The sequence below is a fragment of the Microcaecilia unicolor genome, chromosome 7 (assembly GCF_901765095.1).
Source record: "Microcaecilia unicolor chromosome 7, aMicUni1.1, whole genome shotgun sequence".
Classification (NCBI taxonomy): domain Eukaryota; kingdom Metazoa; phylum Chordata; class Amphibia; order Gymnophiona; family Siphonopidae; genus Microcaecilia; species Microcaecilia unicolor.
The window spans coordinates 108,429,421-108,501,509 of NC_044037.1; the positions used below are offsets into that span (position 1 = coordinate 108,429,421).

The window sequence follows — 72,089 nt, forward strand, 5'->3', positions numbered from 1 at the left end:
TAAATCCTAGACTTGTAAAATCCTACATAGGAGATGAGGTTTCTAATCCCACTACTACTACAAAGTGTTGGGTTATATAGTTCTTTTGCAGTTATATAAAGGTTTTTGTGGGCTGTCGGGTGGGTTTTGCAAATAAAAAATGGCAAGGGTTACCTCTGGCTCTATTTACAAAAAAAAAAAAACAAAAAACAATATTGTGCACAATGATTACCTAATATGTCAAGCAATTTTGTACTGCTGTATCTGTTCCGTTGTACAATATTGTGGTTAAATTCATTAAAACAACTCTGAAGTGCACAGTGGCTTTATTGACAGAACATATCACCACATACATAAGCTGACGTATACATTTCATATTCACCCCTCTCAAAATCCTCAAAGTAGCAATGGTGACAGTCTGAAATATTGTCTGGTCTTCATCTGTTTGGTCATTTACATATTTGGGATAGAAAGTGGGTGGGTGGCATTTTTTGAGGATCAGTCTTAATGCTAGCAGTGATTTCCCTCAAACCCCCAGCTCAAGCTGCTCAGTTTCAGCTGCTCAAGACAGTGTCCCATTCCTATACCCCTCTACTGTCTCTTATGCTTAAGAAATGTTGGTTTCATACCTATTTTAAAACTCATTTTTGTAAAGTGAGTTTGACAGCTGAACTGTTGGTGGGGGGGAGGTATATGTGTGCATCCACAAAGGAATTAAGTGGGAAGAGAGGGATCAAAGGATGGAGATAAAGGAATAACTTCAGTATTTAGATGTGACAGTAGATTTGCAGGGCTTGTCCAATAGACGCACTAGACTGTTGACGCTCTCATGCTGGATAGTAGATCTTCAGGGGTTGGCTGTTTTTGCCCTTGTCATGCCAACATACATCAAAGAATGGGTATACTTTGCCAGCAAACTTCTCATGAAAGGTGTAGAGCAGGTTCATACAGTCTTCATCATCTGCATTATAGAAGGATACTACACCATCACTGAAGCTCAGATAGATACCCACCTTAGCTGGTTTGGATTCCACACGCAGGAGCCGTGGCTCTTTTTCCTCTGCATGTGCTTCATATACCTTCCCATCCTTGCACCCTAGCAGCCAGAAGCCATTGGAGGGGCAGGCATGAAGCTTCCCCTTGCGGTTGACAGACTCAGAAATCACACCTATGTTCCAGCGGGGCTTGTCTTCCACCTCTACCTCCCAGTAGTGCTCACCAGAGGAAAACACTTCTCTTGACACTAAACAGTTGCCCTTGTCAAAGCGTCCTGGGTCTTCTGATGACACCGACTGCTTGCGATCTACACATTCCACTGATTTTCTATCCTCTGAGATCAGCAGATTCTGATGGGCTGTGTCTGGGTCCAGTGTTAGGTTTTCCAGGGCTAAGGAACACACAGAAAAGTAGAATGAATGGAAGGTCTATTATGTTAATCAGCTAGCATGTCATTAGGGACAAGTAAGTCTAGGTCTGGTTTTATGTTTCTTTGCATTATGTGGCACTTAGAGAAACTGAAATTAGTTCCAAAGATGGACTGGAGAGTTGAATTTAATAGATATGTATGTATGGGGAGGGATCTGAAGCCTGTCTTAGGGACTCTAAAGTCTGTTCAGTTTTAAAGAAATCCACTATCTATATGCATATGGTAAACTTGTACACTCTGGAAACTCTATTTACAAATTTATTTCATACATATGCATTGTCAGTATTCTGAAAATCTGATTTTTGGCTTTGTGGGTACCCAAGACAGGTCTGAGAAGCGTTGGTTTATGTAGCTATAAGAGATGTAAATGACTTCAGCTCGTTAAAACAAGTTCAGCCTGTCCTGGTTTTTGCCCTTTAACATTGTAATCCTTATTTCAGAACAGCAGGAACTAAAAGTCCCATAGATAGCATAGGAAAGAGAGTTGGGACCTGATGGACTGTATTTTTTTCCAACTAATTTTATAACTAATAGGACCATGGGGAAAGGCTGGATCAGTGCTGCTTCCTACTTTTTTTGGAGTGAGCTAGTTTAATAATTAGATTAGGTGGTTGCCTAAGAGGACAGTAGCTGGGGACCAGCAAAGAGCAGCCAAAATCAAAACAAAATAGGCCCTGATTCTTTAATCTGCAGGGAGGGTGGGCAGTTTTTAAATTTGGACATTACTCAATTTATATGGGTAATTTTTCAAAAGTGTTTCTATACATAAAATATATTTTCTTTGTATAGAAATAGAGCTGTTTAAGAATGCCCAACAAAAATGTGCATAAGGCAGGTACATGCATAAGTGTATACATATATTGGGAATGTATTTCTGGAAGTGAAGTTGTTGGGATGCAGAGTGCTTTTACTAGGGCCGTACTGAACATTTGGATTCAATTTGACTCTGCCCCGAATACATTCACACTTGGCCGAATAGTGATTTAAATTCAAATAATCCAGGGCTGAAGCTCCGAATCTTAGTTACCTGGTGCTAGGATCCACCTTAGGAGTCAGCACGCAAAAAAAAAAAAAAAGATCTAGGTGTCATTCTAGACAAGATGCTGAATTCTTCTGCCCAGTGTGCGGCAGTGGCCAAAACAAGCAGGATGCTAGGAATTATTAGGAAAGGAATACATAGCATCAGGTAACTATGATTTGGATTATTCTTCCTAATATGCATCACTTTGCATTAGTCCACATCAAATGTAATCTGCCATTTGGATGCCCAGTGTTCCGGTTTCCAAAGCTCTTCCTCCAGTTTTTCACAGTCCACATGTGCTTGAACAACTTTGAATGGTTTTGTGTCATCTGCAAATTTAATCACCTCAATTATTCCAATTTCCAAATCATTTATAAATATGTTAAATAGCACCAGTCCTAGTACAGATCCCTACAGCATGCCACCATTCACCCTCCTCCATTGAGAAAAAATGGCTCTAACCCTACCCTCTGTTTTCTGTCCAATAACCAATTTTTAATCCACAACAGAACATTGCCTCCTATCCTATGACTCTCTCATGAGAGACTCCTGAAAAAATTAGAAACTTTTCAAACGTTTTATGAAAATCTAGATACATAGCAACCGGCTCACCTTTACCTTCATGTTTATTCACACTTTCAAATAAATACAGCAACCCATCTTTATAAGCTTTAATGACTGTTGTTTACTTACTTGTGATTTGGTTGCACCTTAACAATAAGTGATGCACAAACTGGAGCAACCCTGAGCTTAGGAGTCGCCCATTTGTGTGCCTAATGCAATCCTACTTATCAACAAAGAAAGCAAAGTTGCTAAGCTGTAACAGGTGTCCTTTATAGATAGCATGGATTTATTTATTCGTGATTTACTATAACTGCTTAATCTAACTTCAGCAAAGCGGTTTATAGACTAAAATATAAAGGAAAGTAACTCCAGTCTTAAATAGGAAAGAAACCTATTCACTCTGAACATAATATAAAAATTCAATAGATATCAATAAGACAACTAAATTAAAATCAATAAATAACTAGAATAAAAGACAATGCTTGGCATCTGACGGTTAAGCTGCAGCTCAGAATTGTGGAATAGACTTGTTGAAAGAGCCATCACATTCATTGTTGAATTAATCTTGAATTGATAATGAATGTGACTTGGGCAGACAGGATAAGACCATTCAGGTATCTGCCATCACTTACTATGTTACGATGTTTAACCGTGACTTAAAGTTTTCAGGATAATTCACGTCAAATAAAAGTAAACTATTACATAAGGGGCAACAAAAAAACAAAACACACTTTTCCTGGTGGATTCAAGTTGTGCAATTCGTGGACTGGGCAGTACTAAACAATGGTCATTTAAGGATCTGCGCAAACAAAGTGGAGCATATGGAATAGTTAAAGTACTGAGGAGCACCTAAACTAAATGCCTTGAAAATAAGAAGCAGGATCATAAATTTAATACATTGTTCAGTTGGACGCCAATGATGTTTCTTTTTTTTTTTAATAAGTTTTACATCTTTAAACCAAGAGCTTGCTCTTGTACAGAAAAGTGTTATTTAAATCAAAAGGAAAAATATACCCAATATTAAATAAAATGAAAACATTAATTACATAAACACTCAAGTCCACAATATTGGCAACCAAGATTGAAACAAATGTGGAAATATAAAGAAAACAAAAATATCTGCAATATTGTACCTAAGAGTAAGGCTGGTAAATATTTAAACAAACATATTTAACCTCCTAGTGATCTTTTAGTCGCGACAAAAGATGATAAATGAGAGGGTTCTATAAACACATATTTGACTGCATTATATCTAATTATACATTTACAAGGGAACCTTAAAAAGAAGGTGCCCCCTAATTGCAAAACTGCAGGCCTCGATATCAAGAACTGTTTGCGCCTTCGCTGGGTTTCCCTTGAAACATCAGGAAATTGAATTTTAAAACGAAGAAATAACTTCTTTCTATTCTTGAAGAACATGCGAAATAACCATTGTGTATCTGGTAATAAAGCCACTGTTGCTATCAAAGTAGCCGCCGTGGCTAAATCTGAATCAGAAGTGTCCAGCAGGGCAGATATGTCAAAGGAATTTTGCTGTTGTTGATATGATACTTTCTTCGGTAAATAAATACACGAGTAAAAGGCAAATTATCCTCTGGTATTCCCAATATTTCTTTTAAGTAACGTTTTAACATTTCTAAAGGTCTCACCAACGTGACCCTTGGAAAATTAATAAATCGAAGGTTATTGTTCCATTACTTCAGATTTATTCCTTAAGTTGGATAAGTCTTTAATCAAGGATGTTTGTACATTTTCTCTGTTTGATACATTTCTTTCAACTTGTCCCACAGGTTCAATCAAGGATTTAATTTGTTCCACTTTTATCCATTCTTTGCTCAGTCTGGAGAACTTTCTGTGTAACAGTGTTAACTTGTGTAATAAAAGTCTGTCCTAACTGGGAAATTAAGACCCACAGTGAGTCTAAAGTTACCTCTGCTGGTTTTATAAGAAATTCTACCGAGATCTTCAGCATTGGTTCAGCTGCCCTCTTACGTCTAGCATTTTGTTCACCCGCCTCCAGTCCTGTAGGCTCGTTTTCTCTGGAGGGTAGTAGTTGTCCTTCTCCTCCTGTCTCACTCTGATGTAGTGAAGCCCCACTCGATCCAGGGCCTAAGCTGCTTCCTGGCGGCGGCCACGTCGATTCCAGAAAGGGAGAACTACAGCCTTGCGGTTGCGGGGGAGGATTTCTGTTGTCGGGGCTCAGCGTCATCTCAAGCCCAGAGGACGCGGAACGTTCCACCATCGAGCCGGCATCCATAATGGGACCGCTCCCGACATCAGCCCCTTGGGTCCTCGCATATTGATCCATCGGACCAACAATTGGAGAGACTGGCAGTGGGGGGGGGGGGGGCTCGGACTGCTGCTCTGCCTCGTTTAGGCATGATTCAGAGGTAAGAAGGAGGATCACAGCTGCTCTCAGGTTCGTCCAATGATGTTTCTGAAGCAGAGGTGTCACATAGTCTGACAGACGGCCATGACAAAGTAACCTAATGGCTGTATTTTGTAAGGTTTGAATTCCCTTCAGGATAGACTTAGTAACACCAGAGTACATGACATTATAGTAATCAATCCTAAATGTAAAGAGTGAAAGTATCAAAGATTGAAAGGAATTCTGATCAAAATGGCTACAAATTGAATGAGGCTGTATTGACTATCTCAGTATGTTCGAAGCCGCCTACACCAGGCCAACGCCCAAGTTTTTGATTGATTTTTGACAGCAGGTGGGGGAAGAGAGGTTGGTGGTTGGGAGGCGAGGATAGTGGAGGGCAGACTTATACGGTCTGTGCCCTGAAAAAGGCAGGTACAAATCAAGGTAAGGTATACACATATGAGTTTGTCTTGTTGGGCAGACTGGATGGACCATGCAGGTCTTTTTCTGCCGTAATCTACTATGTACTATGAGACAGCCAGTATTTTTTTTTTTAATGGATTTACACAAAGAGGCTACCTGCAGTGAGAAAGAAAGCTAAAATCTTTTGCTCAGTGTGCGGCGGTGGCCAAAAAAAGCAAACAGGATGCTAGGAATTGTAGGAAGGAATGATGAATAAGACTGAAAATACTATAATGCCTGTTTATAGCTCCATGGTGCGACCACACCTTGAGTACTGCATTCAGCTCTGGTCACCCTATCTCAAAAAAGATATAGCGGAATTAGAAAAGGTTCAAAGAAGAGCACCAACTGATAGAGGGGAGGAACAATTGTAGGAGAAAAGGCAAAAGAGGTTAGGGCTCTTCAGCTTGTAAAAGAGGTCTACAAAATCCTGAGTGGTGTACAACGAGTAGAAGTAAATCAATTTTTTACACGTTCCAAAAGTACATAGACCTAGGGCACACTCAAGGAAGTTACATGGAAATACTTTTAAAACAAGTAGGAGGAAATATTTTTCACTCAACGAATAGTTAACCTCTGGAACTCTTTGCCAGAGGATGTGGTAACAGTGGTTACCATATCTGTGCTTAAAAAAAGGTTTGGACAAGTTCCTGGAGGAAAAGTCCATAGTCTGCTATTGAGACAGACATGGGAAGCAACTGCTTGCCCTGGGATTTGTAGCATGGAATGTTGCTGGCTAATTGGGTTTCTGCAGTACTTGTAACCTGGCTAGCCACTGTTGGAAACAGGATACTGGGCTAGATGGACCCTTGGTTTGACCCAGTATGGCTACTCTTATTTAAAAAAAAACAAAAAACCTATGTTAGACCAGTCCAGAAGCGGGGTATGGTCTGTCTCCATCTGTACACAGTGATATGTACCCCTGACTCTGGACTAGCAGGATGCAAGGAGATGAAATTAACAGGTATGAATACATATACCTATGAGTCACAAGACTAACCATGCTGAGTCAGACCAATGATCCATCTAGCCCAGTAGCCTTGTGCCAATAGTGGCTAATCCAGGTGATAAGTAGCTGGCAGAAGCCCAGATGGTAGCATGATTCCATGCTACCAATCCCAGTGTTAAGCAGTCTAGCTCAAGTAGCAGACTGTGGACTTTTCCTCCAGGAACTTGTCCAAACTTTTTTTTTTAATTCAGCTATGCTAACTACTGTTACCACGTCCTCCAGCAACAAATTCCAGAGCTTAACTATTCATTGAGTGAAAAGGTATTTCTTTTTTTTATTTTAAAAGTATTACCATGTAACTTTATTGAGTGTTCCCCAGTCTTTATACTCTTTTGAAAGAATAAAAAAATTGATTCACTCTTACCCATTCTACACTACTCAGGACTTTATAGACCTCTGTTATTTCCCCCCTCAGTCATCTCTTTTCCAAGATGAAGAGCCCTAACTTCTTAAGCCTTTCTTCATATTAGAGGAGTTCTATCCCCTTAATCATTGTGGTTGTCCTCCTTTGAACCTTTTCTAATTGCACTATATGTGTTTTGAGAGCGGGTGACCAGGATTGCACACAGTACTTGGTGAGGTCAAATTATGGAACAATACAGAGGCATTTATTTTATTTATTTATTTTATTTGTTACATTTGTATCCTACATTTTCCCACCTACCGTATTTTTCGGACTATAAGACGCACTTTTTTCCCCCCAAATTTGGGAGGAAAATGGGGGGTGCGTCTTATAGTCCGAAGGTAGCGATTCCGGATCGCCCTCCCCCCGAGTTCGGGAATCGCCCTCCCCTACTCACGTCAGCGATGTTCCCTGGTGGTCTAGTGACGTCGGGGCAGGAAAGAGCCCCCTCTTTCCTGCCAGCGTGCTGCTCTCCGTCCTCCTCCATCCTCCTGTATGCTGCCTGACGGTCTCTGCGAGATTCAAAATGGCCGCCGAGACTCTCGGCGCCATTTTGAATATCGCCGAGACCGTCAGGCAGCATACAGGAGGATGGAGAGCGCGCGCTGGGCAGGAAAGAGGGGGCTCTTTCCTGCCCCGACGTCACTAGACCACCCGGGAACATCGCTGACGTGAGTAGGGGAGGGCGATCCCGAACTCGGACAAGACGCACCGGAGCACCTAGGTTTTAGAGGAGGGAAAAAGGAAAAAAATTTTTTTTCCTATTTCCCTCCTCTAAAACCTAGGTGCGTCTTATGGTCCGGTGCGTCTTATAGTCCGAAAAATACGGTATTTTGCAGGCTCAATGTGGCTTACATAGTGCTGGAGGTGCGAATGCAGACTCCGGTGTAAACAAATACAGAGTGATGTAGAGATAAGATAAGGTTCATGTGGTATAGCCACATGAGATAGGATAAGGTTCATGTGGCGTAGCCATGTAGGGGCGTACACGGAAGAGTTGTGTTGGTGTCCATGATGTATTTTGATAATATTGTGTCATACTGTATTTTGGTTTGTTGAAACCATACTGTATTATGGTTTTGTTGTGTTGCAGCGGTCAAGCTATTATGTTGGGTTGGTAGGGTATGCCTTTTTGAACCAATAAGTTTTTAGTGTTCTCCGGAAGTGTAGGTGGTTTGTATATAGTTTTTAAGGCTTTGGAAGTGCGTTCCACAATTGTGTGCTTATGTAGGAAAAATTGGATGCGTAAGTGGATTTGAATTTGAGTCCTTTGCAACTTGGGTAGTGCAGGTTTAGGTACTTTCGTATTGATTTGAAGTATTTCTGGTTGGTAGGTCAATCAGGTCTGTCATGTATCCCGGAGCATCACCGTAGATGATTTGTGGACCATTGTGCAGATTTTGAAAGCAATACATTCTTTGATTGGAGCCAGTGTAGTTTTTCGCGGAGAGGTTTTGCGCTATCAATTGGGTTTTTCCGAAGATGTCTGGCTGCCATGTTCTGGGCGGGTCTGAAGTTTCTTTAATGTTTGTTCTTTGCAACCCGCATAGATTCCATTGCAGTAGTCCATGTGACTTAATACTATTGATTGTATCAGGTTGCAAAATATTTCCCTCAGGAAGAATTGTTTCATGCGTTTAAGTTTCCACATGAGTAAAACATTTTCTTAGTTGTGGATGTCACTTGTTTCTTTCTCTAGTGTTAGGTTGCGGTCTATTATAACGCCAAGGATTTTCAGGCTGTCTGAGATAGGGAGGGTGTGATCTGGAGTGTTGATACTTGTATGGTTGTCCGCACTGTGTTGGGATGAGACAACGAGACAGTGTGTTTTTTCTTTGTTTAGTTTTAGTTGAAATGCGTTTGCCCAGGAGTCCATGGTGTTCAAGCTGCTCTTGATTTCATTGGTTATTTCTGTCTTTTGCCTTATTTTCCATTCCTTTCCTAATAATTCCAGGCAACCTGTTTGTTTGTGTTTTTGACTGCTAACCCTAAATAATTTATTAATTACAAGATATGAAGGGGGGGGGGGGTTATATGCATAGGAGCCAACTTTTCAGAATTATTGGGGGTGCTAAGCCCAGTGGAAATAACTCTTCCCCGGACTCATACAAGGAATTTTCTCAATATTGGGGGGTGCTCAAGCACCCACAGAGTCGGCTCCTATGGTTATATCCATTTATTATGGTTTTAAATGGGTATTGCTTTAGTGACTGTTGTCCTAGGTCTGTCCATATGCATTGAGTTTCAGTTTAGGAATTGGAAATGAGAAAATGTAGCTGTTGCATGTCTGCCAAAGCTCCCGGTACCAGTGGGAGCAGTCCAAGGCACAAGGTCCAGTAGAGAGAGCCTAGTGCTCCCTCCTTTCCCTGGCCTGGCCACAGTAGTATTGCTGGTTGTCAGCCTAGTGCTCTAACCACTAGGCTAATCCCTGGGTGTGTCAGGGCTAAGGAGGGAGGAGGTCTACAGTACTGTGACATACTGCTATTGGGGCTAGTTTTAAGATTTGTTAAAAAAATGATATTGCTTTCTCATGCACATGGACCACACAAATATACATACCCCAACTATGCATTTAGACACTCCCCTATTCCCAGCCACCACCCATGCATACCACCAAATCCCAACTGCAAGCTTGTAGATAATCTCACCACTACTATCTGGAAACTATCCACACAGTCATACACATGAACTCACCCAAATTCACTTGGGGCCTCTTTTACTCAACTGCGCTAGCGATTCCTGCGCAAGTGCAACAGCCCTTTCAGTGGGCTACAGCGCATTTGCCATACCGGGAATCGCTAGTGAGGTTTAGAAAAAAAGAGGCCCTTAGTCACAAACATCTTTCACTTGCACACATGTATATATAAATACATGGAGTAATATAAGTGAGCTTTTATATAAATTTCTAAAAAGTTTCTATTTTATGAAGAAAACATAGATGCCTTTGTGCCTTTATAAAACAGATTCCTGCAGTGATCCCCAGTGGCACATTTTCTCCCACAAATTACACCTGCTTGAAAGAAGGTGTAAATCTATGCTTGTATTCCATGCATATTTTATTACATATGTGCGTACTCCATTCCATCCAAATTACTCCCTCCCAGAATGCAGATTGTGTCTACTTTTACACCATCTTGAAATTTACCTACTTTTTACATGGTTATGCATTCATACAGTTTTAGAAGAAAAATTTTTCATGTGTTTATGCTTTGCGTACAACAAATGCTTTTTATAAAGTAACTAGCCGTTGAGTTCGTGAAAACGGGCTACTTTTGGAATGGGAGGGGGGGGGGTTTCCGAGCCCCCCCCCCCCCCACTGGAGTTGCCGCCGCCCCTCCACCCGGCCCGAGCAGCACTGTAAACTTACATCAGCACACAGCAGCAGGCACATCAGCAAAGCTGCCGTCGGGGTGGGCTTCCTTCTCTGCCTGTGTCCCGCCCTCGTGTGACATAACGTCAGCGAGAGCGGGACAAAGGCAGAGAAGGAAGCCCGACGGCAGCTTTGCTGATGTGCCTGCTGCTGCGTGGTGATGTAAGTTCACAGTGCTCGGGCCAGATGGATGGGCGGTGGCGACTCCGGGGGAGGGGGAGCGGTTCCGACGTCTGCAGCATGCCAGTAGAGACTTCCCTCTCTGTCCCGCCCCCATCATCACGTATTGAAGCGGGGGCGAGGCAAAGAGGGAAGTCTCTACTGCGCATTTGCAAGTGAGTACGGTCACTCACCGTTTATATGGTTGATTCTCACCAAACCCAACTATACACTTGCCCTTTCAGCTTATTACACTAATACCCACTCCTTCATGTGCACACTTATAGACACCTCCATCCACTCAAACATACTGCATTCAATCATGTACTGTCCTTACAGTAATTCACATACTCCTCTGCATTCACACAAATTCAGACGTTTGTGCATAGAGACCCCAGCTATATGTTCACATCCCCTCACCCCCCATATGTCAGCCCTACTCAAGCTACTCTGCCCCTATGCATCCCAACCACACTTGCTTTCAAGATGTCTAATTTGTGTACTTGTAGCTTACCATAGAGAAGCATGCCTTTGTGTCAAACTTTCAGCATCCGCTTTGCAACTTGTTCATTTATTAATCTGTTTTTCTTCATTAAACTTATTTTTTTCTAATTAATCGTGTATTTAATTATTGATGGCTAATTATTCTGGTGTATATAAGCACCTGTGTCTTTCTGCATTAATTCTTTGAAATTAGGGCAAACCCTAGACTTGTTTAGCTTGTTTATGAGGACTTGGCTCCATAGGTGCCAGGTCTGTGAATGCAGTGGTTGCTGAGTACCCCCACTACTGAGCAAGCTCCTTCATTGTACACAGCAAGGGGTACAATGTTTAGCATCCCCAGCCATTTTGAATGGTCAGGGCCTATGCTTCGAACTTGATGGTGTAACTCATCTGCTTGTTTGCACCAAACAATCTGTGGTTGAGATTTTACAGGGTGACTCTAAATACCACAATGCACTGGGATGGAAGAGTACAAAAAAAAAAAAAACAGTAATCATGGAAATTTTGCCAGAAAGAGTTCCTTGGGCAGCTTAACTCATATAGCCCTTCATTAACAGGCACAGAAATTACTGCTGACTGCAAAGCATTCTGGAGCTTGTAGTTCTTTACAGCCATCTCATAGGACCACACACAGCCTTGGACAGCAGTGAAGAATAATAGAAAGTTCATTTTATCAAACCCCTTCCCATTCTTTTCTCCTCTCTGTCTCCTCCATTTGCCCGTCCTTCCTTTCCATTTGAGATTATATAAGATGTCTTTGAGCAACAGGGAAGGGTTCCATGATATCAAATGAACAGTTCCCAGTGCGGCCACTCTTTGATCTGGTTACCTAGTGGCTCCATGTCACCTATGAGAGGGCAAGTCCAGTCTGCTTTTAAGCCATTGTGTAAAATAGGGTGTGAAACGAAAATAGTACAATCTAATAAAATTGGGTGTAATTCTGTGTAATCAACTGGATTTCAAACACATAGCCCTTATGGGCTGATGCTCAGAACTCCTGCGGTAGAGTCAGCAGTGTAGAACCCATACTGCTGGAACAGTGCAGAAAACTAGATTACCAATGCGCAAAGGAAATTGTATTCAAATTATATGTGTGCTGCAAAAGCATGGGGGAACATGCTTGGCGTATGTGCAGAAGAGTTTCGCGGTAAGCTCAGCTCTTGTACACATGCACCAGGCAAACCCCAAAGTGAAGTGCATATTAGCATCTGTTTTCTGTGCCTTTTAAATATAAGCTTTTCAGTTGATTTTTTTTTTTTTTTTTTTACTTGGAAGGCTTATATTTAAGTGCAGGAACCATATGCCCATGTGTGCTTTCACTTTTGGGTTTTCTCTGACTTGCACACATTCATCACTTAGTACCAGCACTTGCATGGGCATCCTTCCGTTTCCAAATTAAATAAAAATTGACATTTTAAAGAGAGAATCATGAGACATCCTCTCTTCAACTACCCTAACACCTGCTCCGAGCTGGCATTAGGTTTTCAGCAGTAAGGGCAGCTTTGTTTTGTGCGGAGCTCTCAGAGCATTGGGAAGAAATAGGAAATGACCTCATTAACATCTGACTACATTTGCATGCTGCTTGCACTAATCATTGACACACATGCCATGGGGCTAATTTTCAAAGCACTTAGACTTACAAAGTTCCATAGGTTGCTATGTAACTTTATAAATCTAAAAATATGCCTAATGGTTTCCTGTGCTAGAGCTCTCTGAGCATTTTGCGCTCACAAACAATGGCGCTAATTACCTGTAGTGCTGGTGTTATGTTTTGAGCATCGGCCCATTAGTTTCTTGTTGCAGATTTTTTAAGATTCTGCAGTAGCCTTGTAAACTCTCTGGCATATTTTTATAAATTTGCATATTATGCTTTCTTTTTTTCTTTTGTAAAATTTCAGTCATTTTTTGGCATTGCGTTTGTGCCCAGTTAATGTATTTAGGGAACCAGGGGGGAGCTTAGTGATTGGTGCTAGGAAGGGGAAAAAAAGGATCACGAATAGAGGACAGGCTCTTCCAAGAAGAAAACAGAGGGATATAGAATGGAAGGAGAGATGGGGAGCAGTGGGAGGAGAAGGATCCTAAATTAGGAGGGAAAATGAGAGAGAGGGACGAATAATGTCCTTACACCCTGCAATTCCTTCATATCCCTTCACTCAGAACCCAGAGCCCCTTTGATCTCAATCTTTCCCTGCCTCCCCCCTTACCTCCAGGCTCTATTCACATCATCTCTGGTCATTTCTCTGCACCTTGAACCCCCTCACTTTTACACACCTGTTCATATCCCCTCCAATCCCTTTCTCCTCTCTCCCACACCCCTTGTGATCCCATCACTCTCTGCTTGCATCCCTCCTCTTAAGACCTTCACATCCTGCAGCCCCTCATTCACTTTCTTTACTCTCTATACAAACCATAGCCCTTCTGATTTCCCCTCTCTGCTATACCCTCACTTAGTATTTTCTCCCTCCTCTGATCCCATCAATCATAATTTTTTCCTCCCCCCCCCCCCCTCACTGTCTCTTGCCCTTCTTTGTCAGATTTAACTTTCCATCCATCTTGTGAAGGGGAGGATGCCAACCATAGTGCAGCACCTAGGGCTGTGTCCTCCCACTGTGTTGCACTTAGACCCCTGGCAGTGCTCTGCAATTCTAAATGCAGCACTTCAAGTTGACAGCAGAGGAAGAGGGCATAGCCTGCTCCATTATGTTGTCAGTGCACTCCTGACTTCGTACAAGAATGAGAAAGAAACAGGAACTTTACTACTGCTGGCTGTAATGCTGCCACACTCACATCACTACTGAAAAGAATTGCACCTGAGTGTAACACGTGCAGCGGCAGCGTGGTTCAGAGATTACCCTACTGAATCTTTTGAATTGGATGGGAAGTTTTCTGTTTTTGTGCAGCAGGGTAGGAGATAGCCTCAAAAAGCAGGAGTCTCCAGTATGAGACTTGGCAAGTATGGTTATTCAGTTTGGAATATAAAAATGAAACAAAAAAAAAGCTGTTACAGTATGGAGGATATGAAATTAATCAGTAATTTTTTAGCCTTCTGCGTTACAAGAGCAGGCTGGCTATATGTGCATCATGGAGATGTATTAGTGCCTGGGGAAATCAAAGTACCATCTCCAAGCAGCATGCCAGGGGGTAAAATCAGGACAAGATCAAGCTATTCAGGTGATATGGAAGCATTAGGTAGGGGATTGGGATTTGATGTACTGCCTTTGTAATTACAATCAAAGCAGTTTACATATTATATTGCAGGTACTGATTTTGTACCTGGGGCGATGGAGGGTTAAGTGACTTGCCCAGAGTCACAAGGTGCTGCATTGGGAATCAAGCCTGGTTCTCCGGCTACTGCACTAACCATTGGGCCAGTGGTTCCCAAACCTGGTCCTGGAGCCACCCCAGCCAGTCGGGTTTTCAGGATACTCACAATGAATATTCATGAGAGATTTGCATGCAATGGAGGTAGTGCATGCAAATCTGTCATGAATATCATTGTGGGTATCCTGAAAACCTGACTGGCTAGGGTACCTCTAGGACCAGGTTTGAGAACCTCTGCATTAGGCTACTCCTCCACTCACATAGTGGTTGCTGACTGGCCATCCAGCAGGCTTAGCTGGGAGGGGGGAGGAGTTAATGTAACCAAACTGGCTGCTGGCACATGTTCATAATAGGTACTCCAAGAAGGAGGAACAACAAGTAGCACACAAATTTATCGAAAAGAACCTGACTTGGGCAAGTTTCATCAATCTAAAATCTAAATTTTGTAACCGCCTTTTTAGCAATATGTAAGCCACATTGAACCTGCCATACCGTAGGAAAATGTGGGATACAAATGCAATAAATAAAAATATATTGCCTGTATCAAGGATCATCAGATTCTTCAAATCATTGACTAATCCCATCAACAGAACGAATACTGTGCCAAATTCGTAGCACTCTCCTATCTCAACCTGTTGGTTCTGTAGAGGTTACACTCCTGTTTTTCTGCACAAGTTCATAACAACAATATAAAAGCTGCTGTTACTGGCCACCAGCTATATTAAATAATGAACTGATAGCAGGCATTAAGACCATTGCAGCTTTGGTGAAGCGCAGGAATTAAAAACTGCTTCCTCTGCAACACCTGTCTACCCAGGAGCAACTGTTGTCACAGGGACAGAAGAAGAAGAGGCTGCAGACAGCCCCCATTCTATGTTCCTTGGACTCCTGCTGCAGAAAGAAGCAAAACAAAAAGAGAACCACCAGACAAGTGAAGGGCTGAACTTGTGGAATTGTGTGCAAGAGGAAGGGAGTGAATTAATTCATTTATTTGATATGCTACTCCTCACAATGAGCATTAGGCAGCTTACATTTACTATCCTATATAATAATTCTCACCACCAATGTCCTAATGTGGGACTGCCTGTGTCCATGGCTCCTGGAGTTGAGCTAGGCTCCGTAGCCAGGATGACGACACTAACAGCTGATTCCCAGACAGGGGGAGGAGTAGGTACTCCTCCCCCTGCCTGGGAATCAGCTGTCAGTGCGCCGCTCCCTGCCACTTCGGAGCAAATGGCAGGGAGCGGCGCATCAAAAAACTACAAGCGCGGCAAAACAGAAATCCCCCCCTTGGCGCCTCCCCCCCCCCCCCCCCACGAAGCACATCAACACCCCCCCCCGGCGCATCAAACCCCCTCGCCACCCGTAGATGCCAGTAATAAAGCTGTCCAGCCGCTGTTGCTTCTGTTGAGCAGCAGCGACCGCTACAAAAAGAAAAGAAGCAATAAATGTTTTTAAACCCAGCCCAAATCATTCACAAATGCCCGAGCCTTAAAACGCAGTCTCTGCAGCCGCTCCTCCTCTCGCCTCCACGTCACTGCCCCTGGAGTAAGACCCCAGAGGACCGCAGTGACATGACAGGTGAGAGGAGGAGCGGCTGCAGAGACTGCGTTTTAAGACTCGGGCATTTGCGAATGATTTGGGCTGGGTTTAAAAACATTTATCGCTTCTTTTCTTTTTGTAGCGGTCGCTGCTGCTCAACAGGAGAAGCAGCAGCGAACCGGACAGCTTTACTACTGGCATCTGTGGGTGGCGAGGAGGTTTGATGCGCCGGGGGGGGGGAGGGGAGGGTCGATGGACATGGGTAGCTGCAGGGGGGCAGGGGGAGAGGAGGGTCGCTGGACATGGATGGCTGGAGGCCGGGCAGGGAAGAGGGAGGTGGGGAGGGGGTCCTGAGACCAGAGGTGGGGGTGGGGAGGGGGGGCCCTGCGAGAGGGGGGTGGGGGCTCACACTCACTGTCTCTCACATACACTGTCTCTGACACAGTCCCTATCACACTCTATCTCTCTGTTACACACACACGGTCTCACACACGCACACACACACACACACACTCTGTCTCTCACACACACACACACACACACGCTGTCTCTCTCTCTCTCTCATTCTCTCTATGACACACGCACTCCATCTCTCACACACACTCTCTCTGAAACATACACACTCCAAGGAAAACCTTGCTAGCGCCTGTTTTCTTTTGTGTCAGAAACGGGCCTTTTTTACTAGTAGATCAATAAAATTCAACAGTTAATACAAGAAACACAGTATTATGTGCTAGGAATGGGAAAGGGTGTAAGGAGGCGAACAAGCTTGGGTGTATGCTGGTGGAGGAGGTCACAAGGAGTGAATGCTAGGAGGGGGAAAACATTGGGGGAGGGACTGTGAAGAGAGAATTTTTTAAATTTTATTTTATAAGGTATGATATACCACTTTAAGCCAAAATATGGCTTCAAAGCGGTATACAATAAAACAATGATATGTCGCTAGAGAAGGCAAAGTGAAGCTAAGAGTGAGCAGGATAGTCCAGAGAGAAGAGGTGAGTTTTCAGAAAGGACGAATTTGGTGTAGGAGGATTCTGAGCAAAGATGGATGGGTAGGGCATTCCATAGTCTAAGACCAACATAACAGAGCTGATGCAGGTGTGAAGGGTGACAAGTCAGAAGGAGAGAATGAATACTGGGAGGACAAGCAGGTGAAAGCTGGTCTGAAGGAATAAATTCTTACACTATTTCATCGCTAAACCTCAATCCCGTGTGTTCCCCAGCTCCAGAAGTACTAGTGCTCTGGTTCCCTTTTCCCACCTATTCTCTCCCCATGACCTGACAGTGAAATAGCTCCTGGGAATGCCCACTTCCCCACCCCCTCACACACACACACTTACGTGGCATCAGGGAACGGAACATCTTCCTCCACACCTGGAATTTAAACTCATCCGAAATGACTGGAAGGTGGATATCCAGACGCCCTATAGGAGGGGACTCGCAAAGAATCTTATTCAGCCTGGAAAGGTGAGAGAAAGGAGAAGGAGAAAAATGAATAGAGGTAGATACATAAAGAATCTTAGTTCCTGGTACTTTATGGTATTTACCCTCACTGTCCCACTATGAAGCATCATCTATTCTTTTGTACTAGCCAGCCTTGGGGGGGGGGGGGGGGGGGGTGCACAAGCACTCCATCCAGAAACCTACTGTTATGGACCTTTAATCTGGCATCTAGGTGCCATCTTTAATGAATGACCATAACTCTCCCTCTATTGTGGGCTGTGAACAATGCGCCATAGGAGCCCCAGCTGTCCAGGGAAGCAGATGGGCCCAGATCCTTCTCATAATTTGCCAGGGATGACTGTCACCCCCATTGTGCTTGCTTTGAGGAACTATATTCTTACATTTTCCACGAGCCTACCCTCTTTTTCTCAAATATTTCTTTCAATTGACAGCTTTTTTTGTACATTATGTATACTAGGATATTTGAATATCATATCTTCCTTCTAGGTCAGAAAGGAAGTGATGCATTTTGATGGCGATATAGAGAAAGAAACAACAGGTTTTAGTTGGAGTTAGCAGGAGAGGAGAAGGGTGAAGATAAGAGCGATTTACCCAGTGAATGGAGTTCCTGGAGAGGAGTGTAGGAAGAGATAAGAGTGGAGAGGAGCTGCAGAGTGAATGCACCTGTAAGTCAATAAGAAGAGTTTGAACTGTATGCGGAAACGGATAGAAAGCCAATGAAGTGACTTGAGGAGAGGGGTAATATGAGCATAGCGATACTAGCGGAATATAAGTCATGCAACAGAAGTTTGAACAGATTGAAAGAGAGAGAGATGACTTAGTGAGAGACCTGTGAGAAGCAAGTTGCAATAGTCTATGTGAGAGGTGATAAGAGTGTAGATAAGGGTTCTGGTAGTGTACTCAGAAAGGAAAGGATGAAGTTTTGTGATATTATACAGAAAGAAATGACAGGTTTTAGCAGTCTGTTGAATATGTGCATAGAAGGAGAGAGAGTAGTCGAAGATGACCCCAAGGTTACGAGCTGATGAAACAGGTAGGATGAGAGTGTTATCCACAGAGATAGAGAATGGGGGAAGAGATAGAGAATGGTGGAAGAGGAGAGATTGGTTTAGGGGGAAGATAAGAAGCCCAGATTTGGTCATGTTTAGTTTCAGATGGCAGTGAGACATCCATGCAGCAATGTCAGACAGACAGGCAGATACTTTGGCCTGGATTCCTGCTGAAATTTCTGGTGTGGAGAGGTAGATCTGGGAGTCATCAATGTAAAGGTGATACTGAAAACCTAGATAAGAAGAAAACCAGGAAAGAACAGAGCCCTGAAATCCAAGTGAGGACAGTGTATCAAGGAGTAGGCGGTGATCAACAGTATCAAAAGCAGTAGATAGATCAAGAAGGATGAGGATAGAATAGAGACCTTTGGATTTGGCCAGGAACAGGTCATTGGAAACTTTAGCAAGCGCTGTTTCAGTTGAATGAAGACGGTGAAAGCCAGATTGAAGTGGATCAAGAATAGCTTGAGATGAAAGAAAATCAAGACAATGGCGGTGAACAGCACATTCAAGTAGCTTGGATAAGAAAGGGAGAAGGGAGATTGGGCGATAGTTGGAAGAGCAGATAGGGTCCAATGAAGGTTTTTTGAGGAGTGGTGTGACTACGGCCATGTTCAAAGGCATCAGGAACAGTCGCAGTGGAAAGTGAAAGATTGAGGATATGACAGATAAACAAGGATGACAGTAGGAGAGGTAGTGCTAAGTAGATGGGTGGGAATAGGATCAGAGGAACAGGTAGTTAGTTTCAAGGAGGAAAGAACATTTGCAGTTTCCTCCTCTGTGATTTCAGAAGGATGATTGACAGAATGGACTGTGGGAAGGAGATGTGGAAGTGACTTGGTTGAGACTCAAGATTAATCTTGTGAACCTTTGTCATGAAAGTACTCAGCCATAGTCTGGGGAGAAAGTGAAGGGGGGGTTGGGGGTGAAGGCACTTTGAGGAGAGAGTTCAGTATGGCAAAGTGACGTTGAGGGTTTGAGACAAGAGAATTTGTCAACTGGATGTAGTAGTTCTGTTTGGCAAGTGAAAGAGCAGACTGGAAGGAGATCAGCAGGAATTTGAAATGTATGAAGTCAGCTTGGGCACGGGATGTCAGCCAAAGGTGTTCAGCAGATTGGGCTCAGGAACCTAAGTAGCGGATTCTAGAGGTCAGCCAAGGCTGGGGTCTGGTACGCCTTGCAGAACAGGGAATGGGAGGATTGAGAGTATCCAGAGCAGAGGAGAGAATAGTATTATAGGAAGAGTCAGCCTCATTGACAAACTTTGACAACATAGTGATTGAGAAGAGGGATGAAACACTGGTGGAGTGAGTGCAAGAGTTAATATCCTGAAATTCCTAAATGTAATGGTGGAGATTGGATGGGACTTGGGGGGAAGGTGTTTAAGTGTGAAAGTTATCAGATGATGGTCAGAGAGGGGAGGAAATGTGGTACAGAAACTGGAGAGTGAGCAGTTGGAGAATAAGACAAGATTAAGACAGTGGCCATTCTGGTAAGTAGGGGTAATGGAGCTGAAGACTGAAAAAGGATGTTAAAGTGAGAAATTGAGAGCATAAGAGTCAGAGGGATCATTAGCATGAATGTTAAAATCCCCAAGAATGAGGGAAGGACATGAAGGTTTGAGAAAGAAGGAAAGACAGGAGTCAGTAAGAAAGGAAGAAAGTGATTTATCAGGAGGTCGATAAATGACCGCTGCTCAGAGGTGGACGAGTGAATAGATGGATGGAGTGGAGTTCAAAGGAAGAAAAGTAGGGAGACTGAGGTGGAAGAAGAGAAATCTACAAGAGGGTGACAGTAGTAGCCTGCCATCTCTTCCTCAGCCTACCGGGCAAGGTGTTTGGGCAGCAGCTGAAGCAGAGTCTTCAGGGCAAAGCCAAGTCTCAGTTAATGCAAGCAGATGGAGGGTACAAGAGATAAAGAGGTTGTGGATGTAGGAAAGCTTGTTGAAGACAGAGCAGGCATTCCACAGGATACATGGGAAAGGCAGAGAAGAAGGGGAAAGGAGAGCAAAAGAAATTAGATTGGAGTTGGCAACAAAGACCTCCAAATTGCCCTCTGAGAGCAGCATACCTCAGCTCTCAGCACAGGGAAGTGCTCACAAAGGAACTCTCCTCACTTCTAAAGACCAATGCGATTGAACCTGTTCCCCCAGGAGAAAAAAGGAAGGGATTCTATTCCAAGTACTTCCTAGTGCCCAAGAAAACAGAGGATTTCATCCCATCCTAGACTTAAGTGCCCTGAACAAGTATCTGGTCAAGAAAAGTTCAGGATGATTTCCCTGGACACCCTTCTTCCCATGATTTAGAAAAATTATTGGCTATGCTCTCTGGACTTAAAGCATGCCTTCATCCATATCCAGATATATCCCAATTACAAGAAATATTTCAGATTTCAGGTAGGGAAGCACCACTTCCAATATTGCATCCTGCTGTTTGGCCTCGTGTCCGCCCCCAGAATTTTTACAGCGTGTCTCGCTGTAGTCACAGCCTCCCTACACAAACTAGGGGTGTATGTGTTTTCCTACTTGGACGATTGGCTAGTCAAGAGCACATCAAAGAAAAATGTCAGGAATCAATGCATAGGACATTTCGGCTGTTGGGGTAGTTTATGATGAACCCTAGCAACTCCAAGTTCCACCTACTCCCGGTACAGCAACTGGAGTACATAAGAGCCTTGCTAGATTCGGTGTAGGCACAAGTGTACCTGCCACTGGAATGAGCAGACATTCTCGTTGCCATTGCCACTCAGGTTCAGAGCAACCAGCAAGTCACAGCTCAGCAGATGTTGAGATTAATGGGCCACATGGTCTCCACTGTCCATGTCACTTCCTTGGCTCTACTCCATTTGAGGAATTGACCCTCGCTTACCTGTGGCATCTGGCCATGAGGAACCTGGCCAAGTCTCTTCTCTGGTGGATAATTTGGTCTGATTTGGTCCCGGGACTTCCATCCAAATTCCACCACCTTTAGTGGATACTGACAACAGATGTATCCACCCTGGGATGGGGAGCACATGTAGATGGGCATCACACCCAAGGGCTTTCTTCCACTCAAGAGGCTTTACTTCATATCGGCCTCCTGGAGCTGCGAGCGATTTGCAGTGCTCTAAAGGATTTCAGAGATTGGCTGTGAAACCAAAGTATTTTAATTCAGACAGACAAACAGGCTGCCATGTATTATGTCAACAAGCATGGGGGTATGGGATCCTACCCCTTCTGTCAGGAAGCAGGATGTGGCAGTGGACCACCAATCACAGCATGGTGCTCCGAGCCACATACCTGGTGGGGAAGCAGAAGAGCCTGGCAGATAAACTGAGCAGGGTGATGCAGCTGCACGAGTTGTCTCTCAATACGAGCATTGCCCAGAAGATGATCTTCCAAGAGTGGAGCACGTCATCGGTGGATCTTTTTGTCACGTGTCTCAACAGAAGGTCCCTCAGTTCTGCTCCAGGCTCAGGTGACACAGCAGATTAGCATCAGCTGCCTTCCTCCTGGATTGGGGGGGAGGGTCTCCTGTATATGTATCCTGCAATCCCTCTAATAGGGAAGACTGCTGAAAAACCCAAGCAGCACTGAAGGACTATGATCCTCATTGTGCCACACTGGCCAATACAGATCTGGTTCCCTCTTCTTCTGGAGTTGTTCTCCAAAGAGCTGAGGAGATTGGGCTGCTTTCTGATTCTGACTTTGACTTTAATCACACAGAACACGGGGATCTCTTCTGCATCCCAATCTCTAGTCCCTGGCCTGAATGTTGAATGTGTAAAATTTGCTTCTCTTCAGCTGCCTGAGCTGTCTCCAGAGTCCTGTTGGGTTCCAAGAGAGATTATAAGGTCTAGATTTACTCAACTCTGAGGACAGAGAAATACATATTGTACCTGAATATACAGTGGGGGAAATAAGTATTTGATCCCTTGCTGATTTTGTAAGTTTGCCCACTGACAAAGACATGAGCAGCCCATAATTGAAGGGTAGGTTATTGGTAACAGTGAGAGATAGCACATCACAAATTAAAGCCGGAAAATCACATTGTGGAAAGTATATGAATTTATTTGCATTCTGCAGAGGGAAATAAGTATTTGATCCCCCACCAACCAGTAAGAGATCTGGCCCCTACAGACCAGGTAGATGCTCCAAATCAACTCGTTACCTGCATGACAGACAGCTGTCGGCAATGGTCACCTGTATGAAAGACACCTGTCCACAGACTCAGTGAATCAGTCAGACTCTAACCTCTACAAAATGGCCAAGAGCAAGGAGCTGTCTAAGGATGTCAGGGACAAGATCATACACCTGCACAAGGCTGGAATGGGCTACAAAACCATCAGTAAGACGCTGGGCGAGAAGGAGACAACTGTTGGTGCCATAGTAAGAAAATGGAAGAAGTACAAAATGACTGTCAATCGACAAAGATCTGGGGCTCCACGCAAAATCTCACCTCGTGGGGTATCCTTGATCATGAGGAAGGTTAGAAATCAGCCTACAACTACAAGGGGGGAACTTGTCAATGATCTCAAGGCAGCTGGGACCACTGTCACCACGAAAACCATTGGTAACACATTACGACATAACGGATTGCAATCCTGCAGTGCCCGCAAGGTCCCCCTGCTCCGGAAGGCACATGTGACGGCCCGTCTGAAGTTTGCCAGTGAACACCTGGATGATGCCGAGAGTGATTGGGAGAAGGTGCTGTGGTCAGATGAGACAAAAATTGAGCTCTTTGGCATGAACTCAACTCGCCGTGTTTGGAGGAAGAGAAATGCTGCCTATGACCCAAAGAACACCGTCCCCACTGTCAAGCATGGAGGTGGAAATGTTATGTTTTGGGGGTGTTTCTCTGCTAAGGGCACAGGACTACTTCACCGCATCAATGGGAGAATGGATGGGGCCATGTACCGTACAATTCTGAGTGACAACCTCCTTCCCTCCGCCAGGGCCTTAAAAATGGGTCGTGGCTGGGTCTTCCAGCACGACAATGACCCAAAACATACAGCCAAGGCAACAAAGGAGTGGCTCAGGAAGAAGCACATTAGGGTCATGGAGTGGCCTAGCCAGTCACCAGACCTTAATCCCATTGAAAACTTATGGAGGGAGCTGAAGCTGCGAGTTGCCAAGCGACAGCCCAGAACTCTTAATGATTTAGAGATGATCTGCAAAGAGGAGTGGACCAAAATTCCTCCTGACATGTGTGCAAACCTCATCATCAACTTCAGAAGACGTCTGACCGCTGTGCTTGCCAACAAGGGTTTTGCCACCAAGTATTAGGTCTTGTTTGCCAGAGGGATTAAATACTTATTTCCCTCTGCAGAATGCAAATAAATTCATATACTTTCCACAATGTGATTTTCCGGATTTAATTTGTGATGTGCTATCTCTCACTGTTACCAATAACCTACCCTTCAATTATGGGCTGCTCATGTCTTTGTCAGTGGGCACACTTACAAAATCAGCAAGGGATCAAATACTTATTTCCCCCACTGTAACTCTACTTGAGCTACCAATGAAAAACTGTAAGCTAAATCCACCAGCACACTTTAAATATGTGTATTTTCCTCATTATCAATTCATGCTTTACTTCTGTATCATACCACTAAAGAAGAGAGAGTATGTGCAGTGGTGAGGACCTTACACTCACCATAAGGGAATGCAGAAGAATGGTACTTTATGAACACTGGGCCTAGGGAGATTTGAACTAGGACAATGGTTCCAAAACTTTTTTTCCCTTAAGACCCAATTGAATTATAGAAAGCTGACTCTCCTTTTCATCTGCAGAATCTCCATTACCTTTCCCACCAGCAAGGTGTGTCTGTAGTTTCACACCTCTTCTCTGCTATCGCCTTTGTGGCAGTGCCCCATTCTTCAAGGATCTATTAAACACATCCTTTAGAGGACCCTCCAAAGCCTCTCTTAAGTTCTCTCAGTTTCCTGGGATGTTTTTCATCCAGTCCAAGGGCTTTGTCCGTGTTCAGTTTTGCAAGGTGTGTGGTATCTGTGCCATCCCCATATGTATCTTTGTTAATCATCTGTGGCCTATTGCCAAGTTTTTCTTCCGTAAATGCCAAACAAGTAATTGTTTGGCAATTCTGCGTTTCCCTAATCACTATTTAAACACTGAACCTCAGTATCTTTGAGTCTTGTAATTCTACCCTTTGGCCTTACTCGTTTTGCCAGTATGCCTGGAAAATATCTTGTCAGCTTGCTTTAACATCGTTTGCCATTTTTTTCATCTGTCTGTGCATTTGCTATCCTTTTTTCATCTCTTTAAGCTTTATGTGGTATGCTTTGTGTTCATCTTTTTGACAACTTCTGTATTTTGTGAACACTACCTTTTTTTCCCCTCTACTGTTGCAGCCACTTTGGAGAACCATATAGGTTTCTTTTTCCTCTTGCTTTTACTTACTTTTTTTTACATAAAGACCTGGTTGCCATTTTTATAGCTCCTTTCCGTTAAACCCACTGTCCTTCCACTTCCTTTATCTCCAACCACACCCTGCCAGCTGCTCCTTCAAGTACTTTGCCATTTTGCTGAAGTCTGCATGTTAGACATTCAGGTCTCTGAGTTTAGTGTAACTGATCTCCACTTTGGCTCTTATATCAAAAAAATACCATGCACTGAATTAGATCAAGGATATCCTTGGCAAAATATACCATACTGTATCCTTTTTTTTCCCCAAGGAAATATAAAGTGTTTGCAAAGTTTTGAATGATCTTCCTACTTAGAAGTTCTACCAGTTTGAATTTGAGTAAACTGTTATGCCTATTGTCTTCTGAATCCCAGTGCAGATGCCACACTATGGAGCCCTTTTGCAAAGGCGCAGGAGGGCTAACATGCAGTTAGTACAGGCCCAATCAACACTACCGCCAGGGTAGCACGTGCACCCAGTGGTAATTCTGAGTTTGACGTGTGCCGAATCCCACAGTAGAAAATAATTTTCTAGTGCGGGGGGGCGTTCCCGGTGGTAACTGGCAGCACGCCCACATTGGTGCGTGCTGCATGGTTACTGCATGGGTAGCGCATGAGCCCTTACCGCTAGGTCAATGGGTGGTGGTAAGAGCTCAGACCATAAATGGGCATGCGTTAGTTTTAATATTAGAGCAGGCCCATTAAAAAATAGCCTTTTTCCCAGCCATGGTAAAAAATGACCAAGTGTGTGTCTAAAAGACACGCCCACACTACTGCAGGCCACTTTTTACCGTGACTTGGTAAAAGGACCCCTATGTAACATGAATACAACTGACAATCAAATCTTTATTAGTAGCCCATGCAGGCACTCGACTGGAACATGCACAGCATCAATACAACACAGACAGCTGAAGAACACCACTCAAGAAAGACGATAAGCATGGAGCATTTTTCATATGTAAAAAATTAAGAAAATCTATACTATAGCAAAAAGAAAGGAGACCTAGAACTATGAACCAAAAAGGAAACAGGAAACAAGTAAGGAAGCAAGCTAGCCAACATTTGGAGGCTGTGAATGATGGCATTACTACAACTCTTGAAATTTATGACTCTTTGGATGTTATTTTATAAATTAAAACCAAGCACAAATCATCTGAGTTCTTGGAGTTGAGGGGAAGAAATCAAGTAATATGTTTAGGGAGTAAACAATGGTATTTTTATTTCATAAACCATGGACTTACCTGGCTGCTACCAAACAGTATTTCTGTAGGAAAGAGAAAATAAGATAGATATGTCTTACAGGAGCACAGAGAGCAACAAAAAGGTTAATCAGAGAAAATGGATAAGGAGGAGGAAGACAAAAGAGAATGGAAAAAAAATAAATGATAATGGAGAGGCAGGAGAAAAAAATAAGGACATGGATTTGATATAATGTCTTTCTGTGGTTACAATCAAAGCAGTTTACATATTATATACAAGTATTACTTTATTATCTGGAGCAATGGAGAGTTAAGTGACTTGCACAGAGACATAAGGAGCAGCAGTGGGAATTGAAACCAGTTCCCCAGGTTCGTAGGCTGCTGCAGTAACCACTAGGCCACTCCAATAAAATTAAAAAAAAAAAATACAGAAGACGCAAGAAGGGGAAGAGAGAAGAAACAACAAAAGGAAAAGAAATAAAAATAGAGGTGAATCAGAGACTGGTAAGAGAAAGGAAGAAGTTTTTAGGGGCGACCCCCCAATGTATATTCCATAGCTTACCCGCAGGAACTCCGTCTGTGCTTCCTTCTCCACCTCACTTAGGACAGTCTCCATCTGCCGCAGCTGCTCCAGGTAGCGTGTCATTACCTTGCGCTCCTCCAGCAATGCACTGGAGGCATCCCTTTGGGCTCGTTCTGCTTCTTGGTTCAGTGAGGACTCCATGACATTCAAATAGGCCCGCATGGTATTCAGCTGTTCCCTCACATTGCTCTTGAACTTTGAGACTGTGTCCTAGGAATGTGGGAAGAGAGGCTTATAACCTTGGAATTGAAGTGTGATAGGGATGGGAACAGTGCAAAGCTGGTTCTGGCTCACCTCAACTTCTGCAATTTGTCGATCAAGTAGTGCAATAGTCCTCTCCTTGCGGACACGAGCTTCCTGCAGGAGCACCTGCTGCTGGGGCAGTTGTTTCTGAAGGGAAATTTCAAAAGGAGAATGGGAGCAAAAGAGACAAGCACCCTTCCTATTCCAATACCGAGAGCCTGCCTCTAACCTTTCTCCCACCACTTTCTGTATACACACACATAGGTCATAAAAGTAAGGAGAGCTAGCAGTCACCAAACATGTACAAGACATGATCTCTGATGGCATCAACCTAGTCAATCAGTCTGAGAAAGCACTTGGGAAAACTGGTGCACTTGGTTGCATAAACACAAGCATCACTAGTAGAGAGAGAAATACAGGTCTCTTATGAGATACCATCTTGAAAATAATGTTCACCTCTGGAGGATGTTGACAAGACAGAAACAATTCAAAGGAAGACCATCAAAATGGTGCATGGGCTTCAGTGTAAGCCATGAGACTAAGAGATCTAAAGATGTGTTCCCTTAAAGAAAAATGGAAAGATGAGATATAATCAAATATCTAACAGGCTTCAATAAAGCATCAGTAGATAGCATTTCCCATAGAAGTAGATATTTAGTTTATTTAGATTTGATATACCGCCTATTTAAATTACAAACACTTTGAGAGATGCTGTTCTCTACCAGACTTAGTACATACTTCTTGGATGCCTTGAAGATCTGTAGCAATATTCAGCTGTGCAGTTCTTTTATTGGGCTACCATCTTCAGTGTTGATACCCTTTGTAATTACAGTGGTATAAATTCTCTACCTAACCACTTATATAAGTCCTAGACTGTTTCTTTCATTCAGGCTTGTAGGTGAAAAGTAACGGTAGAAAATTAAGCTGGTACAACTCCTCTTTAAGTGACAAGATTACGTCCAAATATTTCAGACTGTCTACCTTCCCTCTAAAAGGAACAGTAGTATCAATGAATTTGTCAACATGTCTACAAAATCTAAATAATGTATGTTTAACTTGATCATATTAAATTTTATTTGGCACTCTGAGAAGTGACTGTATTCTTCCTACTTTTAAATCACACATGGATCAGATGTAGCAGGATCAAAGACATATACATATAAAAAGTGCATCATCTACATACAAGTTCTGTTCCTGTTTCCTACAATGCTACCCTTCACGTCCTGTACAAACCTAAAATGGGATGCTTAGGGTTCTAAGATTAAGAGAAATAACAAAGGAATAGAGGGCACTGCTGTATGAGGTTCCTTTTTTAACAGTAAGGAAGGGGACTAATGTCATAATTATATGGGTCACATTCATCCAGGGTGCTCAGCATTTTTAATTGAAAACATTTTTATTAAATTTTTTTAGAAAATCCAACTATGAATTACAACATTTGTTCATTCCCCCCACCCCCCTCATTTACAAACATCCCCGTTCCATTACAGCGAGAGATACATCACATTATATCTACCATCCAAAGCTAAGCTAAGCCTTTTGTCGTAATAATAATTAGCAACCGCTTAAGTGGAATATTTCAGACCCTTTCTTAAAACATATCTTATAATGCGCAGATTCGCAGTTGTCTTCTCCATCAAATACAATTGTATTGACAATTACATTTTTCTCCCTTCTCCTAATACCCCCCCCCCCCCCCACTCCCCTTTCCCCTCTTGCCTCCCCCCTTCCCCTCTTCCCCTCAAGGCCAGGTGTTCCTATGCGGAGAGTGATTGTTACTTGCTCATTGCTGATGGTACTCTGTTTCCCTTCATAAACCTCCTAATTGATTGAGAACAGTACTGCGTGCCCTTGGGGCCAAAACTTGTATGTAAGCTTTCCATATTAGATAGAACTTTTTTTGTTTCTTAAAGTTCCATTGAACTTCTCGCAGCTCCATGAATAACAACGCATGTATTCTATTACGCCATTGCCAATATGAAGGCGCCTCTTGACAGACCCAATTTGTTAAAATGCATTTTTTCCCTATTAAAAACGCTCTGTACAGTAAAAGATCAAGATGGGCATCACTGGTACCTCCTATTGTCTCCTTTCCTAGTAACACATTTTCTGGGCTCATTGTGATAAGTCTGTGCAATATTTGTGTCAGAAACCTATGTATCCCCACCCAGAATTGTTGTATATTGGGGCAGTCCCACATGGCGTGAAAGTATGTACATTGTGGTCCTCCACACTTACCACATTGTGGGGAGTCTATTCCTCCCATATGATACAGTCTATATGTGGAGGTATAGGCCCGGAACAATACTCTGCCTTGGCACTCTCTTAACTCTGCATTACTTATTCTCTGCGGAATATGCCTCATACTACTCAGTACTCTTTGTGCAGTGATTCCTTTTTTTAAGTCTTCTGTCCACTTCTCCTGTAAGTGTGTTTGCATTCTATGTGATATACTATGCATAAGTCGTCTCTGTATTAAGGAAATGGTTATAGGTTTCTCTGAGGGTACCTCAAACAATTTTTCTATCATGGTAAGTACATCAATAGCTAGAGGTTGGCGTGGTAGACTTTCAATATAATGTGAAATCTGTCGATATGCAAATTTGTCTATCCACTGAAGCTCCCCTAAACCTAACGATTCCAATTTTTTGACACACCCATCTGACTCCACAATGTCCTGGAGGAGGATAAGCCCTTTTTGTTGCCATCGTCTAAATCTTGGACCGTCTATACCCGGTAAAAATTCACCATTCCCTATTATAGGTAATAGTCTACTATGGTGTTCATCAAACTTCCAAAACCTGTCCAAATCTCGCCATACCAATCTAAGAGGTCTGATCACTACATTCCTCCGTAAATGTGCTGGCAACATCTTTAGCTTTGCTTGTAGCACATATTGTAATTTCAGGGGGTGTACCCACTGCTCTTCCATCATCCTTGGGGTATAATGTGAGGTTCCCAACAACCAGTCCCCTATATGCCTCAGCAAACTCGCTTTGTTGTAGCGTGTTAAATCTAACACCCCAAATCCTCCTCGACTCCATGGGTCCAATAGGTTTTGCCATTTGATCTGTGGGCATCTCCTATTCCAAAAGAATTTGGAGAGGAGGCCCATCAGCTTTTTCCAATCTCTTTGAGTTAGATACATTGGTAGGATCTGAAAACAATACAGCCACCTTGGAAACAGGATCATATTATACAACGAGATCCTCCCTGATAATGACAATGGTAGATTTATCCACCTCTCTAGCATCTGTTTCGTATGTTCTAACAATTGAGCTATGTTTAGTGAATACAATTTGGCCGGATCTCCTGGCAGCTGTATGCCAAGGTATTTAAACGAACAATTCGTTCTCTTAAAGGGGCACCCTAAGTTCGCCCATTCCTCCTCAGACATCCATAATGCCTGGGCCTCAGATTTATCTAAGTTTAAGCAAAATCCTGAGTAATCCCCATATTCCCTAAAAATTTCCAAAAGTGTTGCCAATGAGTCTTTTGGGGTCCTAAGAATGACTAACAGATCGTCCGCAAATGCTGAGATTTTAAATTGTTCGGTCCCTATATTTACTCCTTGTATCTCCTCTAAATTCATAATATCCCGAATTAAAGGGTCTAACGCCAGTACAAACAGGAGTGGCGAAAGAGGGCATCCTTGTCTAGTGCCTCTGCAAATTGGAAATTGACAAGAGGTCACTCCATTTACGGATATCTCTGCTATTGGGTTCTTGTATAAAGTCTGTATGGCTTCCCTAAAAAATCCTCCAATACCATATTCCTCTAAGACCCCAAACAGAAAGTCCCATCTCACTCTGTCAAATGCTTTATGTGCATCAAAGCTAATAAGGAGTGAGGAGGTTTTCATGTATTTGACCTGTTCCAACGCCAGTAGTATTTTTCTTAGATTTTTTGCCACTGATCTTTCCCTAACAAATCCCACCTGTGGGTCTAATATCAAGTGTGGGAGGAATCTGGCCAGTCTGTTGGCCAGTATCTTGGCCAACAGCTTAGCTTCAAATGATATCAGAGAAATGGGCCTGTAAGATTCTGCCCTGCTGGGGTCTTTCCCGGGCTTCAATAGCACAATTATTTGTGCCAATCTCAGCGAGGTCGGCAACTCTCCTCTAAGGACATGCGAGTTAAGTGCCCTAGTCACACAGGGAGTAATATCTTCCACCAAAATTTTATACCACTCTGCCGTGAACCCATCTACTCCTGGCGATTTATACAGAGCACTAGCTCTTATATTCCAACTAACTTCATCCTCCGTGATTTCCTCCTCCAGGACTTCTTGTTGACTCCTCAAAAGCTGTGGCAGTTTTTGTCCCTCTAAATATGTCTTTGCCTCTAGCCCCTCCTCCATAGGTGGTGCATACAATTGAGCATAAAAGGTTTCAAATACTTTTCCAATCTCAGTATTCTTGTGATGACTCACTCCCTGTGTATCCTGTATATGTGATATCCATCGTCTGCCTCCCACTTGATGCGCCAGTCTCGCCAATAACTTCCCCTGCTTGTTAGCGTGTTTGTACAACTGGTATTTGTAATATATCTGAGATTGCTGTGTGCGGGTGTGCACTAAATGATTTAATTCAATCTGTGCCATCAGATATGCTTTTTTATGAACAGTGGAATGAGTTTGCCCATAAGTTTGCCTCAGCTTGCGTACCCTTGCTTCCAGCCTAAGCATTTCAGCCTCTCTTGCTTTCTTTCTATGGGCAGAGTATGAGATGATATGACCCCTCAATACCGCCTTGGCAGCTTCCCAAAAAAGTATGGGGTCGGATTGAAAGCTGTCCCTATTTAGCTCTGCATAATCTTTCCATTTATCCTTCATAAAGGAATGGAATTGTACATCATAGTAAAACTTTCTCGGGAATCTCCACCTAAACGGTCTCTTTGGTGTGTCCCCCCACTCTATTGTAACCCAAATCAAAGCATGATCTGACACTTGTGTGGGACCTATCACTGCCTCTACCAAGTGTGTAGCACTATTCTGTGACGTAAGTATGTAATCGATACGGGACTGCGTCCCATGGGCCCTGGAGAGATGCGTAAAGTCTCGCTCTCCTGGATGTAGCAATCTCCAGGAGTCCACCAAGTCCAGGCTCGAGCAGATCCAGGGTACTCCTTTACTATAATTCACTGGTCTTACCCGTGTGGGGCCCGTGCTATCCATCAATGGATCAAACACCATATTAAAATCCCCCCCCATGATTATTGGGAGTTGACCAAAACTTTGCACTTGCCTAACAAGGTTCTGGTAAAATGCTTTGTCATACTGGTTTGGTGCATATACATTAACCAGCAAAAGAGGTTTTCCTTGTAGTGTGATATGTTGAATTATATATCGCCCTTGTAGGTCTACAATTTTACGGTTTAACACATATTGTAATCCTTTGCGGAGCAGTATGGCTACTCCTGCTTTTTTATTTAGAGCTGGATTATCTATCACTTCGTTGACCCACCATTTACACAACTTACTATGTTCCAATGAGTTTAGATGTGTTTCCTGTAAAAAGGCTATTTGCGCTTTATATCTATTCAATGTTTGCAGAATCTTAGATCGTTTAAGAGGGGAGTGTATCCCCCCCACATTCCATGAAATTACCTTTACCATTACGTTTCCTTTAGCCTCTCAGCTAATGATATGTCATGTTGATTATACTTTCCTGTAGAAGAGAGGTATCCCAGCTTACCCCTCCTCCCATTATTCTCTTGTAACAAACTGTTCCCTCTATTTATCCGTAAAATCCTCCTCATCCTAGCCTTGTGAAATCCCCTAACCCTCCGTCTCCCCCCCCCCTCCCTCCCTTGTCCCCCATATTCCCTTCCCTCCTCTGTCCCTTTGAGTTCAAATTGAACTCCTCACGTATAGGCACCCTTCCTCCTTCATTTGAATTACTTTCTGTCTGTTTAACTGGAAACGTATTCCTAATCCAACCCAGCTATACAGTGCACAACCAGCAAACAAATTAAAAAATAACATAAAATAAAATAAAACAGTCAACAGAGAACTGTGTCGCTAGGCGCAGCTCTGCAACCTTACTCAGCAGTGCTTATCCATTTTGCCCTTTGAATGAAGATTGTTCACGTTGTGAAATCTCTCTGCCATTCAGGATAGTTGTTTTATATCTTGGTTGCATTATGTTCAAACCACAACTCTTAATGTCTCATGTCTTGGTCAATAAGTCTCTGTAACTAGTTCCAAGCTCTTTACTGTAAATCGTCATTTTGATTCTGATTCCTATTGTTAGGCTGTTCGATATTCTTGCCGTGCTTCGGCTCGTCTCCCGCCAATTCCATGTCACTCTCAGCCTTCAATCTTCTCACTCCTTTGTCTTTGGCAATAAGCTATTGATAAATTCTTGCGCCTTTGCTAGTTCTTCAAATGCTTTCTCAGATCCCTCGTGGGTCACCCGTAATTTGGTGGGGTACACCAGTGCAAATCTGATCTTTCGGGCATGCAGTTCAGCACATATAGGCGCATAAGCCCTCCTTGCCGCCGCCACCCTGGCCGAATAATCTTGAAAGCAAAACACGTTGTTCCCCTCATATTGAAGTTTTTGACCCGATCGCATAGCTCTCAATATCGCTTGTTTATGTCCATAGTTTAAGATCTTTAGGATCACCGCTCTCGGTCTGCTATTTGTATTTCTTTTCGGCCCTACTCTGTGGGCCCTCTCCACTCTTAAAGGCCCCAGCGCAACGTTTAGCTGTAAGGCCTTCGGGAGCCACCGCTCCAGTAACTCCACCAGTTCAGAATCTCTCAGGTGCTCCGGTAAGCCGATGAGACGTAAGTTATTACGTCTGGACCGATTTTCCAAATCGTCCAGCTTTTGCTCAAGTTCGGCCATTTTTCTCTCCATCTCCTCCGTAGGCCCCGCCGTTTCTGTTACTTTGTCCTCCACATCGCTAAGTCTCTGCTGCAGGTGGTCTAGGTCTAAGTGAAAGCCGTCCAGCCGTTCGTGGGCTTCTTCCGCTCTATCATATAGAGCTTGCAGCTTTTTATCTAGCGCAGCTTCTACTGCAGCGGTTACCTCCGCTGTTATCTCTGCCGTCCATGCCGAGCACACCGAGGAGCAAGGTTCGTCCGCCATCTTGTTCTCCACGCTCTTGTGCTTGTCTTTGTCTTTCCTCGGTATTCTGGAGGCCATTATAGCGATTTTTGCCCAGTAAGTGCTGGTTGTCTCTTCTGTATCTTTTCTCACTGTTCCAGTTGTTTCCTCAGGTCGGATCAAGCCCCTATTGTTCGATTAGTGAGTTAGATTCTCTGGAGGATTGGGAGCTTCGCTTTTCAGCGACTGCTCTCTCCCATGGCACCACGTGATCGGTGCTCAGCATTTTTTTAAAAAACACCAGCCACCATTGTTGAATTAAATTAGCACAAATCAGTGCTAAAATAACCTGTCTTAATCATAGGAGCCAACTTTTCAAAATGATTGAGAGTGCTAAACCCAGTGGAAATTACTCCTCCTTGGACCCAGTCAAGGAATTTACTCAATATTGGCTGGCTCCTATGGTCTTAATATCAATATCAAAACAAGTCTTATAGACAGCTAATTCCCCTAGAAATGGGTTCAATGAAGTGTACAAAAAGATATTACAGAATCATCATCAGAAAACATCATAAGAAAAAGATACAAGACCCTCCTAAGCAGTGGCGTAGCTAGGGTAGTTGACACCCGGGGCCAGTCATTTTTTAACACCCCCCCCCCCCAAATCCAGTACTAGGCATACTGAATACAAAACACTCAGGGCCTATATGTAGAGCAATTATACCATACCATAAGCAGTAATTTGTACGAGTCACACAAGGAAAAGGAAAGCATCTTAAACACTACAGTGAACACTAGAACATCAATTCACCTATTGTAAAATGAAAACAGACAGATTAGTACAGATCGTCGATCCTGCACAGTCAATGCCAACCGAAAGCCATGTCTTTTTCACAAACACAGATACACCCTAATCCATTGTAGAAAAAGTAATAATAAACTTTCTATTTAGACAAAAATTAAACTGAACCCCCGATGCCAGACTCTGCATACAATGCAACACCACAGAAACAGAAAATGTCCCCTAGTACTGTGCAAAATATAAAGAAAGCAGATGTAAATTTGAAAAAACTAACACATACCAATCACCACTTTACAAATTAACAAATAGAAATAAAACAAATACAGAAAATAAAATACCATTTTATTGGACTAATACATTTAGCTTCCAGAGGCCAAAATCTCCTTCCTCAGGTCAGTACAGTATAGTGCTGTTACAGTATCCTATCCTGACCTGAGGAAGGGGGGTTTGTTCTCTGAAAGTTAAGTCAAAATGTATTAAAATTAGTCCAATAAAAAGATTACCTTATTTACATGTTAAAGCAAAAAAATAAAATATGTATTTTATTTACAGTTTGTTGTCTCTGGTTTCTGTTTTCCTCATCTTCTTTTCACAGTCTTCCTTCCATCCAGCATCTGTCTTCGCTCTCTCTTTCTCTCTCTCTCTGCCCTCCAGTGTCTGCCCTCTCTAATGTCCCTTCCATCCACTGTCTGCCCTCTCTCTCTGCCCCTTCCATCCACTGTCTGCCCTCTCTCTCCCTTCCATCCACTGTCTGCCCCTTCCATCCACCATCTGCCCCAGTCTGCCATCTCTCTCTCCCCCTTCCATCAACATTTGCCCTCTCTCTCTCCCTTCCATCCACATCTGCCCTCTCTCTCTCTCTGCCCCTTCCATCCACTGTCTGCCCTCTCTCTCCCTTCCATCCACATCTGCCCTCTATTTCTGCCCCTTCCATCCACCATCTGCCCCAGTCTGCCATCTCTCTCTGCCCCTTCCATCAACATCTGCCCTCTCTCTCCCTTCCATCCACATCTGCCCTCTATCTCTGCCCCTTCCATCCACCATTTGCCCCAGTCTGCCCTCTTTCTTTCTCCCCCTTCCATCCACCATCTGCCCTTTCTCTCTGCCCCTTCAATCCGTCTGCCCTCCCTCTCCCATCCATCCAGGGTCTCCCATCCATCCAGGGTCTGCCCTCCCTCACACTCCCCCCCTTCCATCCAGGGTCTGTCCCCTCTCTCTCTGCCCCCTCTTTTCAGCCCCCAGTTCCAGCCCCCTTATTCCACCTACCCCTAGTTCCAGCCCCATCCCACATCTCCCACCTGCCCCCCTTTTCAGCCCCACTATCCCACCAGTCGCCAGCCCTTTTCTTCCATTAGTCCCGAGCTTCAGCCCCCAGCCACTTCTCCCTATCCCCTTTTCAGCCCCCAGTATCCACCACATGCCTTGCATCCCCCCTTTTCAGCCCCAGACCCATTCTCCCACCTGCCCCAGGCATGGACCCATTTTCCCTCTTGCCCCTTGTCAGACCCCAGTTCCAGCTTCAGACCCCTTCTCCCATCTGAGCATTCCCCTCTGAGCACCCCCACCCCTCCCCAATCCCCTTCTTCCCTCTGAGCACCCCTCTGGGCTCCCCCACCCTCCCTCCCCAATCCCCTTCTTCTCTCTGCGCACCCCTCTGGACTCCCCCACCCTCAATTGCTTTCCATTGAAAGCAATGGAAGTAAAACCCAGCTGGCTCAATCCGTCCTCCTTTTTCTGGAGCCATACGGTAACCAATCACCCTCCCTCCCTAATCCCCTTCTCCCCTCTGAGCTCCCCCACCCTCCCCAATCCCCTTCTCCCCTCTGAGCACCCATCTGGGCTCCCCCACCCTCCCCAATCCCCTTCTCCCCTCTGAACACCCCCACCCCTTCTCCCCTCTGAGCTCCCCCACCCCTCCCCAATCCCCTTCTCCCCTCTGAGCTCCCCCTCCCTCCCCAATCCCCCTCTCCCATCTGACCCCCCCCCCGACCCGGTCCCGTCCCCCCTCGTGGAGAGCCAACAGAGCCCTCGTCTCCTGCCATCACCCTTCGTTTTTTTTTTTTATCCATTGCAGCGACACAGGCAGCGCTTCGAGTCTGCCCTGTGTGTGCTGTGAAGAGAGAAAATCACCTTGCTGGCGTCGGGCCTTCCTGCGTTGTGTCCCGCCCGGCGCCCTCGAGGAAATAGGAAGTTACCTCAGAAGAGGACGGGACACAACGCGGGAAGGCCCGATGCCAGCGAGGTGATTTTCTCTCTTCACAGCACACGCAGGGCAGACGCGAAGCGCTGCCTGCGTCGCTGCAATGGATTAAAAAAAAAAACGAAGGGTGAAGGCAGGAGACGAGGGCTGTCTGGAGCACCCCCCCCACCCGCTGACACCCGGGGCGGACTACCCCCACCGCCCCGCCCTTCCTACGCCACTGCTCCTAAGTACGTCCTGTCCTAAATCAAACATCAGTAAAAGAGAATATTATTCCCTCCTCAAAAATCTCATCATTAAACAAGTTTTGAGCTTTTTGCAAAAAGCAAGATAATTTTGTTTAATATAAGCCCATGTTGATAACTCCCCCCCCCCCCCCCCATTATTCAGTAAAATACATACAACAGCACCTTTAAGTAAAAAAAAAAAAGACATTGAGGCCAAATCCATATCCCACTTTTCCTTCTATCTTCCAGCGACTACATTTTGAGTCTTAAGCCTTTCAGGCAGCAAAATTTAGAAAGGAGATATCTCCTTTCTTAGCAGAATTATAAAACATATAGATGGAATATTAAAACATTTATTTTTCAAGAAAATGTACTGGACAGCAGAAACTAATAATATTTGATCAGGGTAGAGATGGTTGTAGTAGTATTATGACTATATATATACTTTTTTTTTCATTTGTAATTCCTGTTAATTTCCAGCTTCCTGGGATTGTACTCCACTAAGAATTGAGAGGTATAGTGGAATATAAATTTGAAATTATATTATATTGTTTTGAAACATGGCCAGGGCAACAAGTGAGAAACTCTGTAAAAATTGCTCTATTATCACATGACCTGACCCTGGCTACATGCACAGCTCAGGTCTTTTAGCTTTAGACCGCATTCTATATATCATTACTAGCAGTCTGAGCTGTAATCCAAACATATCCTGTAACAATGCATGTAACTTAATTGGTTTAATAAGCCAATAGGCATTGATAACAGTACTTAATAAGCAATTATGAGTTCTAAGTGGCACTAATTAGAATTTACCCACATAACTCACTAAATGTATTCTGTAACACACTGCACGTAAATTCTAATCTGCGGCGCCAAAAAGGGCCGTGGTTATAGGCAGGGAAATGGGCGTTCCATAAATTTATACACAGTTATAGAATACGCCCCTCTGCACATAAATCTATATGCCAGTATCTACATCACATTTTCCTTGCAGTAAATGAATGCACATAGATTTAGGCCCTGGAATAGCAACTAAGCATATTCTGTATACCACTCTTACACTTATGTGTGGCTTATAGAATATGCTTAGGTGGAAATTTATTTGGCATGGATTTTTCAGGCACCATGTATAGAATCTAGTCCATAGTGCTGGAAGGAACTCTGGTGCAAGCTTTGTGAGACTAGAGACTACAAGACATGTACCGGAGTTCCTTCCTGCACTGCACAGCAGTTGAAGTAATTTGCTGGCAGCAGCCCCAGGGGCTCAGGGGTGGCCCAACCATTAGGCCACCTGAGGCGGGGGTCTCAGGCGGCACTCTTCAGGAGCGGCATCTCGGCTCCTCATCACGGTGATGTTCCAAACCCAGCAGCGGCAGCAATTGCCATACGCTACCTTGCTGACGCTGACACCCGCTTCTTCCCTTTACTGTGGCCACCTGAAATAACTTCTTGTTTTGCTTAGGCAGCTGCAGTAAAGGGAAGAGGTGGGTGCTGGCGGTGGCAGGGCAGCATATAGGAATCGCTGCCGCTGCTGGGTTTGGAATGTCACTGTGATGAGGTAAAACACCCGGGGGGAGGCACAGAATGTTAGCTCCACCTCAGGCGGCATCTTGCCTTGAGCCAGCCCTGCAGGGGCTCCAATACTGTTTTGAAGGGTAAGTGTTGCTGGCCTTGTATCATTTCAGTAGCCCTTCTCTGAACTGCTTCCATTCAAAGGGAAAGGGATGTCCTTCAGAACCAAACACAGCGCTCAAGGTGAGATCTTGCTAGTGGCAAATACAAAATTAAAATTACCTCCAAGTTCCTGCTCCTGATAATATGCTCAGTGGCATAATTAGACAGCCATCAGCTTTCTCATTTGCTTTGTTACATCAACTGTCTTACTTCAGGCCATCTGAGATTATTACACTTAGATCTCTTTCTTGTTTGAAAGTTTACAGTTCATGCCCTTCCAGTTGATATATGAACAATGAACTTTTACATCCCAAATGTGTAATTTTACCCTTGTTAGCAATGAAGGTCTTTCTCCAAACCAAGGACCTTTCTTGTAGTTGTTTTTGAAGTCCATTTTAATTTCTTTCACCCCTCCCTATGTGTCTGCTATATTGCAGATGTTTACATGATCTGCAAACAAGCATATTTTTCCTCTGCAATAATGTTAATGATGCTATTGAAGGAGTGGCCTAGTGGTTAGGGTAGTGGACTTTGGTCCTGAGGAACTGAGTTTGATTCCCACTTCAGGCACTTAACTCTCCATTGCCCCAGGTACAAATAAGTACCTGTATACAATATGTAAGCCACATTGAGCCTGCCATGAGTGGGAAAGCATGGGGTACACATGTAACTAAAAATAAACCAGGCCTAGTACCTGCCATCCATTCTGCCTATTTGTGCCTTGCTATTCTGCTTTCATAGATCTTAATTGTTCTGTGGTCATGTTCTTCCCTTTCCCTGCCATTAGGGACCCTTTATGTCTATCCATTCCCAACCCAAGCAAAGTTGAACAAATTCTGTTTTGGCTCTTATCATCTCTACCTGAAATCTGTTCCAGTGAAGGAATATTTCCTTACATTCCTTTTGATCTTCCCTTCAGTTTCATATAATGACCCCTTGGCCTTGATATTTACATGTAAGCTCGTGCAGGACGTAAGGCGTCAGAAACAGCTGATCACACCAGGAACTTAGTTGAACTCCGGCGCTGAAGAAGACTCTCTTTGGCTGGCGGGTTCGGGGACCCCCGCCAGCAAACAAGGTATCTGATGCGACGGCGGGGCAGGTGGCGACGGCGGGGGAGGGTTGGTGGCGGGAGGGGGGTTCAAGGGGATCATTGGCAGGTCAGCAGGAGGATCCAATGTGGTGGCGGCAGCTTGGGGGGGGTGGCTAAACAGTGCCCTCCCACCTCGGGCTCTGGACCCCCCTCCCGACGAGGTCTGGCTACGCCCCTGATAGGGATGATGTTACTTTCTGCGAGTAATTTGATGGTATTCATTTTGGTATTAGTTCAATTTGGGCTCCTGGTAGGACGTGTTCGATGGGGTGCATGATAGGACTTGGATCTTTGTTTTGTTTTTTTGTTTTTTTTTAAATAAATACAGATAATTTACTCACAGTCAGGTGATTTACAAGTGTTGCCTCAAGGCGCAGAGTCTCCGGTGACTCTGAGAGCTGTTACAATGATTGGAGGTAGGAAACTATTTAGACATAATCCGGTACATGTTTTTTCATCATTTGTATGCCTTTCCAGAAATGCCCTTCCATATAGTTGGGCTTCAGGTGCGCTGTCCAGGTCGCTAAGGGTCCGCAGCTCTGGCGCGGCGTTTGTGGATGAGGCAGGATTTGGGAAAAGGAAAAGGCAATGGCCTCGGGCTGCACTGCCATGCACCGGGTCTCAGGCAGATAACCTTGGACCGCCACCGTGATTGCCACCGCACCCTGCGCTGCCTCCACTGTTCTGGTCACCTGCATCGTGGTGCCATCGGCCGAGCCCTTAGCGGTCCCGGCAACCTCCTCTGGGGCAACCCTCGTGTCTCCGCAGACTCTGTCTCCCGAGGTGGCCACGCTGGATGCGGCTCCTCGATCCCCTGTTGCCAGCCAAGGAATCGACGGCAGGCAGCAAGTTGGCCGAGTTGGGCACACAGTCGGGATCTCACGGCCGTGTGGTCCCTGGTAGGGAGATGGCCGGTCACCTCTCGTTGCTGCAGGTGGGCAGGAGGGAGGGCTGGACGCACGAACAATGTTGTGCGAGCTCGCGTGGTCCCTCCGTGGGGAGAGGTTCTGATGCCTCTCCCTGCACCAGGTAGCGACGGTGTCGCTTGCTACCTCCTCCGCCTGGGTTTCGCCTCAGATTCCGACTCAGCTCCGATCACCGCTAGAACACCCTCCAACCGGCACCTCTCCCACTGATCATCGCCCGCCGCTAGCCGCTCTCCGACCAGCACTTCTCCCACCGATCGTCGCCCGCCACTCTCCAACTGGCACCGCTCCACCGAGGCCTGGAGCTCACGTGGATGCGGTTTGCTCACCAACCGGCACCGCTCCACTGAGGCCCGGAGCTCACGTGGATGCGGCTTGCTCGGTCGCCATCTTACTTTCTAATTAAGTAATTTACTTTTCATTAAAAATGTTGAACTGTGTTGGTTGCTTGTTGGGAATTTTAAGTTGTTTCAATATTATTGGGGGTTATTACATGTTGGAGTGATGTGAGTAAATGACTCCAAAAACAGAGAAAAACTGAGATGGTGGAGGTACCACTTCATGTGCTGGAAAGAAGTGTATCAGGAAATTGAAAGCATTGTGAACTGGGTGAGAAATCTATGACTAAGAAAGGACAAGCTGTAAGGCAGTTCAGTGAGGCTGGAAAAAATGTCCCTGATAAAAGTAGTGATAAATGTAAGAGACGTAGACAGGCTCAGAAGGCTGATAGTGGATCTTCAAATGTTAAAAGCCAAGCAAAAGGACAGAAGTCTGCTAGGACCAGGAGTAAATCTTAGAAGGAAGACAAAGGGACATCTGAGACAGAGACACACCTAATGGTGAGAGTCAGTTTGTTGGTGCTGTTAAAGAAAACAGGGTGGAGTGGAGAAAGGGTAAGGTTGCGGGTAAAGGATTACGCAACCATTTAAAAAATTTATTCAAAATTTGAAACATGTAGTTAAGCATTTAGATTATGAAAAACGTAAGAGGGATGTTGAAAAAAGTCATCAAATATCTTCCCAGGCAAAGCCCAGACATTACTGATCAGTGTGTGTTAATGACATCCACCCACCACCCTGCCTTCAAACTTTTTATTGTGTGTGTGTGTACCACTGCTCTATTCTAGTAGGTGGGGCATGGGTGGGTCATACACTGTGCGTGGGGGATTCCTTTACCTTTTTTGGTTTTCTTTGGGTCATACACTTATACATGAAACTTATGAAATACTGTAAGCTGCATATGTAAGTGCCAACATTTTGGCATTCACATTTACACCTGCTGTAGATATGGCGTAAGTGGGCAGGTCTAAATTTAGGCACATCATTGCCAACTTATGCTAGTATTCTGTATCAGTTGCAGGTATTAACTCATTGTTGCAGTTTGGGAAACAGTTGAAAGCATTCCCTTTTAATCAGGCACGTCGCACCTAGGCATAATGTTTTATTCAGGTGAGTTATGTTCTGTTAAATGTAAGATTTTCTGGTATGTGCTATGATATGTATTGTGAAGTATTAATTTAAGGCCATAGATTGATTGTATTTTGGATTTTATGTATGTTTTATTTTGTACACTGCCTAGAATTGTAAGAGAGTGTGGGTAATAAATATTTTAAATAAATAAATAACAGCTTTGACACACAAATTTGCCTTACGGTATACCAGCTTAGTGCTCAAATTTTGGTGCCTATCTCTACTGCTGCTGGGCCCACTCCCTTCACAGGTCTCAATTTTCCTCCCCTCTCTCCTAATCATACTCTTAAAGCATTTTAAGTTTGGCGGCAAAGCAGAGGTAAAAACAAAGTGAAAGTACGTGGGACCATTTTCCTGCACAGGCCACTGCTGCTGTGCTGGTCACGTCCCTTCTGATGCAAACGTCCCGGGTCAGAGGAAGTGTGACTGGCAGCATGCAGACGCATGCAGGAAAATGGTCCCGTGCATGCTTTCACTTTGTTTTTACTGCTAATATCACTGCTGGTCTCCTGCCAAACTTGAAACATTGTAAGAAGATGATTGGGTGAGAAAGGGGGAAAGAGACAGAGACAAAGGGGGCCATACTGGATGATGGGGATGGATAAGAGATTGAGAAATGAGATGATGCTGTATGGGGGAAGAAAGAGAGAGATGGGGTGATGCTTGATTGGGGAAGGGAAGACAAAGACAGCACGATGCTGGATGGAGTAGCAGAGAGACAGAAGGAAACAGAGTAATGCTGGATGGGGGAAGATGGGGGGGGGGGGGGAGACAGACAGCATGATGCTGGATGGGGTAGCAGAAAAAGAGAGGGAGACAGAGTAATTCTGGATGGGGAGAAGAGAGATAGTGATTGGGGGAGAGAGACAGGATGATAATGGAAGCAGAGAAGAGAGAGAGAGAGAGATGGGGTGACGCTGGATGGGGAACAGAGACAGGACGATGGATGGAAAGATATTAAAAGGGAGATAGAAACAGAACAATGCTGGGTGGAGGACAGAAAGAGGCAGACAGGGTGATGTTGGATGGGGGGGAGAGAGAGAGACAGGGCGATGGTGGATGGGAAGAGAAATGGGGTGATGCTGAATTGAATGGAAGAGAGAGAGAGATAGAGTGATGCTAGATGGGGAAGAGAGACAGAGCATGATACTAGATGGGAGAGAAGAGAAAGAGACATGGTGTAATGTCAAATGGGAGCAAAGAGAGAGATGGAGTGATTCTTGATATGGGGTTAGAAAGAGAGAAAGATGGGGACTGCTGGTTGGAAGGAGGAGAAAGAGAAAGAGTGGAGATGCTGCATGGCAGTCAGGTGGGAGAGAGACTGAGAGGAGATGCTGCATGACGGAGAGGGGAGGGGAAGAGAAACAGAGAGGAGATGTTATATGACAAAGAGAAAGAGCAAAGAGTTAATGAAAGACTGGGGAATAAGAGAAAGGGGAATGGATGGGTCTGGGTGAGGGAAAGACATGGAAAGCTATAGGTAGATTCAGTGAAAAAAAGGGAGCTTAAAGACAGGATAGTGAGAATGAATAAAATCTAAATGGATAAAGAGACAGAAAAATAGAAGAAAGCTGAAAGAGAAAGATGGATGTAGTGGAGGAAATGAAGAAGACAGGAGAGGGGAAAAAAAAGAAATGGAGAAGACAGAAGAAAGCAGAAACCAGAGAAACTAAATGGTCAGACAAGGAAGGTAGAAAACAATTTAAATGGAAAATTAGGTGATAGTTATTGGACCAACTTAATCTATATTTTGACCAGCTTTCAGAGGCCAAAACCACCTGCCTCAGGTCAAGACAGTTATCATAAAAGCATTATACTACCCTGGCCTGAGGAAAGATGTTTTGGTCTTTGAAAGCTAATAAAAAAAATGTATAAAGTTAGTGCAATAAAAAGACATCACCTTATTTTCTGGGGTTTTTTTTTTATTTGTATTTGTTAATTTCTAATGTAGTGATTGCAATGTGTCAGTTTTTGAAATTTGCAGCTGCTATCTTTGTTTTGCATTGTACAGGAGGACATGCATCACGATTTCTTTTTCTGTGGTGTTGCAATCTATGCAGAATCTGGCTTCTTGGAGGTTCAGATTAATTTTTACATATTTCTATTTTTAGGTTATAGTTACTTATTCTGTATTTGATGAGGGTCTGCAGTATTCAAAGTGAATGGTCTGTGGCGACATTACTGCACCAGCAGCAGCTAGCGCAGCTTTGTAAACAGGGGGGTAAGTTTGTACCGGAGGCAATGGAGAGTTAAGTTACTTGCCCAAGCTCTCAAGGAGCAGCAGTGGGATTTGATCCCAAGCTTCCCTGATTCTCAGCCCGCTTCTCTAACCATTAGATACAGTTAATACAGATAATTAGCAAAATTTGCCCCTTCCTGTCTGAATACGCTACCAGAACCCTTATCCAAACCCTTGTCACCTCTCACTTGGATTATTGCAATTTGCTTCTCACTGGTCTTCCGCTCAGCCATCTCTCTCCTCTCCACTGTCCAAAATTCTGCAGCACAACTTATTTTCCGCCAAAATCGTTTTACCCACACTAACCCACTCCTCAAGTCACTTCACTGGCTCCCTGTCCGCTTCCGCATACAGTTCAAACTTCTCTTACTGACCTTTAAATGCATCCATTCTGCAGCCCCCCATTACCTTTCCACTCTCATCTCTCCCTACATTCCTCCCCGTAAACTCCGCTCGCTGGACAAATCTCTCTTGTCGTCCCCCTTCTCCTCCACTGCTAATTCCAGGCTTCGTTCCTTTTCCCTCGCGGCATCTTATGCCTGGAATGGACTTCCTGTGCCTGTACGCCTAGCTCCCTCTCTACCTGTTTTCAAATCTATGCTGAAAACTCACCTTTACACCACTGCTTTGGCTCCTAACCACTACTCAATTCCCCTATCCTTGTTCCTTCTCACCCTGTACTTTCCTCGCCCTTAATTGTCTTGTCTGTCTGTATTTTTAGATTGTAAGCTCTATCGAGCAGGGACTGTCTCTCTGTGTCAGGTGTTCAGCGCTGCGTGCGTCTAGTAGCGCTATACAAATGTTAATAATAATAATAATAATACTTTTTCCAAACATGTGTGATAATTGTACAGTAAACTAAGGACCAGCAGAGCTAAAGCCTGGTGGCCATTTGGCAACTTACCAAAAAAAATTGTTAGGCAGATCATTTTTTGGCTGCCAGTAAACACAGGATTTCTGTTACAGTGCTGCTGAACATCACTGTTCATGTGGCCCACAGCAAGATGCCTATGTATATGTTCAGTAAATGTTATTTATATTTGCCTTGGTTCCAGATTTTATCTCTGGCCTAAATTCTGCCTTCTACTTGGCTGCTTCTCTCTCTCAAACCTGGATTTGAGAGACCATGATAAGGCCTTGGCAGGCATTGTCATTCACATGACCTGCATTACCTTCTGCTGTCGGTGCGAGACAATATATCTCTCTTCTTTTCGAGACATTAATTTATGTGCTTCTCTTTTGACCAATATACAGCTGTGCACTCACTGATCGACCCCTGAGGAAGGCTTTTTTAAAAGCCGAAACACGAACCGTGTAGGGTCAGAATAAAGTTTGTGTTTTGGAGCATCTTATCCTGGAATTCTGTTTGATCTCTTGGAGTTGTTCTTTTTTCCACTCCTTTCTGTGTCGTACGAGAAATAAGACATACCTCTACTAATGCACTTGTATTTTGAATTCTGAATGCTGAGTCCTCCACAGCACAAACTCCTATACATTCATCTTACCTTCATATTCTGGTGGGCCTCAGCTGCCTTGATGATGCTGTGACCTTTGTGCTTGCCCAGGGATGCACAGACTCCACAGATCACCTGCCGGTCTTGTTCACAGAAGACACTGAGTGGGTCCAGGTGCTCCTCACAGTGGTCCCTGGGCACCTGCTGGAAGCTTTCCACCAGATGCTGTAGTTGCCGGTTGATATTAAGGGACTCGGGCCGGGTCATGGCATGGCAAGTAGGGCAGGCCACAGAATTTGCATCATCCTCTCGGGGCACCCCTGCCAGGCACTTCTGACAGAAAGTGTGACCACATTCACAGGTTACAGGGGAGTTGAAGAGCTCCATACAGATGGGACAGCTCAGGTCCTGATGCATTCCATGGATGAGAAGGGGCTTGGACATCTTGAGTAGGTCTTAGAGGTCCTAGTAAAGAAGAAGTAGGAGAATGGATAAAACTGGAAAACAATGATCCCGGGACCCCTCCCCTCAAATCTCCTTTTCTAGATATGACACCTGTTTGTGTTCTTATAGAACTGTCTCCTATTTATTTATTTATTTATTTATTTATTTATTTACATTTGTGATCATCTCTGGGAAAAGGTGACTAAAGTAGCAGATCCAAAATGTTGAGAATAGCCAATTTTTCATGTCATGGGTTCATATGCAGTCTGAAAAGTTACATATTTGAACTTCTGTAACTTTTTTTATTTTTTCACATAAAAGAATAGGGTTTGGACTATTGTATTACAAATTGTTTGCTCTAACAGAATTCATTAAAAGCTTCATTTTTTTTTGTTTCTAGTGACTTTAGTCACCTTTTCCCAGAGATGGTCACATTTGCTTATCTACCTAACATCTTCATATATAGGCAGAGAACAATAATAAAAAATGAAATACAATATTTAATTATATGACAAAAGAAATTAAAAAATCAAATTAATATTACACTTAAAAAAAAAACCAACTAAACATCCCACAAAATTATTGAGTAAAAAGTAAAGCATTCCATAAAACAAAACCATAATAACAAAACACTAAGGGCCCTGTTTACTAAGGCACACTAGCGTTTTTAGCGCACACTAACATGAGAGACACTCATATATTCCTATGGGTGTCTCTAGCATTAGCGTGCACTAATTTTTAGCATGTGCTAAAAACTATAGCATGCCTACAGTGCGGCATAGTAAACAGGGCCCTAAAGGCCCATTCAATTCCTATGGGCTTCCTCTCATTTATTGCGCAGGAATCACTAGTTGAGCTTTGTAAAAGAGGCCCTAAATTTCATGTAGATGTATGTCTGATCTTACATAATGCAAAGCACATAAGCTGTACTATATTGAATTTTAATAACATCTGAGGTACATAAATGTCCACATAAGATGCAAAATATGATGGTTCCCTACAATATAAGCATCTAAATAATATTATCAATCCTCCACTTAATCAAAAGCCAATGAATGCTATATAAAATAACAGTCAATGTAACAAGCACATACTTAAAGGCACCTATCAATAATTTTGTTGCTGTGTTCTGCAATATTGGGCAACAGTATATTAATGGGTAATTTCAATTACTCCACTATTGACTGGATAAATGTCACATCAGGAAATGCTAGGCACGTTAAATTCCTAGATGTAATAAATGACTGCTTCTTAGACCAACTGGGCCAAGAACCAACAAGAAGGGCAGCTATTTTAGATCTAGTCCTTAGTGGAATGCAGGGCTTAGTATGAGAGGTAACGGTGTTGGGTCCGCTGGGAAACAGTCACCATAACATGATCAAATTTGAACTAATATCTGGAGTGAAATCACTAAGGAAATCTATTGTAGTAGCATTTAATTTTCAAAAGGCAACTATGATAAAATGAGAAAATGGTTAAAAAGAAGCTAAAAGGATCAGCTGGAAAGGTTAGGACTTTAAATCAGACATGAGTATTGTTAAAAATACCATCTTGGAAGCCCAGATCAGATATATTCCATGTATTAATAAAGGTGGAATGAAAAGCAAATGACAACCAGCATGGAGGACCCGGTCTTGGTACACTGGCATTAATCTTCCAGCAAGCAGCAATGGAAGGCTATGCCATTTAAGATATGGATTCCATTTCGAACAAGAAGTTCCAGCACACATGGGAGCCCTTCTGGATGTCTTTGACTTCTGAAACACCTAGCCATCTATTTAACTGTTAATTGTGATTGCGGGATGTTTACTGTACCAGTTTTCCACTTTGATACATACGATGAGTTGGGAAGTTGAGAGTGGGAAGGTTGTTTGTACTTTATTCTATTATAACCGGTCATTGATGTTGTGCATCTGAATTTTGTTCCATTCCCTTGGCTGGTGAAATAAACATGATTTTAAAAAATGTGAAGTGAAAGAGGTTATTAGAGTCAAAAGAACATCTTTCAAAATATGGAAAAAGGGTCTAAATGAAGAAAATAAGAAGCAACATAAGAACTGGCAAGTTAGATGCAAAGCATTGATAAAAAAGACTAAAAGAGAATATGAAGAGAACTTGCCACAGAAGGAAAAAGTCATAGCAATAACCTGTTCAGGTGAGGGAATCTGTTCAACCATTAGATTATGAAGGATCAAAAGGACTACTCAGGGCAGTAGCGTAGCCAGAGTTTAATTTTTAGATGGGCCTGGAGGTGGACTGGGAGGGTACGGGCCTTGCATTTCCTCTCCACCCACTACCCCCCCCCCCACAACAGCCCCCTGCACATGGTCAGCTCTGGTCATTTTTACTGACCTGAAGCGCCGTTCTTTCTCCAGCACCGGCGATTCCCTTAGCCAGCCTTCTGCCAGCGCGCATCGTTGGAGCCTCTTCTCAGGCACGTACTCTGCAACTTCCTGTTTTCCGTAAAGGTGGAACACAGGAAGTTGCAGAGTAGGTGGGACATGCCTGAGAAGAGGCCCTGACGACACGTGCTGGCAGAAGGCTGGCTTTGGGAATCGCCGGTGCTGGAGGGAGAACGGCGCTTCAGGCCAATAAAAGTGAGCAGACCACGTGGACGGGGTGAGCGGGCAGAAGAGGCTGGGCGGGCCTGGAGCAAAAGTGGCTGGGCCTGGGCCCGTCCAGGCCCACCCGTGGCTACGCCCCTGACTCAGGGAGGACAAGGCCATAGTGGAGAGATTGAATGAATTCTTTGCTTTGGTCTTTACTGAAGATGTAAGAGATCTACCTGTACCAGAAATGGTTTTCAAGGGTGACAATGCGGCGGAACTGAAAGATGTACTGAGCCAAATCGACACAGTAGTAAATCACCTGGATTGGATGGTTATACACCACAGGGTACTGAAAGAACTCAAACATGAAATTGCTGATCTGCTGTAGGGGCTCTTTTATCAAGTTGCAGTAAAAGGGACCCCGCATGGATTTGCCATGCATCGTTGCCCCCTTTTACCCCAGAGGGTAAAAAGATATTTTATTTAAAAAAAAAAAGGAAATGGCAGTGCAGTAAGTTAAACTCTTGTTGCACAGCCATTTCTTGGAGGAGCCCTTACTACCACCTATTTAGGAGGTAGTAAGGGCTCCTGTGCTAACCTGGCAGTAACCGATTACTGCCGGGTAAGCCCCCAGTGCTAAGAAAATTAAAATATTTTTAAGTGCTAGAAATGACACGCAGTGGGGGCAGTAGTGCCAAATTGGTACATGGCAAGCCCAAGGCAGGTTTGCCACACCTTTGTAAAAGGCCCATTAGTGATCTGTCATTAAAATCATCTGTAGTACCTGAAGATTGTAGGGTGGCCAATATAACACCAATTTTTATAAAGGGTTCCAGGGGTGATCCGAGAAATTACAAATTGGTAAGCCTGACTTTAGTTCCGGGCAAAATAGTGGAAACTATTATAAAGAATAAAATTATTGAGCACATAGACAAACTTGGTTTAGTGGGACAGAGTCAGCATGGATTCAGTCAAGGGAAATCATGCCTCACCAATTTTCTTTATTTCTTTGACGGCATAAATAAACATATGGATAAAGGTGAGCTGGTTGATGTAGTGTATCTAAATTTTCAGACTGCTTTTGACAAAGTCCTTTATGAGAGATTCCTGAGAAAATTAAAAAGCCATGGGATAGGAGGTAATGTTCTGGTTAGTGGATAGAAAACAGAGGAAAGGGTTAAATGTCCATTTTTCTCAATGGAGGAGGGTGAATAGTGGAGTGCCACAAGGATCTCTACTGAGACCAGTGCTATTTAGCTTATTTATAAATGACTAGTAAAAAAGGCCCGTTTCTGACACAACTGATACGGGCACTAGCAAGGTTTTCCTCAGAGTGTGTATGTTTGAGAGAGAGAGTGTGTGTATGAGAGATGGAGTGTGTGTGTGAGAGATGGAGTGTGTGAGAGAGAATGAGTGAGAGACAGAGTGTGTGTGAGTTTGTGTCAGAGAGAGTGAGAGAGTGTATGAGAGACAGTGTATGTGTGTGTGAGAGTGTGTGTGAAACACAGAGAGAGAGAGAGAGACTGTGTGTGTGTGTGTGTGAAAGAGAGAGAGAGAGAGAGAGAGAGAGAGAGAGAGTGTGTGTGTGTGTGTGTGTGTGTGTGTGACAGAGAGATAGAGTGTGATACAGAGAGTGTGAGAGAGAGTGTATGTGAGAGACAGAGAGTGAGTGTGTGTGGGGCTCAGAGATCCATGACCCTCTCCTTCCCTCCCTCCCTCCCTCCCTCTCCCGTCTGAGGTGCAGGCCCCCCCTCACTCCCTCTCCTCCCTCCCTCTCTCTCCTCCGAGTTCTTGGCCCCCCTTCCCTCCGAGTTCCATGTCCCCTCCCTCCCCTCCCCTGAGAGTTCCATGCCTCCCTGTCTTCGGAGTTCCAGACCCCCACACCTCCCTCCCTCCCTCTCTCTCTGTCTCTCAGTGGCAGCCCGACCTGCGTTGGCCGCTCCCCCCTCCCCTCCCCTGCAAGTTCCATGCCCCCCCCCCCGTCTTCAGAGTTCCAGACCCCCGCATCTCCCTCACTCCCTCTCTCTTAGTGGCAGCCCGACCTGCGTTAGCCGCTCCCTCACTCCCCCCTCCCCTCCCCTCCCCTGCGAGTTCCATGCCCCCTGTCTTTGGAGTTCCACACCCCCGCGCCTCCCTCCTTCTCTCTCAGTGGCAGCCCGACCTGCGGTGGCAGTCTCCCTCCCCCCTCCCCTCCCCTCCGAGTTCCATGCCTCCCTGTCTTCGGAGTTCCACACCCCCGCGACTCCCTTCCTCTCTGTCTCTCAGTGGCAGCTCGACCTGCGTTGGCTGTCCTCTTCTTGCAGTCCTGCACCTGCCCCTCGCCTTCCTGCGTGCTGGCTGTAATTTAAAAGTTCTTACCTCGGTGTACACTGGCAGCAATGAAAGTAGAGCACACACGGCGCTTCAGCATGCCTTCCCTTCTGTCTCAGTTCTGCCTCTGGTCCCGCCCTCATTTCCTGTTTGCGGAAGGGCACAGTAAACCTTACGCCAGCACGGAGCCAAAGTGTGCTGGACCTCTGCTGTTTTTGCCTGGCACCCCGACCAACAGCACCAGTGAGCAGGAATGGAGCAGCTGTGCGAGCCTGAGCATTGGCCTGCTAATGCTGCACCATCTGCTTCTACAGACACATTCTCACAGCGAATTGAAAGGATGTGTGCACTACAAGCACTACCTCTGAAATTTTGGCTCCGTACCCACCCATACATAGCACAGTATGCCCATCTGCAAGAGTGCATAGTTAAGGATACTCTCCCATGAAAGTACATGGCACAGGATGCCCACCTGTGAGTGTGCACAGTACAGAGTGCCAACCTGCAAATGTGCACAGTACGGGATAGCCCACCCACAAGAGTGCACAGCCACAAACATGTGGGGAGCCACAGCGGCTGCCCTACCTGGTGTTCTGGGGTATGCGCTGAAGAGCTGTGCTTGATGCACAACTCTTGAGCGCATGCACCAGGCACCATCCTCCCTTTTTACTTTCTAATACTTGAAGCCAATAGCATGCATATATTTGCATTCTATTAGAGTCAAGCATTAGGAACTAATTCCTTGGTGCTACTGTGGTGGTATTTTCTGGTGCTGTTTTGTACAGTGCCGGAGTTTTGAGCATCTGGGTCATAGTTATTTGCTAGGGTCCACCTTAGAAGTCAGCACTCAAGAAAAAGATCTCGATGTCACCGTATACAATACACTGAAATCTGCCCAGTGTGCAGCAACAGCCAAAAAAGCAAACAATGCTAGGAATTATTAGGAAAGTGATGGTAAATAAGACCAAGAATACTATAATGCCTCTGTATCACTCCATGGTTGGACCTCACCTTGGGTATTGCATGCAGTTCTGATCACTGTATCTCAAAAAATATATAGTGGAATTAGAAAAGGTTCAAAAAAGGGCAACCAAAATGATAAAGGGGATGGAACTTCTCTCATAAAAGGAAAGGCTAAAGAGGTTAGGGTCTTCAGCTTGGAAAAGAGACGGCCACACACTGGGCGGCATATTATCTATGATGACACCTAGATCTTTTTCTTGGGTGCTGACTCCCAAGGTGGACCCTAGCATCAGGTAACTATGACTATTGAGGGGCTCCCGGAAAAAGGTGGGAGCTCTATGCTAGAAATTGGGGAAGGGATCAGGGAGTAAGTGGAGGAGTTAACTTTATCCCATCACTGTCCTCTTGGAGAGGTGGAGGAGCATTTTCAAAAGGGACATCCATGTTTTGATATGGACGTCCTTGCAAAATGTCCCGATCTATGGGCGGGGAAACCCGTATTTTTGAAACAAGATGGATGTCCATCTTTCGTTTCAAAAATACTGTCAGGGATGTCCAAATGTTTAAATTTGGTCATCCCTAGACTTGGTCATTTCTGATTTTCGGCGATAATCGAAACCAAAGATGTCCATCTCAGAAATGACCAAACGCAAGCCATTTGGTTGTGGGAGGAGCCAGCATTTGTAGTGCACTGGTCCCTCTGACGTGCCAGGACACCAACCGGGCACCCTAGGTGGTACTGCAGTGGACTTCATAGCTCCCTTACCTTGTGTACTGAGCCCCCCAACCCCCCCAAAACCCACTACCCACAACTGTACACCACTACCATAGCCCTTCGCCCCCCCCCCAGTCTATGCCTATGCCTGTGAACCATGTTTCTAATCATGGGCCAGCAGAATGGGGTGGGCCACAGTGGTAACCAGAGAGCAGGAGGTGGAGCCAGAGATTGGTTTCTTTGGTTCCCCCCTGCCAAAAAGGTGTTCTGCCGCTCCTGCTTTAAATTTAAGTGTGAACCCCCTTTGTCTTAACCTAATCAAATCTATTGCCCTAACTCAGGGAAAGCATATAATAAGCTACACATGGTTCACTCTGGGTCAGATCCCAGAGAGTTTCCCAGGTACAATGATTCATGAGCAATTGGAAGGGTATTCAGAGAACCAGGAACACCCTCTTCCCCATTCTTCTAGCAGGACCCAAAACATCTAGGTTCTGCCATCTGTGAGCTGCCAGTGTACATGCTCTTGTGGGACAAAGGACACAGCCTGAGAGTCCTGGCATGGTGGCCAAGCATAGTAGCGTAGTAACATAGTAAATGACGGCAGATAAAGACCTGTACGGTCCATCTAGTCTGCCTAACAAGATAAACTCATTTTACAAGGTATGCAATACTTTATATGTATATGTAACCCGAGTTTGATTTGTCCTGCCATTCTCAGGGCACAGACTGTAGAAGTCTAACCAGCACTGTTCTTGTACTAAAAGTTCTGAAGCTAACGTCGAAGCCCCTTAAAATTTGCACTCAAGCCCATCCATATCTATTCAGTCACGATCAAGGCGTAGACTGTAGAAGTCTGCCCAGCACTGGTTTTGCTTCCCAATTACCAGCATTGCCACCCAATCTCCACTAATATTCTGCCGATCCATTCCTTCTAAACAGGATTCCTTTGTGTTTATCCCAAGCAGTAGCACACTTTTGGATCTTCACATGTGGGGTGGGTCTTAAAAAGGGAGGTATTCTCTGTTCTATGGAAAAGGATTTCCCCTGAGGCCTTGAAGGTTCAATTCAGAACTCTCAGTAACAGGCCAGTTACACCTTAGCACTGAGGAGCTGGCCTGGGAAAGAGGAAATCTCTACTCAGTAAGAATGAAACAATGACTCTACACAGATCATGTTTTCTTTTTGTTGTAAAATACCTGCATTGTTTTACCTCAGCAATAAATGGAAACCATGGGGACCACCATCCTGCATGTGAAGTGCTTTTATGTAGCTTACTCTATGTTCCCTACCATCAAGAGTTCATTTTAACATCTAAAATGTAGAATTCAGGCCCTTGACTATGACCTTCAAAGACATCTATGGTCTGACCCCTGCTTACTTGCAAAAATGTGTTCATTTACACCAACCAAGAAGGTTCCTTAGATCCCTCAATGACATTAAGTTGGTACCACCAACTCGTTGAGAGTACTGCCAGAAGAAAACTTTTAACGTGACACTTGGGGGAAGAGGAGCTGAACTATGGAACTCCCTGCTGCAAAAGATTAAATTGATATCGGACTATATGTGGCTATTCCAGAAATATTATGGAATTTGAAAGACCTTTTTAGAACTAACCCGTACCATACATCCATAAACAGTTAAAAATTAGGAATCAAATGGGGCATAAACTGAAAGTTCGATTAGTGGACCCAATAGTCTTGCACCAGCCCTGAACTCATACCCCCTCCATCCCTATAATCAAGATTGGCGGTGGCTACATATGATTTTTTTTTTTTACAATAGCTACGGTACGTGAAACTCATGATGGCAGATTTTGCCAAATCATGTTTGCTTGTGTTTAGCTGCTGAGTTAGAAGTGTCCCACATACCCTTCTCTCTCTTCTTTCTAGTTTTGCATTCCAGCCCCACCCTGGAATGACTGAGGGGGCATGGGGATTCTGCTATACAGGCATACAGGGTCGGTGGCATTCAGAGCTGCACATTTAAAAGGAGACAGATATGCTATAATTAGACACTGCTCTCCCTCGGTCATGGCTGCCACCATTTTTCTGCCTTTCAGAGCAGTTGAGCATAACTAGCATGTGTAGTGTTGCTGGCAGCCTGCAGAAAAATGACACCTGCAAATCTGATCCAATTCCATTATTCCCAGCAGTGAGTAAGAACTGGCATGCTTAAAGACTGAGATTCTTCTGATCACTTTCTCCCACCGTCTGTCTCTGTATGACCTTTAGGAAGGTCACTAAAAACAGCACTAGCAGCTAAATGTTTTCATACAATTCTGTTAAAGCATCTGCTAATCAAACATGAGTTGCCCTGGACAAAGGGAACTACAACTAGCTAACAAGTTACTTCTGTAACGTCTTGTGTATCAAATGTAGTTTTTAGATAATTTCTGTATATGGGTTACAATGATTCTTCTGCTTTCTGCTCTTTCTAACACCAGTGACAGACACTGAAAGACAGATTATTCACTTTTTAAAGTCATAAACCTCAGACCAACCTATAGAACCCAACAACTGGTTCAGTATTCCCAGCTGTACATCTAATACAGAGTTTACCTCCTGTGTGTTTGGCTCAGAATTACTATTTAAAAAATGTGTTTCCAGGACAGAGCCATACTGAAGCAGAATTAGAGTAGCTAAAAAACTAGTTAGTAGGAATGTGCACAGGCAGAAACTTTTGGTTAATGTTCTAATGTTTGTTTTAATTAAAATCTAGCTTTTTAATGCAAGCTAATCAAAGAATGCTACATCATAGATTAGTGTTACTAAATAGATTTAGCATTCACTAACAAACTGAATGCATGCTAATGAATGCTAGTTCTTTGCTGTTTGACTTACTAGTAACCAACCAACTGACAATTACAATCAGTTATCTTATTGTTTGAGAAACTAGAACTAGCAACTAGTTATCCTACTGTTTGTTTTACTAGTAAATGTAGCTAGGCACTTTTCCCCAATAACAACTAGTTATTATAACTATATAGTTTGCTGGTTCAGCCTCGATTGATGAAAAATTATTACATTTGTGCAACTGATTGTAGTAGTTACTGTAACTAGTTACTTTACTACCAGAGTTACTAATAATAACTAGCTCAGAAACTTAGCTGTGCAAAGACCTCTTTGATTCAGCTAAGCTGAACCTGCTCTGTTGGATCTGGAATGCCAAAGAAGATAGTATTTGTAGGCACTGTTCACATCTCAAAGCTCTCTTGTTGCCCCTAACCCCATGTTTGAAAAGTCAGAATAGATGCTGAGAAAGAAGTTACCTGTTTCTTAGAAGATTGCTGGTTGAACTTCTGAGCTGAGACGTCAGTTGTTGAGGGCTTTTGTGGTGCTGGGAGTCTGCAGTAGGGTCTGAAGGGCAGATGCACACAGACTGAATCCTCACTCCCTGGATCTTGGCATCCCACCCCTCACCCACCCTTTCCTAATTAATTTATTTTTAGCATGGTGAGCTGATCTGAGAAGGCAACAAGTAGGTCTCAGATTTTTTTTCCCCCCTGTGGCAAATAGAAGTAAACAAAAATTGTGCTAGATGTCAGGCAGCTGCCAGAAAGTGCAGTGTGGTTGTGGGCGAGGAGGCATTTTGCTAAAGGAGCACCAGCAACCCAATGATCAACCCAATTGTGTACATTCATTAACTCCTTGCTCGCATGCCCTTCTGCTCTCCAAAATTCCCTGCCTCTATATTTCCTATCACTTCTGATACTGAATATGTTTTCTGCAAAATTCACTGGATGATCCTGAGGTTTGCTTCCTCTGATGCCAGCTGTCATTCATAGGTTCACAGATGTCTAATGATCTAACATAATAATTTGTACCGTCAACGTTCCATGGCTGGCTGGCTGGGTTCGTAACATCCTTAAGTCAGCAAGCCTCCAGCGTTCTATTCCCTCTCACTGTCCCGCCCTCGCATAAAGACGAAATGACATCAGAGGGTGGAACAGTGAGAGGGAAGGGAACGCTGGAGGTGAACTGACATCAGGATGTTACAAACGCAAGTAAGATAAGTGAAGGCAATGGAATTGAGGGACATCGAGGGGAGGGGAGGGCAAGGCAGAGGAGAATTGACATGGATGGGATGGGAGGAGAGAATCATGGGACACAGATGGGAGGGCAAGGCAGAGGAGAATAGCTGGACATAGAGGGGATGGGAGGCGAGGGGAGAATCATGGGACATGGAAGGGAGGGCAGGACAGAGGAGAATCGCTGGACATGGAGGGGAGGCCAGAATTGCAGGACATCGAGGAGAGGGCAATGCAGAGGAGAATTGCTGGACATGGAGGGGAGGCCAGAATCACGGGACACAGAGGGGGCAGCAGAGCAGAGGAGGATCACTGGAAATGGAGGGGAGGCCAGAATCGCGGGACACGGAGGGGACGGCAGGGCACAGGAGAATTGCTGCACATGGAGGAGAGGTCAGAATTGCGGGATACAGAGGGGATGTGAGGGGAGGGACGAATCGCTGGACATGGAGGGGAAGGCTGGAGAGAGAGGAGAAATAGCTTTGACGAGAGCCTTAAAAACATAATCACCATTATCAGAAGGTCTGAGATGTGAAAAGAAGCAAAAGATTGTGGAGGTTTAAACTCAAACCAATGTTAAGAGGCTGTGCTGGCCAGCGCTGACTGCATTCCTAGAGTGATCAGTTAATTGCCTTCCTATTGTTTCTTTTAAGTACTCTTCCCTGCTCGAAGAGCTACTTCTTCCATCTCGGTCATCAGTAATTAAAGGCAGCTAGAGGATCAAGGAAAAACTGTTTTTGTATTGGCAAACCTGTGAACATTTTAGTTTAAAAGTGGCTGTCGCAGAATTGATCAGGAACTTTGAAACAGGACATCAGAGAAAGACAAATCCCTTTGAAGATTCTTTGAAACTCCCTTCTCCCCCTGCCTTCAGCCAAAAGCAGGAAGCGGAGCTTTGAAGATTTCTGAGCCACAGGGCGAAGCAATCAGTTGCTAGGCTACTGCTTGAAGGAGATCCCTGACTCAGAGCTACCCCCCCCCCTCCCATCTCCTCAATTAGTTGCTAGGACACTGATTGGGGGAGGACCCTGACTCAGAGCTACTCTCCCCCTCCCTCCTCCTCTGCTCATTAACTTAGCACTGAATCCTGATCCAGTTGAATTCAGCATCTTGAGAAGCAGACTGCTTCCTAACCCAGCACAGCCTTCATACCAAACAGCCTTTTCCACCCCAAGAGCTGACCCCTCACTTAGAGGCAGATGCACTAAACGTTTTTCATCGTTAAATGAGCCCTCAGGGAAGAATTTCCTATCCTTTCCATGCACTTAAGCCTATTTTCCGACGACAGTAGCAGCTAACGAAAACGGAATGGAGATGAGCAATTAGTGTGAAAACCCCATTGAAACGACATGCACTAACCTTTTCCGATTGCCTTTACGCAGGAAAAAGGCAGGAAAACTAACGAGAGGTCTGGACCTCTCGTTAGGACAGCTCCGTGGCAGGAAAAAGTGTTAATTGAAAAAATAAACAAACTTTGAGCCAATCCCAGCGCATTAGCAGAGCTAAAAGCGCTGTGATTGGTCCAAAGGACCTCAGAAAACACATAAAAAAATAAAAATAAAAAAAGGATCGGGAGGGGGCAAGGGCGCTCATCAGGAGCGTCCTGTACGGACGGCCTTGCCCCCCCCCCCCCGCTGCTCCCTACTTTCCGCCGCTCCCCCCACCCCGAAAAAGCAAACTTCTAGAAGCCCCTGCCCCCCTCCCTTCCTCAGTCACCTGTGCTCCGCCTCCCGACATCCTCCGTCCGTGCCCCGCCCCCTTTTGGGGTCGTCGCCGCCATTCCCCTCCTCCATCGGGCCCCCCTTCCTCTTACCGGGCCCGTGCAGCGCCTCTCTCCTCTGTCCGAAGGCGCTGCACGGGCAAGAAGAAAGCTGAATCAGCTGATGCCTGCCTTCGCCTAGCTTCGATAGAGCGTCTTTCTCCTCCTGGGCCCGCCCCTGTCTGACGTCAGTAACCTACGTAGGTTACTGACGTCAGACAGGGGCGGGCGCAGCAGGAGAAAGACGCGCCATCGTGAAGGCAGGCATCAGCTGATTCAGCGTTCTTCTTGCCCGTACAGCGCCTTCGGACAGAGGAGAGAGGCGCTGCACGGGCCCGGTAAGAGGAAGGGGGGCCCGATGGAGGAGGGGAATGGCGGCGACGACCCCAAAAGGGGGCGGGGCACGGACGGAGGATGTCGGGAGGCGGAGCACAGGTGACTGAGGAAGGGAGGGGGGCAGGGGCTTCTAGAAGTTTGCTTTTTCGGGGTGGGGGGAGCGGCGGAAAGTGGGGAGGGGGCAGGGGCTGCTAGAATTTTGCTTTTTCGGGGTGGGGGGAGCGGCGGAAAGTGGGGAGCAGCGGGGGGGGGGGGGCAAGGCCGTCTGTACAGGACGCTCCTGATGAGCGCCCTTGCCCCCTCCCGACCCTTTTTTTTTATTTTTGGTTTTATTTGGGAGCCATGTGCTTGCGATTTGACTGTGTTGTGACTGTTTGTGGCATGCGCAGAGCAGCTAACATAACGCTTGGCTGCTCTGCGCATGATTTGGGGGCCGATTAACGATGTGTATTGTGATTCTTTGATACATTGTACGTTTCACTACCGATCTCAGCATGTGTGACTTTTTTTTTTGGTGCATTTTTCGTTATTTTAAAATCGTTAGGGACTTTAACGATTTAGATTTTTTTACGTTTGGTTGCTGCATCTGCCTCTTAATAAAGACAGACAAGCAAACCAGTACAGGATATCAGAATTTAATGCCTCACAGACAGCACCAGATGAACTGTCCCCCATACCAGACACACAAGAGCAGCCAGAGGCCAGTGCAGATATGATAGACACCCTCCCTCCAGTCCCAACAAAGGTTCAAGGGTAGAAGAACTCGCAAGTAAATCCAAAAGGCTCTGGAAAGGCGGGGGAAGACATTGACGCCTGTCTGGCATCAATGGAGACCAGCTACGCACGCTATTAGCAAAAGGCAGAAGAGTATTGCCAGTTCTTAGAGGAGACGAACACGGAGCAGAGTCTTTTCGAAAAAGAACTCCAAGAGGCCACGGATCAGAAGTGTAGCGCAGAAGTAGTCAAGGCTGAAGAGACGACAGCAAACACAACCATAGATCCACACGACAGTATCTCCATGCGCATTCACTCTTCTAAGCATTCACCCAAAAGCTCAAGGTCCTCCAAGTCACGTACAACAAACCGCTCCAGCCACTCGAAAGCTAGGGAGGCGGCCCTCGAGGCGAGGGCCTTGGCAGAGATGGCCAAAGCTTGCCACCGCATCAGTGAACAAGAAACCATCCTGAAGTTAAAACGAGCTGCGCTGGAAGCTGAAGAAGCATACAGAAGGGCCGAGGCGGAGGCCGAGGAAGCACGCAAAAGGGCCGATGTGGAGGCTGAGGCTGCATATAAAATTGCTGAGCTGGACATTATGATAGAAGCGCTACAGCAAGAGGGAGAGATAGCAGCACTTGAGGCAAAGGCCAAGGTCTTAGAAGCTGCCGTGGGTCAGAACCACGGAAAGAACCGATTCAGCCACTTTGCCTCGGAAGACTACGCTCCACAAGCCAAAACTTCTGCGGCGGCACACACCCCATCACCTACTAGCGCATTGAAGCAGCTCGAGTCAGAAGAACCCTCATATCCTGAGGAACCTTATCTACTTTTGTCAGAGTTTAATGCACCTGAAATGAGCAAGCCCAAGGCAGAACGTGCCACGGAGGCAGCCCTGGATGACAGTGACCCACACACATGCACACACATGGACACACTACCACTCGCTCCAGAAAGATGTGCTAACGGAGACGCTCCATCTCAGCCGCAGAGTTTGAGTCTTCACACAGGGTGGAGGCAAAAGGGACCGGAGGTAGAACACTCATCGCAGAATCTGAGCCTTCACACAGGACAGGGGCAAAAGAGACCAGAGCTAGAGCGCTCATCACAGAGTGAGTCTTCACACAGGGTGGAGGCAAAAGAGACACGAGCAAGAATGCTCATCGCAGAGTCCGAGTCTTCACACAGGGTGGAGGCAAAAGAGACCCGAGCTAGAACGCTCATCGCAGAATCTGAGTCTTCACACAGGGTGGAGGAAAAAGGGACACGAGCAAGAACGCTCATCGCAGAGTCTGAGTCTTCACACAGGGTGGAGGCAAAAGAGACCTGAGCTAGAATGCTCATCGCAGAGTCTGAGTCTTCACACAGGGTGGAGGCAAAAGAGACCCGAGCTAGAATGCTCATCGCAGAGTCTGAGCCTTCACACAGGGTGGAGGAAAAAGGGACACGAGCAAGAACGCTCATCGCAGAGTCTGAGTCTTCACACAGGGTGGAGGCAAAAGAGACCCGAGCTAGAATGCTCATCGCAGAGTCTGAGCCTTCACACAGGTTGGAGGCAAAAGGGACCCGAGCTAGAACGCTCATCGCAGAGTCTGAGCCTTCACACAGGACAGGGGCAAAAGAGACCCGAACTAGAATGCTCATCGCAGAGTCTGAGCCTTCACATAGGTTGGGAGCAAAAGAGACCGGAGCAGTTGCTGTCAAGCAGGATATCGGCTGAACCCCCTTGGTCTAAACCAGAGAGAGCTAAGCAGCCACACTCCTTGTCAGGCTTCAGAGGAGCCCAAGCCAACCAACCAGCAGTGACAGCTGCTCAACTTGAAGCCACAGCAAGAAATGAGCCAGCAGAGTATCTGGTCAGCAAAGATCTGGGAAGTGCAGAGCTTACCCAGTCCAATGAACGCCCTGAGCGCTACAGGACGGGGAAATCCGATTCCAAGGATGCCGTAGCGAGTATGAAGCTTACTCCTAAGCAAGAGATGTACATGATGCCACACGGGCTGGGAAAGGAAACAGCCACAGGTGTAGAAGAATTGAATTCAGATTATCCCGCCAAAGATGGCGAAGTGCCTATCAAGTGTACAGAACATGGCAATGACCAGAGCGTCTATGCCATGCACCCAGATGGTGCCGGACCGAACTATAACCCCGAGTCAAATCATGGCGGGGAGACGGAGGAAGAGAAGGCACCAACATTCCAAGTCACTCCGAGATGCACAAAGGTGTGTGAAGGAAACCACGAAGAGAGGTGCCACACCAAGACATGCTTGACCGAAGTGCACCTTGAAGGACGGCGTGACAGAGCAGCCAAAAAGTACGTCGTCATAGATGAGCAGAGCAACAGGTCTCTCACAAGATCAGAGCGCCATGACCTGTTCGACATCCACCAAAACTGCTCCCCAGATAGCATCAAAACTTGTGCAAGGGCCATACAGATGGCAGGGCAAGCAGCAAGCGGTTACGCGATAGAGGCTATGAATGGTAACACCATGCCGCGGTCACCCACGCGGGCTACACGTGACCAGATACCAGATGACAAAGGTGAGATTCCCATGCTACGGGCTGCCTGGAATCACCCTTACCTGATGCCTACAACCGACCAGTTTGCACACTTGAATCTAGATGCTGAGATCTTGCTCTTGCCGGACAGAGATGCACCAGAACCCCTGGACATCCATGAATCAAGCAAGAGCCCACGCAGTGTTCCATATGCACACCCACTCAACTTGGGTTGGACAACGGTAGGCGATGCCTGTCTCAAGCGAACAAGAAAGTCAAATGTCAAGGTACTTTACACCAATGTCCTAGACAGCTGGCGCTCTTCCTTGTTCGAGCCATGTACCAACCACTTAACCACCAAAGAAGCTTCCGCCCAGAAGGAACAGAGCATTGTCCCAACACTCTACCAAACAGTCTCTCCAGAAGACTTAGGAGAACACCCGGGAAGCTCAGTGTTCCAGACCACCGAAGATGGAGACGAACCTGCCTTCTCCATAAAAGATAAAGTGTTCCTGAACATAATAAGTTCAGAGTTCAGTAAAGATGAGTCATTCCCTTCAGTAGACCGTGCCAGAGACCTGAAAGACCTAGACTTGGGTGTGAACACCCCCCCATTTCAACGCCGCCTTTGGGTCTCCACCCAGCTGCAACAGCGCACCCAATGAAGCCTTCTGTCTACAGTGAATGGCCCGTGTGATCCACCCCCAAGATTTTGCTTCCTGGATCACCCGAAGAAGCACAAGCACAGAGTGTTGCCATCCTCCCATGAAAACCAAAGACTCAAAGACTCTCTCTCTCTCTCTTTTGTGTTGTCTAGTGTTGTTGTTGTCTGTCTATCTTTTCAGCTCCTGTGTGATGAAGAAGATGACCCTACAGCCAGTGTCACGACTGCGGTCGTGATCCCTCTCTGACTCACCCTTTGTCCCGAGGGTCAGCTGTTGTGCTGGCTACTGTCTGCATTGTTTCTTTCTTTCCTGTGTGTTTCAAGCCTCACTTTGGGTTCTGTGTATTTCCTGCCTCTGTCTTGTTTATAAGGAAGTGTAGCACTTCTGCCTTGTTCATAGTCTGTGTACCTGTGGGCACTTCTGCTTCTGTTCTCCTCGGTCTATATGTGTGCTAGGTTCAGCCTTCAGCCGTAGTTCTGCTGTTTGCCTGTGTGGGTCAGCTTTCTGTCCTGCCTAGTCTGCCTTGCTTGTTCTAGTCCCCTCTATCTTAGCTTCAACCTTAGTCCTGTTGTTTGTCTGTGAGAGCCAGCTTTGTATCCTGCTTGAGTCTGTCCTGGTTGTCTTCAGTTCCAGTCCCCTGCCTGCTCGTCTCTGCTCTGTTTGCTTTCAGCTCCTGTTCCTGCCAAGTTGTTTGAAGATCCTGAATCCTGTCCGAGTATCCTGAACCTTGTTCCAGCATCCTGAATCCTGTTCCCATCCAGCTTGTTCGAGTATCCGAACCTTGTTCCAGCATCCTGAATCCTGTTCCCGTCCAGCTTGTTCGAGTATCCTGAACCCTGTTCCAGCATCCCAGCATCCTGAATCTTGTTCCTGCTAAGCCAAGTCTGTCCCAGCATCTGGTTCCAGCCAAGCCAAGCTTGTTAGTCCAGTCCTGCTCGGGAGGTTTTGCCTCCTGCTGCCATTCAACGACAATAGGCTAAGGACTCACGTTGTTCCAGAGTTTGTGACTGTTTGTTTGAAGCCTGGGATTGTGGCAGCCGGTGGACAGCCCGAATGTCAATAATGGACCTTGAATGCGATTAATTTGATAAATTGTGATAATAAGGATAGTGGTATCTACCAATAACAGGCGGGGAGTGTTTGTCCTCCGACAGCCTCACACTAGTTTATAACATGATCCTAAAATGTGTGTAATGCTTTTACTGTTATCCTCAGTTCTAAGGAATATCACTGCTGCAGTTTCTCACTGCAAAGATACATGAGCAATGCACTGTGGGTAATGTAGTTCACAGGCAGTGCAACCACACTTGCGTGGCTGTGTAAGAACTGTTACCACTGGTTGTGAAGCTGCCAGACCTCCTCTCTCTCTCTCTCTCTCTCTCTCTCTCTGCCAAGCTTGACTCTTTCATCTTCCTGCTATCATTTCCTGGTCATTCTTACTGTCTCTGTCCTGGGAGGTCAGCCAGGTATGACCTTTCCCTTGTCGCGTGCCCGCCCATGCGGGACGCGCTCTCGAGGTCCTTTGCATACCTTCAGGCTTCTTCCCCGGGAGCGCGGGGTTTGTGAGTCCTTTAAGGCAAAATCACCCTCCAGGTAGAGAGGAGACAAAACTGGACCGGAACTCCGGGCTGGATTTCTACACTGGAACACTCGGAACTGGAACGCACCGGACAGGTGCGCACTGGAGTGGGGCCCGCTGGACTGGACACACCGGAGTGGCCCCACTGGACAGGAACATACCGGAGTGAAACCCGCTGGACTGGAACACACTGGAACGGAACTGGACCACCCTGGACCTAAGCTTCACCTACACTTGACTGCCTCCCCCTCGGGTTGAGCCCTCAGGTTCTGGCAGCCGGTAGGACTTACAGGAACAACAGGAAGGAAGGTCCAGGGGTGCCCCCTGGCACCTAGGCGAAGGCAAGGCAGAGAAAGTCCGTGTTCCGGCAGCAGGCAGATTCCAAGCAATGGTCAGGACAAGGAACAAGACTACGGCTGGAGCCTCAGTATCAAGGAGAACTGGCAACAGGTAGAACAAGGGCAGAAGCTCCAGAAGCAAAAGAAACACACACGGAAACCCAGCAGGCTAAACACAAGAAGACATAGTCAACTGTACAAGCTAGTAGGAAAGCTATACCCAGGCAACCAGACATACACAGGAACATACACAGAGCAAAAACTCAGGAGACTTAGAAAAGCTATACACCAGCTAACAATAAAGCTGTGCCCAAGCTAACAAGTCAAACACTGGAAACAGACACAGAGCAAACTCAGAAGACTTCGTAAAGCTACACACCAGCTAACAACAAAGCTGTGCCCAAGCTAACAAGTCATGCCCTGGAAACATACACAGAACAAACTCAGGAGACTTAGTAAAGCTATACACCAGCTAACAACAAAGCTGTGCCCAAGCTAACAAGTCATGCCCTGGAAACATACACAGAACAAACTCAGGAGACTTAGTAAAGCTATACACCAGCTAACAACAAAGCTGTGCCCAAGCTAACAAGTCATACACTGGAGACATACACAGAGCAAACTCAGAAGACTTAGTAAAGCTATACACCAGCTAACAACAAAGCTGTGCCCAAGCTAACAAGTCATACACAGGAAACAAACACAGAGAACTAGCAGAGCTAGACACAGAAGGGTAGGAAACCCAAAGAGCAATAAACACAGAAGGGCAGAAACCCTGCAGAGCTATAAACACAGAAGGGCTGGAAACCCACAAGCGATAAACACAGAAGGGCTGAAAACCCACAGAAGGGTAGGAGACCCACAGAGCAAATAACACAGAAGGGCTGGAAGCCCACAGAACAATAGACAAGGAAAGCAAACGGTGCTAACAGCACACTAACCTCGGGACCTAAGGCACTGCAGAGGAAATGGCAATGCAAAGGCCAGGACTGTAGTCTTCAGGTGACTAATAAGGCCCATCAACACCAGAGCCACAGGTGCAGCAATCACCTTGCAACCAAACAGAGGCTTGACACTCAGAGCAGGCATCCCATAGAAAGTAACAGCGGGAGCCATCTTGGAAACTGGCAGAGACGAAGAGGCGGCAGCCATCTTGGAAGAGGCATAGCCCACACAGGTGAGGTTCAGTAGGGCAATCAGCACACAGAGCCAGAGAGAAACTAAGACAGAGACAGAGACAGAGACAAGCAGAAGCCAGCACAGCCACTGACTCCCTGAAACAGGGTAAGTATGAGGGTAGTCACGGCCATAGTCGTGACAGTACCCCCTCCTCAAGACCCCCCTCTCGGTCTCCCTGAGGAGGTCAGGTGTCCAGGGGTAACTGTGGTGAAACCTTCTGATCGGTTTCAACCCCCAGACATGGATCACTGGACTGGAAGTCACAAAGAAGTTCAAAACTGGCAGGCAGGAGCGGAACTTGTCAACAGAAGGCTCCTTCCAACCACCGCTGGGCCAACTCAGGAACTTGGATGCATCAAGAGGAACCACATTCAAAAGGCACCCTTCTCCGAGGGAACCCAGACTGAACTCAGGAAGCAAACCGAGACTGGGACCCAGGCGGGCGTCAGAAGCTTGACTGGAACTGGAACTCAGAGCAGGCTCAGCATCTTGGCTGGAAGTGGAACTAGGAACGGACTCAGCATCTTGGCTGGAACTGGAGCTCGGAGCAGTGTCAGCATCTTGGCTGGAACTGGAGCTCGGAGCAGGGTCAGCATCTTGGCTGGAACTGGAACTTGGAACGGACTCAGCATCTTGGCTGGAACTGGAGCTCGGAGCAGGGACAGCATCTTGGCCGGAACTGGAACTTGGAACTGGCTCAGCATCTTGGCTGGAACTGGAGCTCGGAGCAGGGTCAGCATCTTGGCTGCAACTGGAACTTGGAACAGACTCAGCATCTTGGCTGGAACTGGAACTCGGAGGAGATTCAGCTGCAAGGCTGGGCGCCCCCCTCTGGCCGGACTGGGACGTCTCTCTAACATTAGCTTCAGGCAGCGTCTGCCGAGCAGGGTTCAAGAGGAGACGGCCCTGGGATCCCCAGAGCATGCTAGCAGGCTGAAATGCAGAAAATGGGTTTCTCCGGGCCCCAAGCCGTTGAACACATCTTCTCTCAGCTATTGCTTCGGACTGAACAGGAGCTGAACCGGGACCGGGACCCGGACTGGTATCAGAAGCTTGACTGGCAGGGCCCCTCAAACTGGACTCAGGAGCTTGGCTGGGAGCGCCCCGCGAACTGGACTTTAACTGAGGCTTGACAGAACACACCCTTTGGACAGGGATCGGAGGCTCGAGCGGAAGCGCCACTCGAACTGGCCTTCGGAGCTTGATTGGAGGTACCCTCCAGACTGGAAGCGGAGGTGCCACCTGAACCACCCTGTGGACTGGCACCGGAGGCTTGATTAGAAGCCCCTCTCGCACTGGACTCAGTGGCTGGACTGGACGGGTCACTTGGACAAGAACTGGAGACTTGACCCGGAGTGCCACTTGCATAGGCCTTGGAGACTCCATCGAAGGCTTCCCTCGGACTGGACTCGGAGACTTCAAAGGGCGTGCCACTTGAACGAGGACTGGAGGCTCGACCTGGAGCGCCACTTGCATAGGAATCTGAGGCTCCGTCAGAAGCATCCCTCGGACTGGACTCAGGGGTTTCAAAGGGCTTGCCACTTGAAGGAGGACAGGAGGCTCGGTCAGCTGTGCCACTCGAACAGGAATCGGAGGTTCAATTTGCAGCGTCCCTCGGACTGGACTCAGAGGCTTGACTGGGAGCGCTACCTGAACTGGAATCGGAGGCTCAGTATGAAGCACCCCCTGGACTGGATTCAGGGACCTAGGTGTCGGCCCTTCTTGGACTGGAATCAGAGGCTTGGTACGCCGTCTCACTTGGCCGGACCTCATGGACCTGCATAGAACCGTCCCTCGGGCTGAACTCAGAAGCTTAGCTGGCGGCTTCACTCGAACAGGATTCGAAGGCTCTGCTTGAAACCCTCCTCGGACTGGACTCAGCGCTGGTGGACTGTAATCCTGAATAGGAACTAACCCGCTATGGTACCGCAGGCTGCTCTGCTGAGGGGGCCTGAGCGGAGGAATTCCCCGGCGTCTTCTTTCGGCCTCAGCCTCCGGAGTATCCCGCAGAGCTGGCTCCTCCAGAAGTCTGAGGCGGTAATCCCAGAGCGAGATAGCAGGATTCATGTCAGAAACTGGGCTATGGCGGACCAGACGCCACCAGAGACGCTTTCTTTCAGCTGCTGCTTCAGGAGTATCCTTCAGGGCCGGATCAGACAAAAGTATTTCCCGGTAATCATGGAGCGTCAAAACAGGGTTCAGAGAAAAAATTGGGTTGTAGAAATCCACACCATAATCAGGAACTGCACTGGTGCTGGACCCTGGATTGTCCACAGGGAACGAAGCTGTGGACAGGTAGCCAACCTGGACGGCTGATCTTGCCGGACTCATGGCCTTTGCATTCTGTCGCGTGCCCGCCCATGCGGGACGCGCTCTCGAGGTCCTTTGCATACCTTCAGGCTTCTTCCCCGGGAGCGCGGGGTTTGTGAGTCCTTTAAGGCAAAATCACCCTCCAGGTAGAGAGGAGACAAAACTGGACCGGAACTCCGGGCTGGATTTCTACACTGGAACACTCGGAACTGGAACGCACCGGACAGGTGCGCACTGGAGTGGGGCCCGCTGGACTGGACACACCGGAGTGGCCCCACTGGACAGGAACATACCGGAGTGAAACCCGCTGGACTGGAACACACTGGAACGGAACTGGACCACCCTGGACCTAAGCTTCACCTACACTTGACTGCCTCCCCCTCGGGTTGAGCCCTCAGGTTCTGGCAGCCGGTAGGACTTACAGGAACAACAGGAAGGAAGGTCCAGGGTGCCCCCTGGCACCTAGGCGAAGGCAAGGCAGAGAAAGTCCGTGTTCCGGCAGCAGGCAGATTCCAAGCAATGGTCAGGACAAGGAACAAGACTACGGCTGGAGCCTCAGTATCAAGGAGAACTGGCAACAGGTAGAACAAGGGCAGAAGCTCCAGAAGCAAAGAAACACACACGGAAACCCAGCAGGCTAAACACAAGAAGACATAGTCAACTGTACAAGCTAGTAGGAAAGCTATACCCAGGCAACCAGACATACACAGGAACATACACAGAGCAAAAACTCAGGAGACTTAGAAAAGCTATACACCAGCTAACAATAAAGCTGTGCCCAAGCTAACAAGTCAAACACTGGAAACAGACACAGAGCAAACTCAGAAGACTTCGTAAAGCTACACACCAGCTAACAACAAAGCTGTGCCCAAGCTAACAAGTCATGCCCTGGAAACATACACAGAACAAACTCAGGAGACTTAGTAAAGCTATACACCAGCTAACAACAAAGCTGTGCCCAAGCTAACAAGTCATGCCCTGGAAACATACACAGAACAAACTCAGGAGACTTAGTAAAGCTATACACCAGCTAACAACAAAGCTGTGCCCAAGCTAACAAGTCATACACTGGAGACATACACAGAGCAAACTCAGAAGACTTAGTAAAGCTATACACCAGCTAACAACAAAGCTGTGCCCAAGCTAACAAGTCATACACAGGAAACAAACACAGAGAACTAGCAGAGCTAGACACAGAAGGGTAGGAAACCCAAAGAGCAATAAACACAGAAGGGCAGAAACCCTGCAGAGCTATAAACACAGAAGGGCTGGAAACCCACAAGCGATAAACACAGAAGGGCTGAAAACCCACAGAAGGGTAGGAGACCCACAGAGCAAATAACACAGAAGGGCTGGAAGCCCACAGAACAATAGACAAGGAAAGCAAACGGTGCTAACAGCACACTAACCTCGGGACCTAAGGCACTGCAGAGGAAATGGCAATGCAAAGGCCAGGACTGTAGTCTTCAGGTGACTAATAAGGCCCATCAACACCAGAGCCACAGGTGCAGCAATCACCTTGCAACCAAACAGAGGCTTGACACTCAGAGCAGGCATCCCATAGAAAGTAACAGCGGGAGCCATCTTGGAAACTGGCAGAGACGAAGAGGCGGCAGCCATCTTGGAAGAGGCATAGCCCACACAGGTGAGGTTCAGTAGGGCAATCAGCACACAGAGCCAGAGAGAAACTAAGACAGAGACAGAGACAGAGACAAGCAGAAGCCAGCACAGCCACTGACTCCCTGAAACAGGGTAAGTATGAGGGTAGTCACGGCCATAGTCGTGACATCCCTCCAATCAAGAGCCGTCCTCTAGGACCACCCCTTGCTAGCCGATGGCAGGCTGTGTCCCCATTGGTCTCTATCTGCTCCTCCCTGAAACCCCCTTGAAGCCTCAACACCTCTTTGTCCCTTCAGCCATGAGGCATTCCCACCACCTAGCCAGAGACATGGAGCATGTACCATCTTATTCCAGACAGCTCTGTCCTGCTGAAACTCCCTGTAATATCTCCTCCTTAATGAGATATCGCACATTCCAGTCACCCAGCTTTGAACCATTTCTACTTGTTCAACTATCCCCCCCCCCCCCTGCAATATAGCTACCTTTCCTCAGATCTCCACCCCCGACAGCTCTCAGATTAAGGAGTCTCAGTGTCCTGGAGCAGCACCTCTGAACATCTATCTGTGAGTAAATTATCTGTGATTTATTCAATAAAAGAGACTTCATAAAAATAATAGAGACTTCGGGTGATTGGTGTGCCAAGATATTGAGGCCTCAAGTTATCAAGCCTCAAGAGTCTTGACAGAGGCTTACCAGGACTTATGAGTAATTTACCTTCTAGCATAAAAGATCATGTCCTGTACTGGATAGTTTATGGATTTTCTTTACAAGAAATGTACGTAAGAACATAAGAATAGCTATACTGGGTCAGACCAATGGTCCTTTTAGCCCAGTATCCTGCTTCCAGCAGTGGCCAATCCAGGTCACTAGTACCTGGCAGAAACCTAAATAGTGGCAACATTCCATACTAACAATCCCAGGGCAAGCAGTGGCTTTCCCATGTCTATCTCAATAGCAGACTATGGACTCTTCATCCAGGAACTTGTCCAAACCTATTTTAAAGCCAGATACACTAACTGCTGTTACCACATCCTCCAGCAACGAGTTCCAGAGCTTAACTATTTGCTGAGTGACAAAATATTTCCTCTTATTTGTTTTAAAAGTATTTCCATGTAATGTCATTGAGTGTCCCCTAGTCTTTATACTTTTTGAAAGAGTAAAAAATTGATTCACTTTTACTCATTCTACACCACTCAGAATTTTGTAGATCTCAATCATATCTCCCCTGGGACATAGACACTTTTGGATAAATTTTATAAGTCTGTACTGTATGTAAATCAGCATTTGGGGGGGGGGGGAGGTCATTTTAAAACAAAGTGCCTAGGTTAAGTGAGCAGGAAGGAGCCTATTTTGGTGCAACAGTACAGTCTCAATTATCCGACCTTTGCTGATTCAACTATCTGACACATCTGACAGCCCCCGGTGACATCACCATGTTAAGAAGCGTGCGTTTCTTTCCATTTTCAGTGTAGCACAGAGGTAAGTTTTGCACCTGAGACAAGTTTCAAACCCTGGAGGGACCCTGGTTTTACTGCAAAGCAATACTGTTGTGACCATTGTTTTCCTTATTATCTGACTTTTCATTTCTTTGACAACAGGTCGATCCCATTTACGTCAGATAATCAAGACTTTACTGTATTTTATAAAGGCACATAGGGGCCTTTATAAAATACTAGTGCAAATCAGCAGTGATAGTGTCTAGAACAGTGGTTCTCAACCTATCTTTTGTTGTGAAAAGTCCCAAACCAAATAAACCTAAATATTTTATTGTTTTCAAAATGATGCAAGGGAAAATAAAATATTCTTAAACAAAATTAGGTTTATAAACTTTTTAAAGTTAGCAATTTTTATTTTTTCTGAAAGAAGTTTTAAT

At 45.6% G+C, this 72,089-nt stretch overlaps 1 protein-coding gene across 1 annotated transcript; it reads right to left on the minus strand.

Annotated features, from left to right (window-relative positions):
* Nucleotides 1–288: 288 nt before the first annotated feature.
* Nucleotides 289–56,588, minus strand: TRIM72 (tripartite motif containing 72). Its single transcript, XM_030210348.1, has 7 exons — nt 56,459–56,588; nt 46,258–46,671; nt 27,119–27,214; nt 26,804–27,034; nt 26,284–26,306; nt 17,469–17,587; nt 289–1,366 (listed from the first exon to the last, which is right to left on the minus strand). Exons 2-7 carry the CDS (start codon nt 46,648–46,650, stop codon nt 807–809), a joined length of 1,422 nt encoding a protein of 473 aa, XP_030066208.1. The 5' UTR covers nt 46,651–46,671; nt 56,459–56,588; the 3' UTR covers nt 289–806.
* Between the last annotated feature and the right edge of the window lie 15,501 nt (nt 56,589–72,089).

What these genes read in the sequence shown, in the direction of transcription:
- TRIM72 (XM_030210348.1), bottom strand. Translation starts at nt 46,650, where the DNA reads ATGTCCAAGCCCCTTCTCATCCATGGAATGCATCAGGACCTGAGCTGT. An exon ending in GACAAATTGCAGAAGTTGAG is followed by an intron (nt 27,035 to 27,118) that starts GTGAGCCAGAAC and finishes CCACATTCCTAG; the next exon opens with GACACAGTCTCAAAGTTCAA. An exon ending in TACTGTTTGGTAGCAGCCAG is followed by an intron (nt 17,588 to 26,283) that starts GTAAGTCCATGG and finishes TCACCTTTCCAG; the next exon opens with GCTGAATAAGATTCTTTGCG.